Source organism: Malaclemys terrapin, chromosome 12, assembly GCF_027887155.1.
Source record: "Malaclemys terrapin pileata isolate rMalTer1 chromosome 12, rMalTer1.hap1, whole genome shotgun sequence".
In the NCBI taxonomy this organism is placed as follows: Eukaryota; Metazoa; Chordata; order Testudines; family Emydidae; genus Malaclemys; species Malaclemys terrapin.
Genome location: NC_071516.1, coordinates 35571353 through 35643441, shown reverse-complemented (window position 1 = coordinate 35643441; position 72089 = coordinate 35571353). Strand labels below are relative to the sequence as shown.

Here is a 72089-nt window from a genome sequence, read left to right as displayed (position 1 = left end):
GTACCTCTGCACAAATCACTGTCCTCTTCTGCCTGGTTTTAGATAGTCTCACGTTTGCTCCTTTCTACACCTCGCAGAGCAAACTTTCTTGAGTTCAAGTGATAGCCTTGCTTGGCAACCAGGAAGGCTGGGATTCCTGAAGGAGCCTAATTACAGATCCAAGTCCCAGTTGGATATGGGTGCCTAACTCTCTTGGGCTCCTTTGAAAATCTCAGCCAAATTTAGTGTGGTCAAAGGTTAGGTCCCTCACCGATGCAGTGCCATGATATTTAGGATTGAGAGATGAGATTCTGTATAAACTTCTTCACAGCTGTTTACCCTCCCTCCAATCATAAATATGTGATCATGCACAAAGGCAGAAAGGCACCATTGTTTAATGGCTGCATTTCATTTTGCAACCATGCCAAGACACTTCAAACACAGCTGGACAAAAAAGGCCTCAGCTATAAAAGTCCTTTAATTTCCTGCCCAAAACATTTCCTGGATTTTTTTCAGGCCCAGCTTTGAGAAATCCTGAGTGATGCTGTGGAAGAATAGAGGCCCAATCAAAGAGATTGTCATCAAGTCCATTTAAGATCGTAGGATATCCTCATAAGAGGAGGCCATGAATGATCAAAAGGACTCAAGCCTGAGAACACTTCAGACTATTTTCTGTGCATTTGGGAGAGGTAGGAGCATCTCAGGAATGAGAATCTCAGCATGCAGATGTGGTCAAATGCTTTGGTGGTGAATGCTACTGTGGTCGAACACATTGTGTAGGATGAGTTCCAGCCAATGACACTTGTACTTCTCATGTAGCAAAAGGCTATCACACTAGTGACCAGCATGGGATGAAATGTGTGTCCAGTTAAGAAATGTAGCAGTGATTGAGATGAAGAGACATGCTATGGGGTTCTAACAAACACCCTGCCCTGGGCCCCATTGCTCAGCTCCCATGTGCTGGTGATGACCCAGGCCAGAGATAATTTGTGGTGGCAATTCCTTGCTTCTTAGCTCGGTCATTGTCCTCACTAAATCACTGGTGGCACACAGCTCAAACCATTCATCCTCACTGCGTGCCATGCCTCCCCTACCTACATTTTGCAGGTGTTACTGTCTAAGCTGCTAGTTTACAAAGGGATCCAGGCCTCCTGTCTAGGGCTGGCTTGGGTTACACTTTGGGCTCAGCTCCCCACCATCTGCGTTCGCTTTTCTGACAGGTCAAGGTCCTTGCCTTGTTCTAAGACCCTGGACACCATTCTCTTGGTTTGGTTCTTGTAATCTGCCTCACTGCCTGCACCCTGCCCTATTGGGCCTCTTTATGCAAAATTCCTCTTGTACTTTAAGGTTCTGTCCTCCCTTCACCTTCTGCCCTTGGCACGTTTGAGCCAGAAGGATCCTTTCCTTTTCTGCCTTGGCCCATCTCCATCCTAGCCTAGCTGCCCACTTCCCAGTTTTCAACATACCAAGGAAAGCAAGAGAGACACATAATTTTGTTCCCAGTCTATCCCCCGAACCAAGTGCTGCTTCTCCACCACCATGGTGAGTGATGTGATCCAGCTAACTGCAGCCAGGGGCCTCTCTCAGCTCTCATGCCTCTGGTTTCCTAATAGATCTTCATTTGGGCATGACACAGTGAGGGGGATTCTCTGTCCACCTCTGAGTCCCTTTTGGGGACTTCACAGGGTATAGGGTGGCCAGGGGGATGGAGACTTGAGCTCATTTCAGGGACATTCCTCTGTCCCACAAGGAGGTTGTGGGAAGTGGGAGGCAGGATGGAGTTGGATGTTCAAAGCTCTCTCAAGGAATAGTATGGCCAATTCTCATTAAAAATGTAATGGGATTTGGGCTTCATGTCTCTTAGGTAGCTTTGAAAACTTTCAGGCTGGAGGTGAATGTTCTAACTTCTGGCCATTAATAAACCCTCATTTCTCCAGTGGATGGGGTGCACAAGAAATGACAGCACTGGGCCTTTGAAACTATCCTGCTTCAAATGATGAGATTTTCCCCCCACAGTACTAGAGTGGTTTGAAAACATCTTTTGAGTTTGCTTTCCCTTTGGGATTAGAGATCTCACCCCATTCACGATGTTTCCACTGTTGAAAAACAAATATGATCATTGCATTTTTCTTCCCACTATGATGATCATTATTAGACATATCTAGGGAGACTTCACCTTCACATATGAAGAGTGAATGACAAATCAGGAGACAGGTTCACTGTCTGGTAAGAGATACACAAGTAAACAAGATACGAGGATCTCACCATCTCAGACTTCCCTCGGGTACCTGCAGTTCTCTTACTGAATTAAGTGGAGTATATGAAAGAGGTATGGATAAATGATAGATTAAGGGTACGTCTACACTACGAAATTAGGTCGAATTTATAGAAGTCGGTTTTTATACAGTCGATTGTGTATGTCCCCACAAAAAATGCTCTAAGTGCATTAAGTCATCGGACTGTATCCACAGTAGCGAGGCTAGCGTCAATTTCCAGACTGTTGCACTGTGGTTAGCTATCCCACAGTTCGTGCAGTCTCCGCCGCCAATTGGAATTCTGGGTTGAGATCCCAATGTCTGATGGGGCAAAAACAGTGTCGCAGGTGATTCTGGGTACATGTCGTCAGGCTCCCCCTCCCCCCTCCCTCCGTGAAAGCGATGGCAGACAATCGTTTCGCACCTTTTTTCCTGGGTTACCTGTGCAGATGCTATACCACAGCAAGCATGGAGCCCGCACAGCTGACCGTCACCGTAAGTCTCCTGGATGCTGGCAGACGTGGGACTGCATTGCTACACAGCAGCAGCTCATTGCCTTTTGGCAGCAGAAGGTGCGTTACGACTGGTAGCCATTGTCGTCGTACTCCTGGGTGCTCTTTTAACCAACCTCTGTGAGGTCAGTCAGGGGCACCTGGGTAGACATGGGAGTGACTCAGCCAGATCATTCCCATCTTCTGGTGAGCAGACAGGAGATGATGATGGCTAGCAGTCATAATGCAGCATCTTCTGCTGAGCACCCAGGAGATGATGATGGCTAGCAGTCGAACTGCACCGTCTGCTGCCAGCCTAAAGATGTAAAAGACAGATGGAGTGGATCAAAACAAGAAATAGACCCAATTTTTTTTGTATTCATTTGCTTCCTCCCTCCCTCTGTGAAATCAACGGCCTGCTAAACCCAGGGTTTTGAGTTCAATCCTTGAGGGGGCTATTCCATGTGACAGTTGTTTGTGTTTCTCCTTGATGCAAAGCCACACCCTTTGTGGATTTTAATTCCCTGTAAGCCATATCGTCAGTCGCCCCTCCCTCCATCAGAGAAGACAATCATTTGGTGCTTTTTTTCAGCCCAGATGCCATAGCACTGGGATCATGGAGCCCGCTCAGATCACCGCGACAATTATGAGCACTGTAAACATCACGTGCATTATCCTGGAGTATATGCAGAACCAGAACCTGCCAAAGCAAAACCAGGCGAGGAGGCGATGGCAGCGCGGTGATGAGAGTGATGAGGACATAGACATGGACATAGACTTTTCACAAAGTACGGGCCCCTGCATAGTGCACATCATGGTGTTAATAGGGCAGGTTCATGCTGTGGAATGCTGATTCTGGGCCTGGGAAACAAGCAGAGACTGATGGGACTGCATAGTGTTGCAGGTCTGGGATGATTCCCAGTGGCTGCGAAACTTTTGCATGCGTAAGGGCACTTTCATGGAACTTTGTGACTTGCTTTCCCTTGCCCTGAAATGCCAGAATACCAAGATGAGAGCAGCCCTCACAGTTGAGAAGCAAGTGGCGATAGCCCTGTGGAAGCTTGCAATGCCAGACAGCTACCGGTCAGTCGGCCATCAATATGGAGTGGGCAAATCTACTGTGGGGGCTGCTGTGATCCAAGTAGCCAATGCAATCAAAGAACTGCTAATATCAAGGGTAGTGACTCTGGGAAATGTGCAGGTCATAGTGGATGGCTTTGCTGAAATGGGATTCCCTAACTGTAGTGGGGCGATAGACGGAACCCATATCCCTATCTTGGCACTGGAGCACCAAGCCAGTGAGTACATAAACCGAAAGGAGTACTTTTCAATGCTGCTTCAAGCATTGGTGGATCACAAGGGACGTTTCAGCAACAACAACGTGGGATGGCCGGGAAAGGTACATGACGCTCATGTCTTCAGGAACTCTGGTCTGTTTCAAAAGCTGCAGGAAGGGACTTTCTTCCCAGACCAGAAAATAACTGTTGGGGATGTTGAAATGCCTATAGTTATCCTTGGAGACCCAGCCTACCCCTTAATGCCATGGTTCATGAATCCATACACAGGCAGCCTGGACAGCAGTCAGGAGCTGTTCAGCTATATCCTGAGCAAGTGCAGAATGGTGGTAGAATATGCATTTGGACGTTTAAAAGCGCGCTGGTGCAGTTTACTGACTTGGATAGACCTCAGCGAAACCAATATTCCCATTGTTATTACTGCTTGCTGTGCGCTCTACAATATCTGTGAGAGTAAGGGGGAGACATTTATGGCAGGGTGGGAGGTTAAGGCAAATTGCCTGGCCGCTGATTACGCGCAGCCAGACACCAGGGCAGTTAGAAGAGTACAGGAGGGTGTGGTGCGCATCAGAGAAGCTTTGAAAACCAGTTTAATGACTGGCCAGGCTACGGTGTGAAAGTTCTGTTTGTTTCTCTTTGATGACCCCCCGCCCGGTGCACTCTACTTCCCTGTAAGCTAGCCACACTCCCCTCCCCCCCTTTGATCACCGCTTGCAGAGGCAATAAAGTCATTGTTGCTTCACATTCATGCATTCTTTATTAATTAAACACACAAATAGGGAGATAATTACCAAGGTAGCCCGGGAGGGGTAGGGGAGGCAGGAAGCACTGGGTGGGGTGGGGGAGGAGGGAAGGACAAGGCCACACTGCATTTCAAAACTTTAAAACTTATTGAAGGCCAGCCTTCTGTTGCTTGGGCAATCCTCTGGGGTGGAGTGGCTGGGTGGCCGGAGGCCCCCCCCCCACCGCGTTCTTGGGTGTCTGGGTGAAGAGGCAATGGAACTTGGGGAGGAGGGCTGGTTGGTTACATAGGGGCTGTAGCGGCGGTCTGTGCTCCTGCTGCCTTTTCTGCAGCTCAACCGTATGCTGGAGCATATGAGTTTGATCTTCCAGGAGCCTGAGCATCAACTCTTGCCTTCTCTCAGCAAGCTGACGCCACCTATCATCTTCAGCCCGCCACTTACTCTCTTCAGCCTGCCAACTCTCCTCACGTTCATAGTGTGCTTTCCTGCACTCTGACGTTGTCTGCCTCCACGCATTCTACTGTGCTTTGTCAGTGTGGGAGGACAGCAGGAGCTCAGAGAACATTTCATCCTGAGTGTGCTTTTTTCACCTTCTAATTTTCGCTAGTCTCCTCGAAGGAGAAACATCTGCACCTGGTGGAGGAAAAGGGAGAATGGTAGTTAAAAAGACACATTTTAGAGAACAATGGGTACACTCTTGCACGTTAAACCTTGCTGTTCACATTACACAGCACATGTGCTTCCGTTACAAGGTTGCATTTTGCCTCTTGTATTGAGGGCCTGCCGGTTTAGTGTGAGAGATCACTCACACTTCACCCCTCCCCCCACCACATGGGTGACAGCGGGGAACATTTCTGTTCAGCCACAGCCAAACAGCCGAGCAGGAATAAGCACCTCTGAATGTCCCCTTAATAAAAGCACCCTATTTTAACCAGGTGACCATGAATGATATCACTCTCCTGAGGATAACACAGCGAGATAAAGAACGGACGTTGTTTGAATGCCAGCAAACACAAGGACCATATGCTGCCATGCTTTGTTATGCATCAATTCCAGATTACGTGCTACTGGCCTGGCGTGGTAAAATGTCCTACCATGCCAGACGGAATAAGGCCGTCCTCCCCAGAAACCTTTTGCAAAGGCTTTGGGAGTACATCCAGGAGAGCTTTATGGAGATGTCCCTGGAGGATTTCTGCTCCATCCCCATACACGTTAACAGACTTTTCCAGTAGCTGTACTGGTCGCGAATGCCAGGGCAAATTAATCACTAAACATGCTTGCTTTTAAACCATGTGTAATATTTACAAAGATACACTCACCAGAGGTCCCTTCTCCGCCTTCAGGGTCTGGGAGCACACCTTGGGTGGGTCCAGGGGTTATTGGCTCCAGGTCCAGGGTGAAAAACATATCTTGGCTGTTGGGGAAACCAGTTTCTCTGCTTCCTTGCGGTGAGGTATCTTCCTTGTCCCCAAAACCCGCTTCCGTGTTGCGTGATTCTCCATTGACGGAGTCAAAGCACAGGGTTGGGGTAGTGGTGGCTGCATGGAATGCAACTCATCACAGAAGCAGCATGTTCGGGGCTCTGATCCGGAGCGGTCGTTTGCCTCTCTGTTTTTTTTGTAGACTTGCCTTAGCTCCTTAATTGTCATGTGGCACTGCTTTGTGTCCCTGTTATGGCCTCTGTCCTTCATGCCCTTTGAGACTTTTTCTAATGTTTTGGCATTTTGTTTACTGGAACGGAGTTCAGCTAGCATGGATTCATCTCCCCATATGGCGAGCAGATCCCGTACCTCCCATTCGGTCCATGCTGGAGCTCTTTTGCGATCCTGGGACTCCATCATGGTCACCTCTGCTGATGAGATCTGCACTCACCTGCACCTTGCCACACTGGCCAAACAGGAAATGAGATTCAAAAGTTTGCTGGCCTTTTCCTGTCTACCTGGCCAGTGCATCTGAGTTGAGAGCACTGTCCAGAGCAGTCACAATGGAGAACTCTGGGATAGCTCCCGGAGGTCAATACCGTCGAATTGCGTCCACACTACCCCAAATTCGACCCGGCAAGGCCGATTTCAGCGCTAATCCCCTCGTCAGAGGTGGAGTAAAGAAATCGACTTAAAGAGCACTTTAAGCAGAAAAAAAGGGCTTCATCATGTGGCTGGGTCCAGGCTTAAAAATCGAGGTAACGCTGCTAAATTCGACGTAAAATCGTAGTGTAAACCAGGCCTAAGAATCCCATAGCCTCATCTCCAAATTCCTGAGTCCAAAGATCACATCAGAGACTCAACTTCGTTTTACATCAGGTAAACAAACCTTTCTCCTTCCTTCAGGTTGAAATTTGAATCATTATCTATTTCTGTGGTCTCAATTATCATAGAATAAAATCATTTCACCATCACTCCTCTCCTAGTTTCATTCCATGAGATTATCTTCTCCATTTCTCCAGCCCAACTCAAGATTTTTCTACTGTAAGGCTGAATTTCCATCATGGCATTATTGAGAAGTTGGCTGGCATATTTTTTTTTTTTTTACAATTTGATTTGATAATTATATTTTGTTTGGTTGTGTGGCAGCTGGTTTTCATTTCAGTGTTTCATTTCAAAAAGTATTGCGGGGGTTAATATGAAGTAAAATAATGGCTTGGGAGCAAGTTGTGTTCTTAGGTAGGTAAGTAGGTTGTCTCATTTCAATTTTTCACCAAAACAAAATAAAAATGGGGGGTTTGAACATCCTGTGATATTTTCAAGCAGAAATGGATTTTTTTTCAGTTAACAGAAATTAGTTTTGGAAAGCCTTTTTTCCATCTTTTTGCAAAAAGTCTGAAAAAAAAACCATGGCAAATTTAATTTTGTTTCCTTTCAAACTGTTCTAGGACAGTAATAGGCATTTTTGATCAGGTCCAGTGTCTTCAGTGAAGCGTTTTGAATGTGAAAAGTGTTCTGTAAATATCAATCATCATCCTCTCCCACTTTGATACCCAACACTCACTGTAGAACCCAGGGTAGGTGTATTGTGCATCTGCCCTAAGAGGTGGGATACCTCAATAGACAAAACAATGAGCAGCTTTTTTTTAAACAGGTGGCAGGTTTCTGCATCAATGGATATTTTCTTTGGATGATGAGATAATGAAATTATCAGGCTGAGATCTGAAAGGCTCCTAAGGGTTTTAGTTACTTCAGTGCTATTGAAAACTCAAAGATCTAGTTACAGGGCCATTAGGTAAATATAATTAGGTTGTGGGATTTAATTGACGAGCATATAGTAAATTTTAAATTTATCTTCTCCAAATTGTGGTGGGGTCATAGATTATCAATATTCTATTTCAGGCATTAAGATTCACAGATACAGATTCCAAGGCCAGAAGGGGCCATTGTGACCATCTAGTCTGATCTGCGGAATAGCACAGCCAGAGAACTGCCCCGACAAAAAATCTCCCTAGTCTGGGAGGCTCATGGGACCTTGGCTCTAAAATATTGTCAAGTTATATTGATTACCATGTCCCTCGAATTTCACTTCAGTATTATTTTTATATTGAAGAATTGGCTTCAGTTCCCCTAGATACACTGGATGGCAAATGCAGAATGGAGAAATCAAACATCCATCACCACGTTCCTCCTCCTGGGATTTCGGGATCTCCTAGAGCTGCAGACCCTCCTCATCCTGCTGTTTCTGGTGATCTACATCACGACCATGGCCGGGAACATCCTCATCATTGCGCTAGTTGTGGCTGATCAGCACCTTCACACCACCATGTACTTCTTCCTTGGGAACTCGTCCTGCTTGGAGCCCTGCTACACTCCACCTTCCTGCCCAGGATGCTGGCAAGTCTCCTGACTGGGGACAGAACCATTTCTGCCAGAGGCTGCATCATGCAATATTATTTTGTTTCTTCCCTAGCATCCGCAGAATGTTATCTCCTATCTGTGATGTCGTACGATCGGTACATAGTGGTGTGTAAACCGCTGCACTATGCATCACTTATGAAGGGCAAATTGTGTCTCCAGCTAGCAGCTGGATCTTGGATAAGTGACTTTGTTGCTACTGACATAATTGTGTCCATAATGGCTCAGTTAAATTTCTGTGGCCCATATGAAATTGACCACTTCTTTTGATATTTCACACCACTGGTAAAAATGTTTTGCAGTGGCAATCGGGTGTTGGAACTTGCGGGTTTTACAGAGCAGTACCCTGCCTTGCCCAGCTCCCAGTCGCTCGTGAGGACTCAGTTTCAGCCTTATCATCCTGGGCTGAAAGTGTTGTGTGGGGGAAGGTCCTTGCACCTTATTCCTGATCCTGGCATATTGGCCGAGATCCCTAAAAGGAGGATTCCCAGCTTGTTGTTTGTGGCCACTTCTGTTCCAGGACTGATGTATATAGTGTAAACAAACAAGTTACGCTAGGAAATTACCCAGACTGCTCATCACTGGTTCTGCTCCAATGGGAAACCAACCTGTAAGATGCTGAGTTCTGCCTCCACTCAACAGAAGGTATTGTTAAAGAAACATTTGTAGATAACAACAACAAAATTCCTTGGGAGTGTGAGAGAGATTGCCTTCCAGTAAAATCTCTTGTTTGCAAACTATGGATGAAATTTACTTTACATTCAGTTTCCAGTGTGTTTGTTAAACTGCTCGGCTTCAACACCCAATGCAGCAGACCTGACTCAGCTTAGCCATTGTTACCCTGGTAGTTGTTCCATTGACAGCAGCGGGACACCTGACATGAGCCAAGATTACTGAGCAGAGTCACTCTCTGTAGGGCCATGCACTCCATGGGTGCGGCGTTACAGTTCAGCCGTGCACAGCAATGACCTCATACAGCGGGGAGCAGACAGGCGATTCCTCTGGGCATGGGAGGTTGTTGCATCAGGATATTTATTTGTACTGTCTGCACAGAAAACACAGCACTAACTCTCCAGGCTCAGCCCCTTCAGAGATGGAATCAAGGGAGATGCAACCTGCCACAGAGAAGGATACAAGTATGAGGAGTCCACTGGACAGTGTCAATAGAGGGGAAAGAGCATGTTCTAACACAGTGCACAGCAACTGCTCATCCATTCAGGTGAATGCACGGGTCTTTACTGAGAAGATCCAGTTTCTACCAAATGATGACATCCAACAATTTCAGTGGTGGAAACTGAAACCTGGCCCCCAGACCGTGAGAAAGAAGAGCTCATCAACTGAAGCTTCAGCTCTCCTGTGGTTACAGGTGAGCACCCTCTTCCTGACTGTTTCTCTATCCCACCTTCCAAACAGGGGCATGAAGGTGCTTTGTGAATATTGCATGCAGCGTTATTGTAGCTGTGTTGGTCCCAGGATGTTAGAGACACAAGGTAATATCTGTTTTTGAACCAAATTCTGTTGGTTCAAATGTTATATTTGTGAATATTAGCCATCTTAGCCTCACCTTCCCACAGCAATTCCAATCAGTGTTAATAGCACCATTTAACAAGGGGGAAATTGAGATACACGTCTTTTGAAAGGTCCTCAGCTGGAGATTTGGCTCATTCACTCCAGAGGAGCTACGACCAATTTACACCAGCTGGGGAGCTGGCTCAGGATAAATAGGGTGATGCCTGGAATAGAATAATGGAAATGAACAAGTGAAGCTGATAGAAAGGAATGTTAAAATGGCATGAAAGATGAGTAAAGTGTAAGAACCAAATTAGGAGGATGAGCGGGAATTTGAAGACCAAATTGTCTCAGTTAAAAGTAAACAACAAAAACTGTTTCACTCTGAGTCAGGAAGGTTGCAAGAGAATCCATGGGTCCACTGAACCATCAGGGAATAAAGAAGCTATAATCATTGCAGAGGGGCTAAGATTGAGATTTGCAAAGCCATTTAGGAACTGGGTGCCCTAATCTCCTATTAGAATTAATGTCCAGATCCCATAGATATTTTGACAACCTCCACCCAAATGATGTATTTGTATCGACCTTCACCTAAAGTGTTACAAAGTCACCTAAGACAGGTCAATGTTTTCCAGGTAACAGCCTGTCAGAGGTTGAAATATCTAAAGAATCAGTTTTGGAATCCATTGGAATGGTGGGTTTTTCTGTATCACTTCAGGAAAATGTAACAATATAGGAATTGCCAGATTAGATCAGACCCAAGGGCCATCTAGTCCAGTGTTTTGCTCCAAGAGTCATAAGCACTAAATGCTTCAGAGGCAAATGTAAGTACACTGCAGTAGCAGTTGTGAGATAATCTCCCAGCCCCACATGTGTTATGTTGGTCTGTAAGAGAGATTGGCTGAACCCCCCAAACTTGAGGTTTAACATCCATTCCAAAACGCTGGTTGCCATTAAAAATGGTAATGCTGGATATTTATATGACTGTCAGAAATATCAAGTCACTTCTAGAATCTAGTTCAGCCCTTCATGTCAATGACTTCTCGTGGCAATGAGAGTGATGTTCCCAATCTTGGGATAAGAGTGTGAGTGCAAACCTCAAAGCAGACAGTTAAAAACAAGGGCACCTCATTGGCTGCAAATTCTAAACTTGGATTGCACCAACCAACTGCCCTGAGTACAAACACCTCAGGCACTTTAACAGCCTTGACAGAGTCACCGACAGTCCCCTTGGCTGTGCCACTCTGTCGTGCCACCCAGGTGAGCGTGTCTCTGATTGATGGGCCGTTATGACAAGAATCGGAGCAATAATCAGGTCACTCCTGACTTAGCCCAGGTCCATCGCGCTTTAGGTCTCACACCAAAGATGCTGCTCAGAGCCAATCCTACAGTGACCTATGTGAAAATTTAAGTTTTAGGTTTCAAGTTCCCCACCTTTTAATTTCACCGTATGTCCCCCTGGCTCTTGCAGTGAGGGGCAGGGAAAATAGAAGTTGCTCATTCTACCTTCTGCAAATCATCATTGTACAGACTTTTATCATGTCCCCTCTTCTCCCTCTCCTCTCTAAGGTAACAACCCTCACCTCTAAGACTCTCTTAAGGCCATTTTTGCATCTCTGGACCCTGTTCAGTTGTTGAGTTTGGACACTCTGAAGAGACTGTGTCCCCTCCCTTTAGGTACCCAAGGTTGGAGGTTGACTGGGTAATTGGTGAGGAAGAGAATGGCGCAAACCAACCCAGGAGGGGCCTCTTTTGCACATTATGGAAGGGTTGGGGGGCAAAAATAGGCCCCCCTCCTCAGTAAGGGTAGCCTACCCCTGCTAAGGGATAGATTCCCACTGGGAATGGTCTCTGGGAATGGAACTGGGAAGGGTTCTCTCTTAATTATGGAGAATTTTAATTGGGTTCATATGAGAACTTTGGTAAAAGAAATAAGAACTTGATACATGTATACCAACCTCTGGAAAGCAGGTGTATAGAGAATTGTGTAATGCAGAAACAGAATGGATCTATAGACAATATCAAAATAATTTAAGGAACTGTGGGAGTGGACTGCCCTCTAGTGAATGGAGCTAGACCTGTTCTGCTACTATCTAAGGGACATGATAGCAGTCTTCAGGTATCTAAAAGGGTGTCATAAGGAGGTGGGAGAAAACTTGTTGATCTTAGCCTCTAAGGCTAGAACAAGAAGTAATGGGCTTAAACTGCAGCAAGGGAGGTTTAGGCTGGACATTAGGAAAAAATTCCTAACTGTCAGGGTGGTTAAACACTGGAATAAATTGCCTAGGGAGGTTGTGGAATCTCCATCTCTGGAGATATTTAAGAGTAGGTTAGATAAATGTCTATCAGTGATGGTCTAGAAAGTATTTGGTCCTGCCATGAGGGCAGGGGACTGGACTCAGTGACCTCTCGAGGTCCCTTCCAGTCCTAGAGTCTATGAATCTATGAGAGTCCATTGATAGAGTCAAAGCACAGGGGTGGGGTAATTGTAGGGGCACCCCCTAGAATGGCATGCAGCTCATCATAGAAGCGGCATGTCTGGGGCTCTGACCCAGAGCGGCCATTTGTCACTCTGGTTTTTTGGTAGGCTGGCCTCAGCTCCTTAAGTTTCACGCAGCACTGCTATGGGTCCCTATTATGGCTTCTGTCCTTCATGCCCTTTAAGATGTTTTCAAATATTCCAGCATTTCGTCTTTTGGAATGGAGTTCGGATAGCACGGATTCATCTCCCCATACAGCGATCAGATCCAGTACCTCCCATTCGGTCCATGCTGGAGCTCTTTTGTGATTCTGGGACTCCATGCTCACCTGTGCTGATCAGCTCTGCATGGTCACCTGTGCTGATCAGCTCTTCAGGCTGGGCAAACAGGAAATGAAATTCAAACGTTCGCGGGGCTTTTCCTGTCTATCTGGCCAGTGCATCGGAGTTGAGAGTGCTGTCCAGAGCGGTCAAATGGAGCACTCTGGGATAGCTCCCGGAGGCCAATACCGTCGAATTGCGTCCACACTAACCCAAATTCGACCCAGCAAGGTCGATTTCAGTGCTAATCCCCTCGTCGGGTAAGAGTACCTAAATTGATTTTAAGAGCCCTTTAAGTTGACAGAAATGGCTTCGTTGTGTGGACAGGTGCAGGGTAAAATCGATCTAACACTGCTAAATTCGACCTAAACTCGTAGTATAGACCAAAGATAAGACACTTTGGAAAATGAGATGTAGGCAGTAGAATAACTTCTTCACAATGGGAATAACATTCACCCACTAAGCAGACATTTGTTTCAGGATGAAATGTTTTTTCTCTGTCCAGGGCTTTCCCTTTGAGACTAGAAGTCTGACTCTACCAACATTGTCTGGAAATCAAACAAACACTAACTTCCCCTTGCCTGTTGCATTCCCGACAGCAGACGTACCTCGGGAGACTGCTTCTTCCCACAGCAGCATATATAATGAATCAAAAAAGATGTTCCCCATTTAAGAGAGGGTATGAGGCACAGTCTTACGTTACCAGACATGGAACAGACAATTGTGCTCAGTGAAAGGGTGAAGGTGACATGGACTCAGCCATAATACTGAGCATTCATTCATTGTAGGATGAAAGATTTCTAGACACACACACATGCACATGCACACACAGACACATATGATACCAATATGGGCAGCAGAGGGTGGGGTGGGGAAGGATCAGCTATACTGTATAATGTGTGCTATGGGGCAGCAGAAAGTGGGGGTGGGGAAGTGGCGGCTATAATGTATAATGAACACTAGGGGGCAGCAGAGGGCAAGGGAGAGCTATAATTTATAATGAGCACTAGGGAGCTTTTCTAGGTTGTTGATCCAGTAACTGGTCATGTGGAAGTAGGTAAATGCAGTGGGGGAGAAAATGGACTGAACAACCTGTATCCTAGCCCTTGAAATGCTGCATGAGGAGGTGACAGCAGAGATCCCAGCTGCTGACAGATCCGCCTGAGAGGTAAATCAACCTTTTCCTCCCTGTTCCATGAATCTTGAGGAGTTTGAAGCAATCTAGGTTTGCTAGCTTACTAACCCCACTGGAATCCAAGGGGAACCGGACACTGATCTCTCTCAAATTCCCAATCCAAAGCAAAATGACTTTGGGAAAAGGAAAGACCTGTCAGGTCACATCTATCCTTGGTCCTTACCTGACCCCCATCACCCTGGTATCTGCGCACCTCACTGCCTTGAATGCATCTATCCTCCCAGCACTCCTGTGCGATGCTATTACCCCTGCTTTACAGGTGGGACCTGGTGCACATTTATGAAGGTATATTGGGCACCTCAAGAAGTAGACCCCCCATGGGGACTGGAAATCGACGGGCGTTAGGTACGGCCGCTACTCAGGTACCATGTCCATTGTTGGGTACCTACCAGCCTTTGGAAATCTGGCCTGAGAGTCACACAAGGAGCTGGTGATGAAGCAGGGAAATGAACCACCATCTGCCGAATCCAAGGCCAGCAGCCTTCATTCCTCTCTAACCTCCCCTCCTCTGTGCTACGCAGAAGAGTTTACTTTTCTTGGTGGCACTGGCCGGGGCTCTGAGAGTTCAGCGAGGTGAGGTGGGTAACAGAGAGCTGATAGCTGCTGCTGTGCACAGTGCTCGGGGAGGAGACATGGCTATGAGCAGGTTTGGCAGAATGTGATTTTATTTTTGCGATTTCAATCACTAATATTGATTTTTATTAAGGGTTTATTTCCTAGTTTTTAACTATTTTAATGTTTACTGTTGTGGGAAAATTCAAAGGGGGTGCGATTGGAGTAGGACTGACAACTGGGCTGCAGGGGGAACTCCCAGCAGTGACAGCGAAGATACTGGTGGCTCCCTGCACTACCGAGGGGTCCAAGACACCAGGGCGCAAGGGGCAGGGGAGGCAGCTGCTCTGACCCTGCTGTTGAATAGCTCTGTCCATGGACAGAAGCCACTCAGCAGTGGTGGGCCTCTCTCACAGCAAGGCACCTCTCCTCCTCTTCTGCCTACTCCCAGACCCGGCTGGGGCTCTTGGCTCTGGTAGCTTTCCCTGCACCTGGCGCCTGCAGGGAAGGGTATCCTGGCCCCGCGGCCATGCAGGGAGCCCTCAGCAGTTCTGCTGTCCCAGCCCCACTCGCTCACTCCCAGGACAGCTGGGTGCAGAAGGCTCCATGCACTGCCAATGGGCCAGTGACACCATCCCTGCAGGCACAAGGTGCGGGGAAGGCTGCACTAATATTGACTGTTGCTGATATTGTTTGTTGTTTGTTTCAGCGTGTCAGCTGATATCGACATTTACCAACGTCTATCAATGGAAATCGAATCCTGCTGATCTGAGCTATAAGTTTCAAAGAAGGCTAAAGACATTAGCTGTCCAAATCCCATTGGAATCAAAGGGCCCCATACTTCAAGTCAGTGGAAATTTTATCTCTGACTTCAGTGGGAGAAGGCTTGGACAGAACAGAATTATTCCTGGGGTGTAAAAATAACCTTATGCATAACACCGTGCAGGATCAGGGCCTTAACCAGAAGTTAATAAGGATTAGTAAATCAGTCTACTTCACCCCCCTTGTCTCTCTGAGGATCAGCAATGGCAAGAGAGACAGTCAGGGCAGACTAGACAGCCACCAACAGAGAAAGAATTATTATTTTTTTAACCAAAGATAAAGAAGAAAGTGTAGAGCTGATAAAAACTTCTGATTGGCATTTTTGATGGAAAATGTGTCTATCAAGATGAAAATGTTGCCTGGAACATATCAATTTCTACAAAATGTTATTCAAGAAGTTATTGTATATAGTTTTATGAAATAATATAAAATGAAATAAAATAATATAAACATAATGAAAATAGAAATAAATGTAAATAACTATAAAATAAAATGTAATATAAAATAAAAAATAACCTAGAAATACAATTAAAAATGGATAAATACATTTTTAAAAAGTGAAAATTGGAATGAAAACCAACATTAGAAATCACATAATTGCTGATTAAATGAAATTTTGGGATCTATATCCTTCTCACCATATGAAAATAGCACATTTCTAACAAATTTCAAATTTTACACACAATTCTTTTCTTAGGAGAGAGAATCAATTTCTAGATAACATGAAATTGTAGTTTCCAGCTGGAGTTGTTTTGTTTTTTTGTATTAAATGAAGATCCCATTTCTATATGAGTGTCCAACTGCAGAACAATGAAATCTTGGCCTAGAGAAGGAGAGGCATTTGTCTGACGATAAAAACATCCAAATGGCTCTGATAGAGTTAGACAACCTATTTCCACTGCAATTCACTTGGAGTTGGCTCCCCACACACTGCAAATCCCAGCCTCAGTTTCTTGGTATTGTCATAACTAAAAGGGAAGGGTAACAGCCCTCCTGTGTACAATACTATAATTCCTCCTGGCCAGAGACACCAAAATCCTTTTATCTGTAAAGGGTTAAGAAGCCCAGGTAACCTGGCTGACACCTGAACCAAAGTACCAATAAGGGGACAAGATACTTTCAAATCTTGGTCGGGGCGGGGGGGAGGCTTTTGTTTGTGCTCTTTGTTTTGGGGGTTGTTTGCTCTTGGGACTAAGAGGGACCAGACATCAATCCATGCTCTCCAAATCTTTCTGAACAAGTCTCTCATATTTCAAACTTGTAAGTAACAGCCAGGCAAGGCGTGTTAGTTTTATCTTTATTTTCTCAACTTGTAAATGTTCCTTTTGCTAGAGTGTTTATCTCTGTTTGCTGTAACTTTGAACCTGAGGCTAGCGGGGGTTCCTCTGGGCTCTTTAAGTTTGATTACCCTGTAAAGTTATTTTCCATCCTGATTTTACAGAGATGATTTTTACCTTTCTTTCTTTAATTAACAGCCTTCTTTTTAAGAACCTGATTGATTTTTCCTTGTTTTAACATCCAAGGGGATTGATCTGGACTCACCAGGAATTGGTCGGGGGAAAGAAAGGGGGGGGGGGAATGATTAAATCCTCCTTGTTTTAAGACCCAAGGGGTTTTGGATCAGTGTTCACCAGGGAATTGGTGGAGGAGTCTCTCAAGGCTATCCAGGGAAGGGAGTTAGCACATTGGGAGTGGTGGCAGCAAAAGCAGATCTAAGCTGATAGAGAAGCTTAGAGGTTTTCATGCAGGTACCTACATCTGTGCCCTAAAGTTCAGAGTGGGGAAGGAACCTTGACATGGTGGCAGAGCAGTGGGATCATTTTAAACCAAAAGCCAGTAAGATTTTTTTCTCCTTTCTAGCTGCTTAGAAAGCAGAGCTGAAGGTAGATGCATATATGATCTCTCCTTGCCTGAAGGCAGAGGTGTTAAGTTTTTTTAACAAGGGTTTTTGTTAAGAAAGTGTTCAAGCAGTGAGCAAGCAGCTGACAAAAGGAATTTACAAGCTGAATTGTGTTTTTTTCTATCTCTCGGGGATAGCTAGTTATATAGTCTCTGTTAACTAAGCAGCACTGAGCAGAGTGCATCCCAGTTTCAGTGAACTGCAGAGGGGTGTGGCCCAGCACAAGAAAGCCGGAAAATGACTACCAGTGAAGCAGCTAACAAACTAGAACTGGCCAGACTAGAAGCAGAAGAAAATGAAAAGAAACATCAGAGACTGCTCGAATTAAAAAAACTTGAGAAAGAAGCTGCCGAGAGAGCTATGGAGCAGAGAGAAAAAGAGATGGATGAGAGAGGAAAAGAGAGGAAGCATGAACTGGAATTAACAAGGGCTAGGCAGAATATACCAGCCAACCCTTGCAACCCCTCTCCAGGTACCGCTTCCCATTCCAGAAAATTCCCCACCTACAAGGCAAGCGATGATATTGAGGCCTTCTTAGAATATTTTGAAGGGGTGTGCATTGGATACAGCATCACTACAGACTAGTACATGGTAGAGCTGAGGCCGCAGCTCAGTGGACCCTTAGCAGAGGTGGCGGCTGAAATGCCTAAGGAACACATGAACAGTTATGAACTTTTTAAAAACAAGGCCAGAATCAGAATGGGGCTAACACCCGAGCATGCCCATTGGTGGTTCAGAGCCCTAAGGTGGAAACCAGATGTCTCATTTACCCGACATGCCTACCACACTGAAAAAAATTGTGATGCCTGGATATCAGGAGCATTAAATCTCTGGAAGATCTGTCTTTCCTAGTGAAAATGGAGGAGTTCTTAGAGGGTGTTCCTGAGGAAATAAAAGGTACATCCTAGATGGGAAACCCAAAACTGTAACCGAGGCAGGGGAGTTTGGAGCCAAATGGGTGGAGGTGGCAGAAAAGAAAAAAACTAGTAGCAGTTGGAGAGAATATCAGAAGAGACAACCCGAAACAAAACCCTATCACCAGGGGGCAACCCAAGGCCCAACCTACATCCCAAGGGAAACCCCAAACATCTTCTCACCCCCCCCACCAGTCTCCACCAACCAACATCGCCCCGGTGATACCTTAGCAGGGTGATGTTTTAAATGTAATGAACTGGGACATATAAAGGCCCTCTGCCCCAAGAACCCCAACCGATTACAGTTCATTACACCACAGTCACACCAAAGATCCCCAGACCCAGATGCCTCTCAAATACCCTTGGAGTGAAGGGAAACCTTGAGAGTGGGTGGAAAGAAAGTTATTGCATGGAGGGACACTGGGGCACAAGTGTTGACTATCCACCAATCCCTAGTGGACCCCAAACTCATCAACCCAGAGGCTCTGGTAACAATTCAACCCTTCATGTCACACTCTTTAACCTTGCCTACAGCCAAGTTGCCTGTCATGTACAAGGGCTGGTCAGGAATGTGGACTTTTGCAGTCTATGACAATTATCCCATCCCCATGCTGCTGGGGGAAGACTTGGCCAACCATGTGAAGCTAGCCAAGAGGGTGGGAATGGTCAGCCGCAGCCAGGATAAGCAAGCTTTCACACCCATCCCTGTTCCTGAGCCGTCCACCAGGGCCCCGTCTGTGTTACCAGAGACCCAGACAGAGGTGGTGGAACCGGATCCCCTGCCAACGACTGCAATAGCCGTAGTGGATCCAATACCAGAGACCCAGCCAAAGCCAGTCCCAAAACCAGAACTGGCAACGAACCCAGCACCAGAACCATTGCCAGCACTGAGTCCAGCGCTTGCAAACCCGTCTGCAACTCCAACACCAGAGGGCACCAGTGAGCCTGAACTGGCAGAAGCAGCAGATAACCCTACCCAAGAGGCTCAGCCATAGCCTGAAATACCACATAGTGCACCAGCGGACAGCGGTTCACAGTCAATGGAAACAGCCCCAGCACCTGCATCGCTTCCAGAGGGACCAAGCCCAAGTCCACAATCCAAGGAGGAACTGATGTCTCCAGCCTCAAGGGAACAGTTCCAGGCCAAGCAGGAAGCAGATGACAGCCTTCAGAAAGCTTGGGTGGCATGGAGTACCCCACCGCCTCTCAGCTCTTCTAACCGATCCTGGTTTGTTGTAGAACAAGGACTTTTATACAAGGAGACTCTTTCTGGTGGACACCAGGAAGACTGGCATCCTCATAGTTCTAACTAAGTACCGAGTAAAGCTCTTGAGCTTAGCCCATGATCATCCCAGTGGCCATTTTGCAGTGAACAGAACCAAAGACCGGCTGGGGAAGTCTTTCCACTGGGAGGGAATGGGCAAGGACGTTGCTAATTATGTCCGGTCTTGTGAGGTATTCCAAGGAGTGGGAAAGCCCCAAGACCAGGTCAAAGCCCCGCTCCAGCAACTTGCCATAATTGAGGTCCCATTTCAGCGAGTAGCTGTGGATATTCTGGGTCCTTTCCCAAAGAAGACACCCAGAGGAAAGCTGTACATACTGACTTTCATGCATTTTGCTACCCGATGGCGGGAAGCAGTAGCTCTAAGCAACACCAGGGCTGAAAGTGTGTACCAGGTATTAGCAGACATTTTTGCCAGGGTAGGTTGGCCCTCCGACATCCTTACAGATTTGGGAACTAATTTCCTGGCAGGGACCATGAAAATCCTGTGGGAAGCTCATGGGGCGAATCACTTGTTTGCCACTCCTTACCACCACCAAACCAATGGCCTTGTGGAGAGGTTTAATGGAACTTTGGGGGCCATGATACGTAAATTTGTAAATGAACACTCCAATGATTGGGACCTAGTGTTGCAGCAGTTGCTTTTTGCCTTCTTTATGAAAGTTCTCTGTGTCATCTACACAGTCCTGACTCCCCTGGTCAATCCCCTCATCTACAGCCTAAGAAACAAAAAGGTCCAAGAGGCCCTGAGGAAAGCTTGCAGGGAATCATGTTTGGACCATGCTAACCGATCAATTTCCTTGGGTTAAAATTAGTGGTGCAAGTAGAAATAATTTCTTGCCAGTACTGCACTCATGGACAGACACAAGGGGGGACAGGTTACCTTCACGTGATCCTCCATGTGACTCCTCCCCGCCCCCAGCCCGGCACCCCCACGCTCTCCTCGTCCCCTCCCACACACCACTTACCTGTCTAAAGGTGCAGTTACACCTGAACAGCTAAAAAATAACCTTGTCTTTTTAGGCTAAACAGAGTCATGTCACATGTGAAAGATGGTGTTTGGAGTCACATGGGCAAGTTACATGTCCCATCACCCCCACCCATGTTCTAGTTAGAATGTTCACAAGAAGTCCATTAAGTGTAGACAGGCATTTTCCAGAGCCATTGTGAGATAAGTGTTTCTTAATGGGCCATTCAACATGACTTGATCCTTCATGTGATTGCTAAATACCTTGTGGACGTTACCATAGGAGCAAACATGTAGTAAACATAGCTAATATTCATAACTTCAGATACCAAGATGATACATGCATAGAAATAGCACAATCATAAGTACCAGCTATTTCACGTACATGACTACTCCCAAAAGAGATTCTGAAAAATCACACCACGTACCGGAGACCCTATGTGCCAGCACCATACTATACTGGAGTTTTGGTATCTGTTATGTAACAACAGAGATGGAGCCAGTGACATGACTCAGTTTAGCCTAAAAGGACGAGGTTAATTTTTAGCTGTGCAGGTATGACTGCACCTTTAGTCAGTGAGGGCATACTGGCTGGCACACATTCAGGTGAATGGGCTTCAGTGTTCCTTTGCAATTAACATTTTAATGTTCATAAATCTGGTATGTTCTGAGGTGGTTTAAAGCATAACACAGATTTTTAGTTTTTCAAATCTGTGACCCTCTGCCTCTTTGAGATTTTATTATTATTATTTATTTATTTTGCTGGTCATAATGTGGGAGGGTATCCTTTACACCTTCTGCTCATGAGGTTATGAATGTGTCTTGTAGTACTCTTCTGAATACTACGTGAAAGGAATTTTTTTTTCTATAAGTGTGGACTGATTCTTTTCCCTTAGAAGACATGTAATTTTTTCTGGTACACACTGATGAACACAGAAAACAATTGGGGCTGTTAAACTTTCTTCAAATTTCATAGAAAATTAAGTTCAGCTATATTTTCCAGTACAGTAACTCCTCACTTAAAGTCATCTGCTTAACGTTGTTTCTTTGTTATGTTGCTGATCAATTAGGGAACATACTCGTTTAAAGTTGTGTAATGCTCCACTCTTACGTTGTTTGGCTGCCTGCTTTCTCCACAGCTGGCAACCTCCCTATGCCCCCCCACAGTGCCTCCTGCTCGCCGGCAGATCCCGCCTCTTCCCGTGTCAATCAGCTGGTTTGCAGTGTTTTCTAGGCAGGATGGAGGGGGGAGGAGTGAGGACTTGGCGTGCAGGCTCTCCCTCCCTCCCCTACCTCCCGAACGCTGCAAGCCAGCTGATGCCCCAGGCAGGGGGGGAGGGGAAGGAGCCTGTGCCAAGTCCTCGCTCCTCCCCACTCCCTCCTAAATGCTGCAAGCCAGCTGATTGTCCCGAGCAGGAGGGAGGGGGAGGAGCAAGGACTTGGCGCGCCTCCCCCCTCCCTTCCCTGCCTCCTGCCGGCAGCAGTCAGCTGGCTTGGGGTGTTTTGGAGGTAGGGGGAGGGGGGAGGAGCAAGGACTCAGCACGCAGGCTCCCCCTTTCTGTCCTGCCTCCCGAATGAGCATGGCAAGTCAGCTGATTGCCCCGGGCAGGAGGGAGGGGGGAGGAGCAAGGACTCGGTGCGCAGGCTCCCCCTCGCTCCCATGCCTCCCGAATGTGGCAATCAGCTGGTTTGTGGCATTTAGAAGGAAGGAGCCAGGACGCAGCGTGAAGTAAAAGGGGAGGAGGTGGGGGGGAGAAGAGGTGAGTCAAGGGTTGGGCTTGGGGGAAGGGGTGGAGTGGGCAGGCTGAGGGTTGAGCCCCCGGTCCCTGGTGCTTGCAGAGTAGGGGAAGCTGTCCTGGAGTCTAACCCCCCATATTTACATTAATTCATATGGGGAAAGTGGATTCGCTTAACATCGTTTCACTTAAAGTCGCATTTTTCAGGAACATAACTTCAATGTTGAGCGAGGAGTTACTGTACAGTGATGAAATGGGTGTTTGTATATACAAATATCAACATGCTTAACTGCTCACTTTCCCCACCAAATATGTAGTATTTCAGTCTGTTTATATGGAATATGGGAGTTGGGTGAGGAGCCATTTCAGCATGTGTAGGACTTTTAAAAGATAAATTTTAAGTAGAACAGTATCCTAAACTGTATTATGGTATTGTACCCAAACATTGCATTTCAATGGGAGATTCAACTTCCTTTATAGGAACAGAACAGACTCCTGAAACTCTTATCACAAAAGTGGTCCATACACATTCAAATAGACCCATTGTCTTCAATGGGATCGATCAAATGATTAAGGGTTTACAGGATTAGGTTCCAAGTTTGTAAATTGTTCTGGATGAAACTGACAATGCCTGAGCTGTTAGATCAGAAGGAGCATTATTTGAATAAAGGTGGGCAGATGAGTGATAAGTCTTAGGCCCATTGCTAAGATGAGGAACATATTTTCAGCAAACTTCTTGGCAGATTCCTGAGGCAGCTGGTTTAAGGCCACCAGTGTCTGGCATTATAATTTTCACTTATAGTTCTCTCACCCACAAAGCTGGAAAATGAGGAATTTGTTTCCTTGGTTGTGCTGCTCCAGTTCCAGTAAAAAAAAAAAAGCATGTTAGAGTAGTTTGGCTGCAAAGATGAATTCTATGTACAGGCTGCAGAACTGGACTGAAATCAGAATCCAAACATCCTCTGCTCAGTGCAAGCAGAGGCATTCATCTAATGATCTGGACTTGATGTGATGCAGTATGAATGTCATGGATAATTCAGACAAATGGGGAGAAAAAAAATAAAAAACACTGTTAAAACACCTTCTGTTCCCCCCCCCCTTGCGGACTCCTGACCAACTTAACAGCACAATATATATGTAAACAAATTTAAACAATGCCTTTGTTTATGTTTGTTAGCATATGTATTGTGCTGTTAAAGCCATATAAAGAATTAATGCCCTCCCTAGCAGCGTTCTAGCCCCAAGTCTTTCCGGTACCCCATAATCGCTATATATCTCTTGCCGGTACTGCGTACTGAAGGGTACCGCCCTACTTGCACTACTCGTTAAAATAGATATAACATGGGCTTAGGTAGGGCCTGAAGCGAAGCCTGCTTTCATCCCAGATCGTGTTTTCCTGAGCAATTGGGCTTTGTGTCCTGCTCTTACACAGTGTCTCTCAACCTTTCCAGACTACTGTACCCCTTTCAGGAGTCTAATTTGTCTTGCATGCTCCCCAAGTTTCACCTCACTTAAAATTATTTGCTCACAAAATCAGACATAAAAATACAAAAATCTCACAGCACACTACTACTGAAAAATTGATGACTTTCTCATTTTTACATATAATTATGAAATAAACCAATTGGAATATAAATATTGTACTTACATTTCAGTGTATAGTCTATAGAGCCGTGTACACAAGTCATTGTCTGTATGAAATTTTAGTTTGTACAAACTTTCCTAGTGCTTTTTCTGTAGGCTGTTGTAAAATTAGGCAAATCTCTGGAAGACCTCTGTGTATCCCTAGGTTACACGTACCCCTATTTGAGAACCACTGCTCCTACAGAGTCATAGAGTCATTGTGGAAAAGTGGAGATGAGGAGACCTTTTAAAACCTGGGACCCCAGTCTTTTTAGGGCCTATATTAGATTCTACAGGGGGTACCACTGGTCTGGTGGAAGACTTGAACTTGTGGCTGCTTAAACCTCAGAGAATGGCAGTCAACTGTGCTCAGTAAGAGGGTGAAGGTGAAATGGACTCAGCTGGAATGCTGAGCATTCATTCATTGTAGGATGAAATACTTCTAGACACACACATATGCACGCACACACATGCACACACATATATGATAACTTCATGGGTAGCAGAGGGTGGGGGTGGGGAAGGGGTAGCTATACTTTATAATGGGCACTAGGGGCAGCAGAGGGCGAGGAGGGGAGGGGGAGTCCATACTCTATAATGGGCACTAGCAGCAGCAGAATGTGGGGGTGGGATGGGCGGCTATACTGTATAATGGACACTAAAGGCAGCAGAGGGTGAGGGGTGGGGAAGTGGTCGCTATACTGTATAAAGGGCACTACATGCAGCAGAGGGTCAGGGGTCAGGAAGGGGCATCGACACAGTATAATGGGCACGAAGGGTCAAACAGGTTTCAGACCAGTGTTTTGTTTCCATTCTTATGATTTTTCGATCACACCTGATTATGGGGAATAACACATGGACAGCAGTAACCATTAAAACTGTGATTTTAGTTAAAGTATTGTTTAAGTGATTAAGAGTTGATAAACTTGGAATTTAACATTTGAAGTTAAAACTTGGAATAAAAAAATGTAAGTCAAGCTTCATGACGATTCAGATCTCTCCCTTTTTTATATATTCTGGCCCTATATTCAGTCAGTATCCTTCAAAGAGCTAAGCAATAAGCTTTGATCCACAGCTGCTATATTTTTGTCAGATTACTTAAAAAACAAACAAGTAACCTCCTTTTAAAAAAAATGCCATTATGTGAGCCACAAATATTCAGAATTGGGCATTATGAAGAACAAAGGTTTGGTGACACAAAATTATCCAAGAAGAGAAAGGGAGAAAAGACCAAACTCTTACAGCAATTCAGTGGCAGTTGGGTGCTTGTTGTGTACATTACCCATTTTTGAAAATCCCAACCTACATGTGTAAAGCACCTTGTTCTACCTGCATTTTATCTGAGGAAAAGTAGGGTAACGTTTTCAAAAGCATGTAAGAGAACTTCAGAAGTGACTTAGGAGCCAAAGTCCTGTTGACTTTCAGTGAGATTTAGGCTGCTAAGCCTTGCTAACTAAGACATTTTGGAAAATGGGATGTAGGCAGCAGAATCATTTCTTCACAATCAGAATAACATTCACCCACTAAGCAGACATTTATTTTAGGATGAAATGTTTTTTTTTCTCTCTGCGGGAGTTTTCCTTTGAGACTAGAAGTCTGACTCTACCAACGTTGTCTAAAAATCAACCAAAAACTAACTTCCCCTTGCCTATTGCATTCCCCTGAATGCCTCTTCCCGCAGAAGGTTATATAATGAACCAAAAAAGATGTTCCCCATTTGACAGAGGGTATGAGGCACAGGGTTATGTTACTAGACATGGAACGGAGCCTTTTCTAGATTGTCGTTCCAGTTACTGCGCACGTGGAGGTAGGTGAATGCAGTGGGGAGAGAAAATGGACTGAATAACCTGGATCCTGTTCCCTGAAATACTGCATGAGGTGGTGACAGCAGAGACCCCAGCTGCTGACAGACCCGTCTTAGAGGTAAGTCAACATTTTCCTCCCTGCTCCTTGAATCTTGAGGAGTTTGAAGCAATATAGGTTTGCTAGGTTACTAACCCCACTGGAATCAAAGGGGCACTGATCTCTCTTAAACTCCCAATCCAAAGCAAAATGACTGAATTTGGGAAAGTAAAGACCTGTCAGGTCACGTGTATCGTAACTCCTTACCTGACCCCCATCACCTTGGTATCTGGGCACCCCCCTGCCTTGAGTGTATCTATCCTCCCACCACCTCTGTGCAATGCTATTACCCCTACTTTACAGACTGGACCTGGCGCAAAGAGGGGCAGAATTTATATTGGGCACCTCAAGACACAGACCCCCCAGGTGGATTGGAAATCGATGGGCGTTAGGTATGGCCTCTACTCAGGCACCCGGGTGCATTGTTAGGTACCTACTAGCCTTTGGTAATCTGGCCTGAAAGTTACAGAAGGAGCTGGTGACGAAGCAGGGAAATGAACCAACATCTGCCAAATCCAAGGCCAGCGCTTTCAACACTGGAGCAGCCTTCGTTCCTCTCTAACCTCCCCTCCTCCATGCTGCACACCAGAGTTTACTTTTCTTGGTGGCACTGGCCTGGCTGGGGTGCTGAGAGGTCAGCGAGGTGAGGTGGGTAATGCAGAGCTGATAGCTGCTGCTGTGCACAGTGCTTGGGGAGGAGATGTTGGCTACGAGCAGGCTTCACAGAATGAGATTTTATTTTTGCGATTTGGACCACTAATGTTGATTTTTATTAAGGGATTCCCCCCCCCCATGTTATTAACTATTTTAATATTTACTGTTATGGGGAAATTAAATGGGGGTGGGGTTCAGGTAGCACTGACAACGGGGGTGCGGGGTGACTCCCAGCAGTGACAGCGGAGATACTGGTGGCTCCTTGCACTACCGAGGGGTCCAAGACACCGGGGCGCAAGGGGCAGGGGAGGCAGCTGCTCTGACCCTGTTGTTGAATAGCTCCATCCATGGGCAGAAGCCATTCAGTGGTGGTTGGCCTCCCCCACAGCAAGGCACTCCTCCTCCTCCTTCTCTGCCTCCTCACAGACCCAGCTGGGGCTTTCGGCTCTGGCAGCCTTCCCTGCACCTTGTGCCTGCAGGGATGGGTATCACTGGCCCCGTGGCCATGCAGGGAATACTTAGCAGCTTTGCTGTCTCAGCCCCGCTCGCTCCCTCCCAGGACAGCTGGGTGCAGAGGGTTCCATGCACGGCCAATGGGCCGGTGACACCATCCCTGCAGGCACAAGGTGCGGGGAAGGCAGCACTAACGCCGACTGTTGCTGATATAGTTTGTTGTTAGTTTCAGGGTGTCAGCTGATATCGACGTTTACCAACGTCTATCAATGGAAATCAAATTCTGCCGAGCTAAGCTATAAGTTTCAAAGAAGGCTAAAGGCATTAGTTGTCCAAATGCCATTGAAATTAAAGGGCCCCATCCTTGAAGTCAATTGAAATGTTATCTCTGACTTCAGTGGGAGAAGGGTCGGACAGAAGAGAAATATTCCTGGGGTGTAAAAATAACCTTGTGCATAACTCTGTGCAGGATCAGGGCCTTACTGTGCAGTTAATAAGGATTAGTAAATCGGTCTAATAAAAGATATGACCTCACCCCCCTTGTCTCTCTGAGGATCAGCAATGACAAGTGAGACAGTTATGGCAGTCTAGACAGCCACCAACAGGGAAAGAATTAATATATTTTTAATCAAAGATGAAGAAAATGTAGAGCTGGAAAAAACTTTGGATTGGCATTTTTGATGGAAAATGTGTCAATCAAGATCAAAATGTTCCCTGGGAACATATTAATGTATAGAACATGTTGTTCAGGAAGTTATTGTATAAAGCAGAGGTTCCCAAACTTTTCGGCATCACTCACCCTTTTTAATTTTCGAGAAACCCTCATGCCCCCCACCTCTCCTTTACCATCATCCAATCCCCCATGATCCTAGTCCCCTGACTGCCCCCTCCTGGGACCACGTACCCCTAACCATCCCCCCAAGGTCCCCACCCCCATCCAATCCCCCCTGCTCCTTGTCCCCTGACCGCCCACTCCTGGGACCCCACCTCCATCCAACCCCCCCCAGCTCCCTTTCTCCTGACTGCTCTCCCAGAACCTCTGCCCCATCTAACCGCTCCTTGTCCCCTGACTGCCCCCCGGGACCTCCTGCCCCTTATCCAACCTGCCCTCCCACCGCTCCCCACCCCCTTACCAGGCCGCTCAGAGCAGCAGGACTGGCTTATTGGAAAGCCTGGGAGGTGGGCAGCTGCAAGCTGCGCTGCCCGCATGGCGGCACGGCTGCGGGGGAGAGGGGACAGGAAGGGAGGGGCCAGACACTAGCCTCCCCGGCCGGGAGCTCAAGGGCCGAGCAGCCTCGCGTCCCCCTTGGAATTTCTTCACACCCCTTCCAGGGGGGCGTGCCCCCCAGTTTGGGAACCAATTGTATAGAGCTTTATGAAACAATATAAAATGAAATAAAATAATATAAAAATAATGTAATAGAAATAAATGTAAATAGCTATAAAATACAATGTAATATAAAATAAAAAATATCCTAGAAATACAATTAAAATAGATAAATAATTTTTTTAAAAGTGAAAATTGGAATAAACACCAACATTTAAAATCACAGAATTGAAGATTAAATGGATTTTCGGGTTCTATATCCCTCTCACAATATGAAAATAGCACATTTCTTACAAATTTCAAACTTTATACAAAATTTCTTTCTTGCAACAGAGAATCAATTTCTAGCTAACATGGTGGTTTCCAGATGGAGATGTTTTGCTTGTTCCTTTTTAATGAAGATCGTATTTCTAAAAGTATATTGTCCTACTGCAGGACAATGAAATCTTTGCCCAGGGAAGGAGAGGTATTTGTCTGATGATTAAAAACTTTCAAATGGCTGAGTTAGACGGCCCATTTTCAATGCAATTCACTTGGAGTTGGCTGTCCCCACACTGTGAATCCCTCCCATAGTTCCTCGGTTTGTTTCTTTGTTGACGCTTCCTCTAAAATATCAAATCTTGGCCTGTTTGGCCTATGGATCTCCAATCTACAAACAACACTGTTCTGCTTTCATACACCAGGTAATGAAACATGTGATTATTTGAAGCAACACTTTTTTGTACTGTTGTACCTATGCCCCATCACCTTAGTGTTAGAGTGCTTGGTGCCATCTGTCAAGTTACTACACATGTTTCCAGAGAGATTAATGTTTTGTTGAACATGCAGCCTGCTCAGATATGAAATCTGCCTCAGGAATCATGAGATGGCATATCCCCGCCCCTGGCCTCCATTCTCCACTCACCCATCATTCCAGTAGCCAGCAGAAGGGGACAATGAAAACAGTGCTGATGTTTTATTGAGTTAATGCTGTTTTTCATTTATGTTTAAGTTAATTTATTTCATGTATACAAACCCCATGGCGAATCCAGAACAGGGAAATCAAATGTCTAACACAGAATTCGTCCTCCTGGGATTCGGGGATCTCCCAGAACTTCAGATCCTTCTATTCCTGCTGTTCCTAGTGATCTACATTGCGACCATGGTCGGGAACATCCTCATCATGGTGCTAGTTGTGGCTGATCAGCGTCTGCACACTCCCATGTACTTCTTCCTGGGGAACTTGTCCTGCTTGGAGACCTGCTACACCTCCACCATTCTGCCCAGGCTGCTGGCCAGTCTCCTGACTGGGGACAGAACTATTTCATTCAATGGATGTGTCACACAATATTATTTCTTTGGTTCTCTGCTTGCTACAGAATGCCTTCTCCTGTCAGTGATGTCTTATGATCGGTATTTAGCCATATGCAATCCACTGCACTATCCAGCCCGTATGAGTGGCAGGTCTTTCCTACAGCTTGCAGGTGGCTCTTGGATAGGTGGCTTCCTACTTAGTAGCATAACAACGCTGTCGATATCACAGTTAGCGTTCTGTGGCCCTGTGACAGGGTCGGTAGCTCACCGCTGTGGCGCCTCCTCCTGGCCGCTTCGGGGAATTAGTTTTGCGCCAGTAGAGCGCCCTCTTTGGGTGGTGTTCCGCCTGTCGTCTCGCCTCTGTGGGGTGCACAGACTTGCGTTGCTCCCAACGTCGGCGTCCTCTTCCGGAGCACTGCCCTCCGACAGTGTCCCTTTGTCCAATCACACCCCCTTCCGGGGGGGGGGGTTAAACAACAGCCCCACACCCTCGAGTCCAATCCTCAGAGTCCAGGACCCGGTGTGGTTCTGACCGGCCGCTCCCTGCGGCCCGTGGCTGTGCGTGGGACAGCACAGCAAACAAAGGGGGAAAAAGGAGGGGGGGGACTCAGGCCCGCCCACTACTCTGAGTCCCGGTCCAGAGGCCCTCGGCCGACAGTCTCACTGTCTTCCTTCTCCTTCCTCCCCTGACTATCCCTCTGGACTGCTTCCCCAACAGCCCTTCGCTACGCTAGGAGGAATTTGATAGCAGCCTTCAACTACCTTCCAAGGAGGATGGAGCTAGGCTGTTCTCAGTGGTGGCAGATGACAGAACAAGAAGCAATGGTCTCAAGTTGCAGTGTGGGAAGTCTAGGTTAGATATTAGGAAACACTATTTCACTAGGAGGGTGCTGAAGCACTGGAATGGGTTACCTAGGTATGTGGTGGAATCTCCATCCTTAGAGGTTTTAAAGGCCCGACTTTACAAAGCCTTGGCTGGGATGATTTAGTTGGTGTTGGTCCTGCTTTGAGCAGAGGGTAGATGACTTCCTGATGTCTCTTGCAACCCTAATATTCTATAATTCTATTATATCAGAGATCCCTGGTTCAAGTTCTCCCTCTGTTGGAAGGGGAAAAGGAGTTATTTGAACCAGGCTATGCTACTTCTCAGGTGAGTGTGCTCACCACTGGGCAATGGGATATTGTGGTATGTGGGACTTCCTCTGTCTCTCCAGTTGAAGTGGTTTCATGCTGGATAACTAGTGGAAGAGTGACTCTATAGCCTGCTGGTTAGAGGACTTCACTTCTTTCTGGGGGGACTGTAGAAAAAAACCTCAAACGCCCTAAATCAAAAACATCATTTCATGACTTTCTTTGTTCATCACCCTAGAGTTGCCCTGAAGAACGGAGATATGTGAATGTAGAGTTTTGCCTGCCTTATTTGAAAATATGAGAGGTCCCGGATAACTGGAAAAAGGCTAATGTAGTGCCCATCTTTAAAAAAGGTTAGAAGGAGAATCCGGGAAACTACAGGCCAGTCAGCCTCACCTCAGTCCCTGGAAAAATCATGGAGCAGGCGCTCAAGGAATCTATTTTGAAGCCTTTTGAGGAGAGGAAAGTGATCAGGAACAGTCAGCATGGATTCAGCAAGGACAAGTGATGCCTGACTAACCTAATTGCCTTCTATGATGAGATAACTGGCTCTGTGGATGAGGGGAAATCAATGGACATGTTGCTCCTTGATTTTAGCAAAGCTTTTGATACAGTCTCCCACAGAATTCTTGCCAGCATGTTAAAGAAGTATGTGTGATGGGTTAGATCACAGAACCCCCCTTGGGAGCTGCCAACTAATGCGCCAAGACTACTTCTGCCCATGGTTCCCTACCCCGTCAGCTTAGGACTTCAGTGCCCTGCCTGGTTTGTCCCATCTGGTTTTGGAACTAAGACGATAGGGCTCCGCCACTCGCTCGTCGATTCCTCTACCACTCCCATCTCCAACATAGTCTCCACCTCCCGCCGGATGGTGTCCCACATTTTCTTGGGTAACGGTCGATGGTTGTCCGTCACCCTCTTCCCGGGGTCTGTGGCAATATGATGACTCATTAGGGTCGTCCGGCCCGGGCGGGCCGATAAAACATCTGAAAACTCCTCCACCATCTGTTGCAGTTGTCCTCTCTGTCTGGGGTCGAGGCCTGACCCCACCACAGCCGGTCCGGGGTCGGGAAGATCTCCTGCTAGGGGTCCAAGTTCCGACTCTGGGGTGGACGGGCCGATGAACATGGCTTCCCGGGTCTTCCAGGCCTTTAGGAGATTAATGTGATAAATGCGTGTCTCCTTCCGTCGACCAGGTAGTCTGACCTCGTAATCGACTGGCCCCACTCGTCGGATCACTTCATAGGGACCCTGCCATTTGGCTAGGAGCTTCGACTCGGCAGAGGGCAGTAAAAGCAGCACCCGATCGCCTGGGGTAAATTTCCTCCCTCTAGCCCCTCGATTATAGAGGCGCTCCTGGCATGCCTGGGCCCGTTCCAGGTTCTCACGGGCGAAGGCCCCTAACATTCGGAGTCGCTCCCGGAGTTGTAGCACATATTGTGTGGACCCAAGGACCCGTGTTTCCTGTGTTTCCCATTCATCTTTCAGGAGGTCCAGTATTCCTCTGGGCTGCCTGCCATATAGGAGTTCAAAAGGCGAGAACCCTGTCGAGGCCTGTGGTACCTCTCTTATTGCAAACAGCAGGGCCGGCAACAAGGTGTCCCAGTGCGAGGGGTCCTCCTCCACAAACTTCCGCAACATGGCTTTTAGCGTACCATTGAACCGCTCTACCAAGCCATCGGTCTGCGGGTGGTACACCGATGTCCGGAGGGTCCGGATATGGAGGAGGCGACATAGCTCGGCTATTAACTTGGAGGACACATTGGTGCCCTGGTCCGTCAATATTTCCCCGGGTATCCCCACCCGGGCGAAAATCTTTACCAATTCCCCCGCAATGGTCGGTCCCCAACAGCCCTTCGCTACGCTAGGCCTCCTCCTCCCAGGCCTGCTGCCTAGCAGGCTATGGAGTAGGGCCTTCTCCCTCTCTCTCAGGCAGGCCTGCACTGCGCTGTCCGTGGTGCTGGCCTCCCAGCTCTGGAGACAGACCTTCCCCTCTGAAGGCCTGGGACAGACTGACTGCTCCTGCTCTGGGCAGCCTTTTATATGGCTAAGCTGGGCCTTGATTGGCTGGCTACAATCTGCCTTCTGATTGGCCCTCTGTAAGCCCTTCCCTGATTGGTTGGGCGACTGCGCAGGCGCCTCGGCCTGCTGCAGCCCACCTTCTCTGAGTGTGGGGCAATCGCCCCACCACAGGCCCCAATGTTATTGACCATTTTTTTGGTGATCTCATCCCCCTTGTAAAACTCTCCTGCAAGGACCCTCACCTGATGGAAATGTTGGCTTTCACACTAAGCTTGCTTTTCTCAGTGGTCCCATTCCTACTTACCTTGATGTCCTACATCTGTATCATTTCCACCATCCTGAGAATCCTGTCCACCACCGGGAGGCAAAACGCCTTTTCCACCTGCTCCACCCACCTCATCGTGTTGAGCATTTATTATGGAACTCTGCTGATTGTCTATATGTTCCCAACCACCGACATCCTGAGCGACTTTAAGAAAGTTTTCTCTGTCATCTACACAGTCCTGACTCCCCTGGTCAATCCCCTCATCTACAGCCTGAGAAACAAAGAGGCCCTAATGAAAGCTTGCAGGAAATTCATGTTTCGACCATTCTAACAGATCAATTTCCTTGGGTTAAGCTAGATATAACATGAGCTGGGGTAGGGCCCGAAGCGAAGTCCCAGGTCGTGTTTCCCTGCTCTTACAGAGTCACAGCTGTGGGCATAAGTGGAGATGGACCTCCTAACACCTGTAACCCCATTGTTATTAGGACCTGTATCAGAGTCAACATGTGGGTACCCATCAGCTGGTGGGAGACTGGAACTTGTGGCTGCTGAAATTTCAGACAATGAGGGGAGATTGTGCTGAGTGAGAGGGTTCAGGCGAAGTGGACTCACCTGGAACACTGGGCATCTATTCCATGTAGGGTGAGACACTTCTAGATATACACACACCCCTGAAAAATCAGAAGCCTGCATTCTAAAAATACAGGGTTGCAATGTCAACATGGAACTCCAATGTTAGAAAATTGAATAAATAACTTTCTTTTCATACACTGTATTTTATCCCCAGGCTCCCTTCAAAGGAGCAGAAAACCCAAAGGAAACCCGCTGACCTGGGCCCCGGAACACAGGACGTTAGCACAGAACTCATTATTTGCCCGTTTTCAGCCATGATTTTGGGTCATTTGTTTCCAGATACTTGGGGGCCCAGTGGGATTTTCAAAAGTATCTGGGCACTTGACCTACTGGATGGGGCCCTGAAGGAGAGTCAGGCAGGGGATTGCCCACCTTCTCCAGGCTTGTGCGTCGTTCTGGGGCTTCGGCGTCCAGATACCCAGTGTGGGGCTGCAGAGGACATGTTCGGTGGCATCTCTGGCCCTTTTGATGCAAACACTTATGTGCCTACAGGGTTTGCCATCAACCAAGCTTGGTTTTGTGAATCCCTGGGGTCCAGAATCTGGGATTCAGATTTCCAAAGTGGAGGCTTTATGTATACAATCCAAGCTCCACGTCCCTATCCTCATGTTATAGCTGGGGAAACTAAGGCAGGAAGAGGTAAATTTACCTCCCCAGAATCACTCAGCAGTCTAGTGGCAGGGACAGTCATAGAAACCAACTATCCAGAGTCCAAGTCCAGTGATCTGTCTGCTCCACCATATCCAGTTGTAATTAACAATGGGACCTAAGGATATTAAGTGTGCAACTCCCATTCACTGTCTATAGGATTTGGATACTTAACATCGGCCTCTTATGGGAAAACCCAGCCTGTACATCTACAGCCAAACCATTGTCCTGAGAATTCCTTCTACTCCCAGGGGATGTTTTCCACCATTTCCTTCTCCTCTTTTACCTTTTTCTAGCAGACCCTAATAACTGTGGGCTTTGCACCAAAAGCATCGTGCAATAAAATAAATAAATGGAGTCCTCTTTCTGTCATCTCTGTTGTCAGACCACCCCTTATCTGTCACCTTCGTGAGTGGTGTGTGGAATAAATGTGCAACGCTTGTCTACACATAGAAGTTGGACCACTTTACTTATATCTGTCTATCCCTGCCTGTGACAGGGCCGTGTGCCCTTGGGCTGAAGAGCCAGGGGCCAAGCCAGCCCTGGTTAGAGAAGGGTCCCCAGCTGACGGGAATCAGGCCATTTCCAATAAAGGGCTGAAGGAGGCCAGAGAAAGATGCAAACTCAGGAGGCTGGAGTGAGACTTCAGGGAGTGAGAGAGGCTCCTGCAGGGTTTAATATTCCTTAAAGTGATGAAGAGTCAGTCAACTTGGAATTAAAAATTTAAGCTGCAGTCTGAAAAGATTGAGCTCTCTCCTTGTATTCTAACCAATGTGCAGATTACACGTGTTTCCCTTGAAGAGTTAAGCAATGGGATTTCATCCCTGTCAGCATGGACTGTGCATGAGCCGCTCCTTGGGGGAGCCCCCTCTCCTGAGACCCTGCCTGCATCTGCCTGAGGCCCTGCCCCCCTCCGCCTCTTACCCAACCACTTCCGGCCCACCCCCACCTTGCTGGAGTCCTGAGCCCCTCTCTCCCCCTCGCAGGTGCTGGCCCCGCAACCCCAGCCCTGGGCTGACCTGCCCCAGTGCCACAGCCTCCCCTCCTCGCACGAGCACCAGGCATTGTAACCCCAGCACCCACAGCCCTGTAGGGCCAGGCAGTGTGGCCCCAGTGCCCAGGGGCCCCCAGAGTTGGGCAGCTCCAGGTGTCTCAAGTCCCGGCCACAGGCTCTAGCCCCAGCCCCAGCCCCCTTCCTGGAAGAGGAGCAGCCTGCCAAGGCTGGGGCAAAGAGGAAAGCAGCAACCAGGAGGGGGTCTCGGTGCGGAGCATGGGCGGGGCCATGCTTGGCTGTTTCGGCAGGCTTAGCCTCCCCCAGCCTACAAAACATGCCACCCAGGCCTGACAGCAATGTTTTTTTTTGCCAGAGATCAATTAAAAAAACAAAGAAGGAAACAAACACTTTTTTTCCAAAATACAATTATGAGAGGCACAAATGTTCAACATTTGGACATTATGAGCAACAAAGTTTGACACAAAATTTTTCACACCGGGATAAATAGGAATGAGAACTTTCTGCATAGATAGGGAGCAAATTATTGTAGGAGATTACTGGGAATTATAACAGTCTCCTGGTTGGTTTTGCATTCAGAAATAAGTGGCTATTTGTATCCTTCTGTAAATGCTGGAAGAAACCTTTCCTTCAGGGCAAGAAGTGACAGTAGGTCAAAAACTTCATGCTGAAAAAGAAGTGTTGGAATCAAGTTGTAGAATATATTGCAATGCACACACCTGAAATGATTTATTGACTGGCCCATGAATCAGATAGAATCATAGAATCATAGAATATCAGGGTTGGAAGGGACCTCAGGAGGTCATCTAGTCCAACCCCCTGCTCAAAGCAGGACCAATTCCCAACTAAATCATCCCAGCCAGGGCTTCGTCAAGCCGGGCCTTAAAAACCTCCAAGGAAGGAGACTCCACCACCTCCCTAGGTAACCCATTCCAGTGCTTCACCACCCTCCTAGTGAAATAGTGTTTCCTAATATCCAACCTAGACCTCCCCCACTGCAACTTGAGACCATTGCTCCTTGTTCTGTCATCTGCCACCATTGAGAACAGCCGAGTTCCATCCTCTTTGGAACCCCCCTTCAGGTAGTTGTAGGCTGCTATCAAATCCCCCCTCATTCTTCTCTTCTGGAGACTAAACAATCCCAGTTCCCTCAGCCTCTCCTCATAAATCATGCACTCCAGACCCCTAATCATTTTTGTTGCCCTCTGCTGCACTCTTTCAAATGTTTCCACATCCTTCTTGTAGTGTGGGGCCCAAAACTGGACACAGTACTCCAGATAGTGTGAATGGAGAACACTGTCCTTTACGGGATGGAATCAGTGCTATTCTTTGGTTCACAATATCTCTAATAGACCAACTAGACACTTACAATTCTGGAACAAGATTACATTTTTGTATAATTGCTGTAGTACTGAAGAAGCATGAGACACTGAAACTTTTCTGGGATGTGGGAAAAAATTCTTTGTATGTTATAATCTCAAGTCTCTTACTTCCATGTTATCTTGGTATGGGCCTTTCCAAGAACCCTAAGGGAGTTAGTTGACAAATTCTCATAGCAATCTCATGGGAATTGGGTCTTTATTGCGTACATTACCCCTCTTTGAAGATCCCAACCTAAATGTGTAAAGCACCCTGTTGCACCTGCATTTTATCTGAGCAACAGGCTGCACTTCCTCGTTTCAGAAATGACTGACCAGGAAGCATTGAGCTAAGGGTAACATTTTCAAAAACACTTAAGCAAACTTCAAAAGTGACATAGGAGGCTAAATCCCATTGCCTTTCAATGATATTTAGGTTGCTAAGCCTTAGCAACTGAGAAACTTTCAAAAATGGGACTTAGGCTTCTAAATCACTTAGACTCTTCTAAAAATGTTACCTGAACTAATTCAGTGAGCTCATTGGATGAGGATTGAGTATATGTGTGCTTGCTACGGAGGGCAACATTGGAGAAAATGTAAGATTAGCTAACTCTGCTGACATTTTCAAACCTTTCTAAAGGAATTGGATAGGAACTCAGAGTCTAAATCACTGAGGCAGCTGTAAAATCTAGAATTAGTGTGTTATTTCTCGACAATCACCTTAGCATTCATGCAATAAAGAGAGAGATTTGTTTCAGGATTAGAAGTTTCTTCCCTCTGCAGGACTCTCCCTTTGAGAGTAGAAGTTTGACACTGGTTTAGTTTTAGAAAATGTCAGTAAATACCAACTTCCCCTTGCCTGTTGCATTCCCCACAGCACACATGCCTCCGGAGACCGCCTCTTCCCACAGAAGGATATATAATGAATCAGAAAAGATGTTCTCCATTTGACAGAGAGTATGAGGCACAGGGTCACAATACCATGTTTGGAACGGAGCCTCGGTAGCTTTTCTAAGTTGTCATTCCAGTTACTAGGCACCTGGAAGTAGGTGAATGCAGTGCAGAGAGAAAATGGACTATATAACCTGGATCCTGGCCCCTGAAATGCTGCATGAGGAGGTGACAACAGAGACTCCAGCTGCTCACAGATCCGGCTTAGAGGTAAATCAACCTTTTCCTCTCTGATCCTTGAATATTGAGGAGTCTGAAGCAGTGTAGGTCTGTTCAGTAACTAATCCCATGGGAATCTAAGTGGAACTGGGCACTGATCTCTCTCAAACTCCCAACCCAAAGCAAAATGACTCAATTTAGGAATAGGAAAGACCTGTCAAGTCATGTCTATCCTAGTTCTTTAACTGGCCGCCATCACCCTGATATCGGGGCACCTCACAGCCTTGAATATATCTATCCTCCCACCACCCCTATGTGATGCAATTACCCCTGCTTTACAGATGGGACCTGGCACACATGGGGTAGATTTTTGGAAGTTTTTGGCACCTCAAGATTCAGACCTCCCAGTGGGATTGGAAGTCGATGGGGGTTAGGTACGGCCCCTCCTGAGGCACCCGTGTGCATTGTTAGGTACCTACCAGCCTTTGGAAATCTGCCCTGAAAGTCACACAAAGACCTGGTGATAAAGCAGGGAAATTAACCAACAACTGCCGACTCCTCAAACATGGGAGCCAGCACTTCAAACACGGGAGCAGGCTTCATTCCTCTCTAACCTCCTCTCCTGACCCCTACAGGGTTGTGCCCTCACTGGCAGCTTCTCCCTCACAGGGCACTGAGTGAACTGCCGTGGGGAAAGCAGAGCTGCTTTTTGTTGCTGTGCTCGGATCAGACACTGGCTATAAGTGGACTCGGCACAAATCGGTTTTGTTTCTCCGCTTAGAGGGTTAACATTGGGATTATTTTATCTTTAAGATTCCCCACCACTAATTTTTAACTATTAAATTTTCCAGTAGCTCAGCAGGGGTTAAGATGCTTGTCAGGGTGAGGGCAGTGCTGCCAGCGAGGTGTGGGGGGTTCTCGACTGGCTGAGGGATCCAAGACACCAGGGAGCAAGGGGCAGGAAAGGTGGCTGCTCTGGCCCAGTGGAGCAGAGATCCATGGCCAGGGCTGGGAGCAGGAAGCGGAGGATGATGGGGAGCCTCTGGCCATGGGAGTGTTCACCTCATTGTTGAACTGCCCCATCGATAGGCAGTAACCAATCAGCAGCGGGGTGGCCTCCCCCACAGCCAGGGACTCACCCGCCTCCTCACAACCCAGGCCTGTCAGGACTGCAGACTTCCCCGCACCTTGTGCCTTCAGGGATGGGGGTCGCCAGCATGCAGCCGTGCAGGGATCCCTCTGCAGCTCTGCTGTCCCAGCCATGCTTATTCACTCCCAGGATAGCTGGGTGCAGAGGGCTCCCAGCCCGGCTGTGAGGCCGGTGACACCATCCCTGCAGATGCAAGGTGCAGGGAGAGACCACACTAATTCCCACTGTTACTGATAGTTTATATTGATTGGTTTGGTTGTATCAGCTGATATAGACCTTTACCAACATCTGTCGATGGAAATCTAATCCAACCGAGCTGTATGTTTAAAGAAAGCTCAAGGTGTTCGCTGTTCAAATCCCATTGGAATCAAAGAGGCCCCATCCTTGAAGTCAGTAGAAGTTTTATCTGAGGTGTAAGTGGAGAAGTCTCGGACAGAACAGAATTATTCCCGGGGTTTAAAATTAACATTGTGCATAACTCTGTGCAGGATCAGGGCTTTACTGAGCAGGTAATACAGCTTAGTAAATCCACCCAGGGAAAGATATGACTTCACTCACCCTCTCTCTTTGAGGATCAGTGATGGGTATTGAGAGAGAGTAGTGGCAGACTAGAGAGAGAAGATTAGTGTTACCTTTAACCAAAGATAAAGAAGAAAACGTAGAGCTGATAAAAATTTCTGATTGGCATTTTTGATGAAAATATGTTTTGTTGATAGAGATCAAAATGTTCCAGGGGAAAAAATCAATTTCTACGCAATTTTGTTTACGAAAAGGGTTATTGTATAGAGCTTTATGAAATAAAATAACATAAACTGAATAGAAATAAATGCAAATAACTATAAAACACAATGAAATATAAAATAAAAATATACTAGTAATAAAATTAAAAATTGGTAAATACATTTTAAAAGTAAAATGGGAATGAAATCCAACATTTGAAATCATGGAATTGCTGAAGAAATGGAAATTCAGGTTCTACACAACTCTCATAATATGAAAATTGCACATTTTTTACAAATTTCAAATTTTATCCAGATTTTTTTCTGGCAAGAGAGGATCAATTTCCAGCTAACATGTTGGTTTCTAGCAGGAGTTTTTTTGGTTTTGGTTTTTAATGAATATCACTTCTCTATGTGTAGAGTATATGACTGCAGGAAAATGAAGTATTGTCCTGGGGAAGTAGAGGCATTTGTCTGATGATAAAAACTTTCAAATGGCTTTAATACAGCTAGGTGGCCCATTTCCACTGCAATTCACTTGGAGTTGTCTGCCCACACACTGCAAATCCCAGCCTTAGTTGGTTGGTTGTTTGTTTCTCTGTTGTGGCTTCCTCTAAAATATCAAATCCTGGCTCATTTTGCCTATGGATCTCCAATCTATAAAGAACATTGCCCTGCTCTGATACACCAAGTAGAGAAACAATGTGACTATTTGAAGCAACATACTTTTGTACTGTTTTACCTAAGCCCCATCACCTTAATATTTGAGTGCTTGGTGCCATCTGTCAAGTTACTACACATGTTTTCAGAGAGATTAATGTTTTGTTGAATCTGAAGTCTGCTCAGATATGAAATCTGCCCCAGGGATCATAAGATGGCATTTCCACTCCCCTGGCCTCCATTCTCCACTCACCCATCCTTCCAATAACCAGCAAAGGGGGCAATGAAAATGGTGCTGACATTTTATTGAGTGAATTTTCTTCATTTATATGGCAGAGTTCATTTCTTTGCCATAGACAAACCCCATAGGAAAACCAGAGCAGGGAAACCAAACGTCCATCACAGAATTCATCCTCCTGGGATTTGGGGACCTCCCTGAACTGCAGATACCTCTCATTCTGCTGCTCCTAGTGATCTACATCGCAACGCTGGGAACCTCCTCATCATTGTGCTAGTTGTGGCTGATCGGCACCTTCACAGCCCCATGTACTTCTTCCTGGGGAACTTGTCCTGCTTGGAGACCTGCTACACCTCCTCCATCCTGCCCAGGATGCTGGCCAGTCCCCTGACTGGGGACAGGACTATTTCATTTACTGGCTGCCTCACACAATATTATTTCTTTGGTTCTCTGGTTGCTACAGAATGCCTTCTCCTGTCGGTGATGTCTTACGATCGGTATTTAGCGATTTGCAATCCACTGCACTATCCAGCCCGTATGAGTAGCAGGGCCTGCCTCCAGCTTGCAGGTGGCTCTTGGATAGGTGGCTTCCTATGTAGTAGCATATCAACGTTGTCGATATCTCAGTTAACATTCTGTGGCCCCAATGTGATTGATCATTTCTTTTGCGATTTTATCCCCCTTCTAAAACTCTCCTGCAATGACCCTCACCTGATGGAAATAGTGACTTTCACACTGACCTTGCTTTTCTCACTGGTCCCATTCATGCTAACCTTGATGTCCTACATCTGCATTATCGCCACCATCCTGAGAATCCCGTCCACCACTGGGAGGCAAAAGGCATTTTCCACCTGCTCCTCCCACCTCATTGTGGTGAGCATTTATTATTCAACTCTGCTGATTGTCTATATGTTCCCAACCACCGACATCCTGAGCGACTTCAAGAAAGTTCTGTCTGTCGTCTACACAGTCCTGACTCCCCTGGTCAATCCCCTCATCTACAGTCTGAGAAACAAAGAGGTACAGGAGGCCTTAAGGAAAGCTTGCAGGAAATTCATGTTTGGACCATGCTAACCGATCAATTTCCTTGGGTTAAAATAGATATAACATGGGCTGCGGTACAGACTGAAACAAAGCCTTCTGTAGTCCCAGGTTGTGTTTCCCTGAGCTTCATTGGGTTTCATGTCCTGTAGTTACAGATTCAAAGCTGTAGGAGAAAGTGGAGATGGAGAGACATCTTAAAACCTGTGAATCCAGCCTTTTTAGCACCCATATAAGATGCCCCAGTTGCTGATCTGATAGTGCTTCTGGAGGTATTGTTCAGTCCTACATCTGAAAGGAAATAAGCGATCTATTGGTAAATTGTGTCCAAACGAGAGGGTGTAGCGGTATAACTATTTCCATAACACATTTGCACCACTAACCAGGATAGTTATCCTGGTGCAAAATCTGGGTGGAGACCTCATGAGAGTCCCTGTGAAAAATAAAAAATAAAAAAAAATAGTCTGTATGTCACTGGCTTTGAAACAAACTCTAATAATCCAAGGGAAATGTGTTTTATCTTAAAAGAATCATAGAAGAGTAGGACTGGAGGGGGCCTCAGCTGGTCCTGATTGCCAACCTGATTGCCTTCTATGATGAGATAACTGGCTCTGTGGATATGGGGAAAGCAGTGGACATGATATATCTTGATTTTAGCAGAGCTTTTGATATGGTCTCCCCCAGTATTCTTGCCAGCAAGTTTAAAAAAGTATGGATTGGATGAATGGACTATAAGGTGGATAGAAAGATGGCTAGATTGTCAGGCTCAATGGGTAGTGATCAACGGCTTGATGTCTAGCTGGCAGCCGGTATTATGCAAAGTGCCCCAACAGTCGGTCCTGGGGCCGATTTTGTTCAACATCTTTATTAATGATCTAGATGATGGGATAGATTTCATGCTCAGCAAGTTCGTGGATGATACTTAGCTGAGGGGAGAGGTAGATATGCTGGAGAATAGGGATAGGATCCAGAGTGACCTAGACAAATTGGAGGATTGGGCCAAAAAAAATCTGATGAGGTTCAACAAGGACAAGTGCAGAGTCCTGCACTTAGGAAGGAAGAATCCCATGCCGCTACAAGCTGGGGACCGACTGGCTAAGCGGCAGTTCTGCAGAAAAGGACCTGGGGATTACAGTGGATGAGAAGCTGGATATGAGTCAGCAGTGTGCCCTTGTTGCCAAGAAGGCTAACAGCATATTGGGCTGCATTAGTAGGAGCATTGCCAGCAGATCGAGGGACGTGATTATTCCCCTCTATTCCACAATGGTGAGGCCACATCTAGAGTATTGCAACCAGTTTTGCGTCCATTACAGAAAGGTTGTGATCAAATTGGAGACAGTCCAGTGGAGGACAACAAAAATGATTATGGGACTGGGGCACATGACTTACGAGGAGAGGCTGTGGGAACTGGGCTTGTTTAGTCTGCAGAAGGGAAGAGTGGGGAGGATATGAAAGCAGCCTTCATATATGGAGAGGGGTTCCAAAGAGGATAGAGCTTGTCTCTTCTCAGTGGTGGCAGATGACAGAACAAGGAGCAATGGTCTCAAGTTGCAGTGGGGGAGGTCTAGGTTGGATATTAAGATGCACTATTTCACTTGGAGGGTGGTGAAGCAGTGGAATGGGTTACCTAGGGATGTGGTGGAATTTCCATCCTTAGAGGTTTTTAAGGCCCAGCTTGATAAAGCCTTGGCTGGGATGATTTAGTTGGTGTTCATCCTGCTTTGAGCAGGGGATTGGATTAGGCCTGGTCTACACTACGGGTTTAGGTCGACTTTAGCAGCGTTAAATCGAATTAAGTCTGGACACGTTCACACGACGAAGCCCTTTCTTTCGACTTAAAGGGCCCTTTAAACCAGTTTCTTTACACCACCTTTGACGAGGGGATTAGCGATAAAATCGGCCTTTGCGGGTCGGAATTGGGGTAGTGTGGACGGAATTCGACGTTATTGGCCTCCGGAAGCTATCCCACAGTGCTTCATTGTGATGCACTGACCAGGTAGACAGGAAAAGACCCGCGAACGTTTGAATTTAATTTCCTGTTTGCCCAGCGTGGAGAGCACAGGTAACCACGCAGAGCTCATCAGCACAGGTAACCGTGATGGAGTCCCAGGATCGCAAAAGAGCTCCATCATGGACCGAACAGGAGGTACGGGATCTGCTCGCCATATGGGGAGACGAATCAGTGCTAGCTGAACTCCGTAGCAGTAAAAGAAATGGCAAAGTATTAGAAAAGGTCTCCAAGGCCATGAAGGACCGACGCCAAAACAGGGACACACAGCAGTGCCGCGTGAAAAATACCACAAAACCAGAGAAGCAAATGGAAGGTCCGGGGCAGAGCTGCAAACTTGCCGCTTCTATGCGGAGCTGCATGCCATTCTAGGGGGTGCAGCAACCACTACCCCAACCATGTGCTATGACTCCGTCAATGGAGAAACACACAGGGAAGAGGGTTCAGGGAACGAGGAAGATGAGGATGGAGGTAATGTAGGTAGCTCACAGCAGCAAGGAAGCGGAGAAACCGGTTTCCCCAACAGCCTGGATATGTTTGTCACCCTGGACCTGGAACCAGTAACCCCCGAACTCACCCAAGACCCTGAGGGCACACAGGAGACCTCTGGTGAGTGTACCTTTGTAAATATTACACATGGTTTAAAAGCAAGTGTGTTTAATGATTAATGATTAATTTGCCCTGGCAATCACGGCCAGTACAGCTACTGAAAAAGTCTGTTAATGTGTATGGGGATGGAGCGGAAATCCTCCAGGGACATCTCCAGAAAGCTCTCCCTCATGTACTCCCAAAGCCTTTGCAAAAGGTTTCTGGAGAGGGCTGCCTTATCCCGTCTGCCATGGTAGGACACTTTAGCACGCCAGGCCAGTAGCACGTAGTCTGGAATCATTACATAACAAAGCATGGCAGCGTATGGTCCCAGTGTTTGCTGGCATGCAGACAACATCCATTCCTTATCTCTCTTTGTTATCCTCAGGAGAGTGATATCATTCACGGTCACCTGGTTGAAATGGGGTGATTTTATTAAGGGGACATTCAGAGGTGCCCGTTCCTGCTCTTCTGAACAGAAATGTTCCCCACTGTTAACCACGCGGTGGGGGGAGGGGTGAAGTGATCATCCAAGAGAATCGGGTGCGTGTGTAGGGGGGAGGTGGTTTACTTGGATTTGTGCTGCATGTTAACCCGGAAACCGAAGCACCTCCTTTTACATTGAAAACCCATTTTAAATGGCCAACCCAATTCATCCTTGATATGGGAAATGAGGGTGCTGCTGTTTGAAACCATTCCCTCATGTTAAGAAGGTTAAAAAAAGCCAAAAGACTGTGGATTACCATGGCTGCCTGCAAGCCGAAATCTGTTGCCTGGCACTGCGTGAGTGATCTCTCCTACCAAACCGGCAGGCCCTCACTATAAGAGGAAAAATGCGACCTTGTAACGAAAGAGTGTACCCATTGTTCTCTAAAATGTGTCTTTTTTAACCACCTCTCCCTTCTCCTCCACCAGCTGCAAATGTTTCTCCTTCACAGAGGCTAGTGAAGATTAGAAGGAGAAAACGGCGGACTCGGGATGATATGTTCTGGGAGCTCAAGATGTCCTCCCACGCTGACAGAGCACAGCAGAATGCGTGGAGGCAGTCAATGTCAGACATGAGAAAAGCACAATATGAATGAGAGGAGAGGTGGCGGGCTGAATGGCGGGATGAAAAGAGCAAGTGGCGGACTGAAAATGATAGGTGACGTCAGCTTGCAGACAGAAGGCAAGAGTCAATGCTCCGTCTGCTGGAGCATCAAACTGATATGCTCCAGCGTATGGTTGAGCTGCAGGAAAGGCAGCAGGAGCAGAGACCGCCACTACAGCCCCTGTGTAACCAACAGCCCTCCTCCCCAAGTTCCATAGCCTCCTCACCCAGACGCCCAAGAACATGGTGGGGGGGCCTCCGGCCACCCAGTCACTCCACCCCAGATGATTGCCCAAGCATCAGAAGGCTGGCCTTCAATAAGAGTTAAAATTTTAAAATGCAGTGTGTCCTTTTCCTTCCCTCCTCCCCCACCCATCCCGTGCTACCTTGGCAATTATCCCCCTAGTTGTGTGATGAATTAATAAAGAATGCATGAATGAGAAGTAACAATGACTTTATTGCCTTTGCAAGGGTGCTCGAAGGGGGAAGGGGAGGGTGGGGTGGTTTGTTTACAGGGAAGTAGAGTGAACTGGGTGGGGGGGGCGGAGGGTTCATCAAGGAGAAACAAACAGAAGTTTCACACCGTAGCCTGGCCAGTCACAAAACTCGTTTTCAAAGCTTCTCTGATGCGCACCGTGCCCTGCTGTGCTCCTCTAACCGCCCTGGTGTCTGGCTGCGCGTAATCAGCTGCCAGGTGAGTCGCCTCAACCTCCCACCCCGCCATAAATGTCTCCCCCCTACTCTCACAGATATTGTAGAGCGCACAGCAAGCAGCAATAACAATGGGGATATTCTTTTCGCTGAGGTCTGAGCGAGTCAGTAAGCTGCGCCAGCGCGCTTTTAAACGTCCAAATGCACATTCCACCACCATTCGGCACTTGCTCAGCCTACAGTTGAACAGGTCCTGACTCCTGTCCAGGCTGCCTGTGTACGGCTTCATGAACCATGGCATTAAGGGGTAGGCTGGGTCCCCAAGGATCACGATAGGCATTTCAACATCCCCAACGGTTACTTTCTGGTCCAGGAAGAAAGTCCCTTCCTCCAGCTTTCGAAACAGACCAGAGTGCCTGAAGACGCGAGCATCATGTACCTTTCCGGGCCATCCCACGTTGATGTTGGTGAAACATCCCTTGTGATCCACCAGGTCCTGCAGCAGCATTGAAAAATACCCCTTGCGGTTTATGTACTCAGTGGTTTGGTGCTCCGGTGCCAAGATAGGGATATGGGTTCCGTCTATGGCCCCATCACAGTTTGGGAATCCCATTTCAGCAAAACCATCCACTATTGCCTGCATGTTGCCCAGAGTCACTACCCTTGATATCACCAGGTCTTTCATTGCCCTGGCAACTTGGATCACAGCAGCCCCCACAGTAGATTTGCCCACTCCAAATTGATTCCCGACTGACCGGTAGCTCTCTGGTGTTGCAAGCTTCCACAGGGCTATCGCCACTCGCTTCTCAACTGTGAGGGCTGCTCTCATCCTGGTATTCTGGTGCTTCAGGGCAGGGGAAAGCAAGTCACAAAGTTCCATGAAAGTGCCCTTACGCATGTGAAAGTTTCGCAGCCACTGGGAATCGTCCCACACCTGCAGCATGATGCAGTCCCACCAGTCTGTGCTTGTTTCCTGGGCCCAGAATCGGCGTTCCACGCCATGAGCCTGCCCCAGTAACATCATGATTTCCACATTGCTGGGGCCTGTGCCTTGTGAGAGGTCTATGTCCATGTCAATTTCCTCATCACTCTTTTCGCCGCGCTGCATTCGCCTCCTCGGCTGGTCCGGGTTTCGCCTTGGCATGTCCTGGCTCTGCATATACTCCAGCACAATGTGCATGGTGTTCATAGTGCTCATAATTGCTACGGTGATCTGAGCGGGCTCCATGATCCCAGTGCTAGCTATGGCGCCTGGTCTGAGAAAAGGCGCGAAACTAGTATCTGACGGACCAGGAGAAGGAGGGAGGGCAGAGTGACGACATGGCGTACAGGTACAGGGAATTAAAATCAAGAAAGATGGCTGTGCATCAGGGAGAAACACAAACAACTGTCACACAGAATGGTCCCCCCAAAGATTAAACTGAAAACCCTGGGTTTAGCAGGCCATTGATTTCACGGAGGGAGGGGAAGCAAATGAATACAGAACAAATCTATTTTTTACATCTTAAGCTGGCAGCCGACGGTGCAGCATGACTGATAGCCTCTGCAGTACAATGACGATGGATGCCAGTCGTAATATACCATCTTCTACCAAAAGGCAAGGGGCTGGTGCAATGCAGCCCTACGGCTGCCAGCCCCAGGGCTATTAGTCATGCTACACCGTCTACCGCCAAAAGGCAGTTAGCAGCTGCTGCTGTGTAGTAATGCAGTCCCACGTCTGCCAGCACCCAGAGGACATATGGTGACGGTGAGCTGAGCGGGCTCTATGCTTGCCATGGTATGTTGTCTGCACAGGTAACCCAGGTAAAAAGGCGCGGATCTATTGTCTGCCGTTGCTCTGACGGAGGGGGAGGGACCTGACGACATGTACCCAGAACCTCCCGCGACACTGTTTTGCATCATCCGGGCATTGGGATCTCAACCCAGAATTCCAATGGGCGGCGGAGACTGCGGGAACTGTGGGATAGCTACCTATAGTGCAATGCTCCGGAAGTCGATGCTAGCCTCGGTACTGTGGACGCGGTCCGCCGACTAGAGCACTTAGAGCATTTTATGTGGGGGGGACACACAATCGGCTGTATACAACCGATTTCTATAAAACCAGCTTCTATAAATTCGACCTAATTTCGTAGTGTAGACATACCCTTAGATGACCTCCTGAGGTCTCTTCCAACCCTAATCTTCTATGATTCTATGATCTAGTGCAGTCCTCTAAACTCAAGGCAGGACTATGTCATTACCAGACCATTCCTCACAAGCATTTGAGCTGTTTTTAAAAACCTCCAATGATGCAGGTCCCGCAATTTCATTCCTAATGTCCAGTCTACAGTGCCTTGCTCCACTTTAATCCCATTGCTTTTTGCGCTATCCTAAGAAGTTAAGGAGAAGAACTTTCCCCCCTGCTTTTGTAACAACCTTTTATGTACTTGAAACTCTTATCATTTCCCCTCTTAGGGTACATCTACACTACAGGGGGGAGTCGATTTAAGATACGCAAATTCAGCTAGGTGAATAGCGTAGCTGAATTCGATGTTTCGCAGCCGACTTACCCCATTGTGAGGACGGCGGCAAAATCGACTTCTGCGGCTTTCTGTCGGCGGCGCTTACTCCCACCTCCACTGGTGGAGTAAGAGCGCCGATTTGGGGATCGATTGTCGCGTACCGACGGGACGCGATAAATCGATCCCCGAGAGGTCAATTTCTACCCGCCGATTCAGGCGGGTAGTGTAGACCTAGCCTCTGTCTTCACTTCTAGAGACTTAACAAACCTAATTTTTTCAAGTTTCAGAGTAACAGCCGTGTTAGTCTGTATCCGCAAAAAGAAGAACAGGAGTACTTGTGGCACCTTAGAGACAAACCGGACAGTCTCTACGCAAAAGAATTAATGGACACAAATCTGACATCAGGAATCAAAATACTCAAAAACCAGTGGGAGAACACTTTAACCTGTCTGGTCATTCAGTGACAGACCTGCGGGTGGCTATATTACAACAGAAAAACTTCAAAAACAGACTCCAAAGAGAGACTGCAGAGCTAGAATTGATATGCAAACTAGACACAATCAACTCCGGTTTGAATAAGGACTGGGAATGGCTGAGCCATTACAAACGTTGACTATCTCCCCTTGTAAGTACTCTCACACTTCTTATCACACTGTCTGTACTCGGCTAGCTTGATTATCACTTCAAAAGTTTTTTTTTTTCTCTTAATTAATTGGCCTCTCAGAGTTAGTAAGACAACTCCCACCTGTTTATGCTCTCTGTATGTGTGTATATATATCTCCTCATTATATGTTCCATTCTATATGCATCCGAAGAAGTGGGCTGTAGTCCACGAAAGCTTATGCTCTAATAAATTTGTTAGTCTCTAAGGTGCCACAAGTACTCCTGTTCTTCTTTTTGCTAATTTTTTCAATCTTCCCTCATAGGTCATGTTTTCTGGACCGTTAATCATTTTTGTTGCTCTACTCTGGACTTTTTCTAATTTGTCCCCATCTTTCCTGAACAAGACACAATACTTCAGTTGAGGCCATATCACATGGTATTGAGTGAAAGAATTGCTTCTCATATCTTGCTTACAACACGCCTGTTAATAGATCCCAGAATGGTTTTTGGGTTTGGTTGCTTGTTTCCAACAGTATACTGTTGTACCTACTGTTTTTGTACAGTGCCAGCTGCACATGCAAGTATGTACCTGGGGCAAAGGGGAATTGGGCGTAGCAGACGGTGAGGAATGGGAAAGGGGCAGCTCTACTTTAGCATGGGCACTAGAGATAGCAGAGGAGGAAGGCTGGGAAGGGGCGGGCTATTCTGTATATTGGGCATCAGGAGAAGCAAAGGTTAATGTGGCCAATGTTTTATGTATCCTTCCTAACGATCTCTACATGATAGTTGATCACAGGGAATGGCAAATAAAATAATTATTTTAACTGAAATCACTGATGAGGAGTCAATCAACTTGGAATTAAAAATTTAAGCTGCAGTGTGAGAAGATTCAGCTCTCTCCTTGTAGTCTAGTCAATATACAGATTAGACATATTTCCCTTGAAGAGGTAAGCAATGGAATATCATCCCTGTCAGCATGGGCAGTGTGTGAGCCGCTCCTTTGGGGGGGCCAAGCCCCCAACCCTGTCCCTTCTGCCTGAGGCCCACCCCCTCTGCCCCTTCCTCTGTCCCTTCTGCACCCCTACCCTGTAGGAGCCCCTCTCTTCTCCACGCAGCTGCTGGCCCCATCACCCCAGCAGTCAGATGCCCCAACCCAGAACCCTCAGCCATCCCAAGCACTGGGCAGCGTGGCCTCACTGCCCGGGGGCCCCCAGCACTAGGCAGCCCCAGCGTCCCCAAGTCCTGGATGCAGGCTCTAAACCTAGCCCCAGCCCCAGTCCTGGCATGCTTCCCGGAAGGAGCAGCCTGACAGAGATGGGCGCGGGGGGTCAAGGGGAAAGCGGCAAGCAGGAGGGGGCTTTGGGTCGAAGCATGGGCAGGGCCATGCTGGGTTGTTTGGGGAGGCTCAGCTTCCCCCAGCCTACGATATGTGCCACCCAGGCCTGAAAGCAATGTTTTTACCAGAGATCAATTAAAAAAAGAAAGAAAGAAACTTATTTTTCAAAAATACAATTATTCAAGCCACAAATGTTCAACATTTGGCATTATGAACAACAAAGCTTTGACACAAAATTATTCACACTGGGGATATATTGGGTTTAGACCTTACTGCATGGTTAGGGGGCAAATTATGGTAGGAGAGAACTGGGAATTATTACTATCTCCTATTTGCTTTTGCATTCAGAAATAAGTGGATATTTGTATCCTTCAGTAAAGGGTGGAAGAAGGCAAGAAGTGACAGTAAGTCAAAAACTTCATGTTGAAAAAGGACAGTGTTGGAGTCAAGTTGTAGAATATATTGCAATACACACACCTGAAATTATTATATTGACTGTACCCAAAGTGGCCCATGATTGGGCTAGTGTGAATTAGAACACTGTGGATGGAATCAGTGCTGTTCTTTTGTTCTCAAACTCTAACTGACCAGGTACAGACCTACAGTTCTGGACAGGGCAGGATTAATGCAGGGGCTTAAGAGGCTGCAGCCCTGGGCCTCGGGCTAAGGGGGGACCCACAAAAATAAATCCATAATTATATACAATTCAGTGTCACCAATTCAGTGTCACCAACAATTCAGTGTGACCTGGTTGACCCTGGACCCTCTGCCAGTCGATTGCAATCTCTGGGCCACTAAAAGTCCAGTGGCGCAGCAGGGCTCAGTCTGCCTGCAAGACATGGCCCCATGCTGCTCCCGGAAGTGGCCAGTTGCTGGCACGTCTCTGCAGCCCCTGGGGATGAGAAAGCTCTGTGCACTTCCCCCACTCCCAGCACCATCCCCGCAGCTCCGATTGGCCACGAACTGCCCCTGGTCAGAATCCTGTCCTTCACCCAAACTCCCTACATACCCTGCACCCCCTCCTGCACCCCAACCCCAACCTATGACCCAGGTTAGAATCCCTTCCTGCATCAAACTCCCTCCCAGATCCCACACCCTTCACCCTCTCCTACACCCCAACCCTCTGCCCGAACCTGGAGCCCCCTCCTGCATTCACACTCCCTCCCAGAAAGAAACTAATATAACAGCTGTTCCAAGGCAAGAACTAGGCTATTTTGAATTAACTTAACTATATTCTACATGTTTTAAGACAGAAATGTAACCACAGAACGGCTTTATGTTAATTCTGAGCGATTTCAAGAAAGTTCTATCTGTCATCTACACAGTCTTGACTTCCCTGGTCAATCCCCTCATCTACAGCCTGAGAAACAAAGAGGTCCAGGAAGCCCTGAGGAAACCTTGCAGGAAATTCATGTTTGGACCATTCTAACCCATCAATTTTCTTGGGTTAAAATAGATATATCATGGACTGGGGTAGGAAACTGAACCAAAGCCTGCTGTAGTCCCAGCTCATGTTTCCCTGAGTTTCATTGGTCTTCGAGTCATGCTTTTACAGGGTCATAGCTGTGGGAAAAAGTGGAGATGGAGAGACCTCTTAAAATCTGTGACCCCAGGCTTTTTAGGACCTATATAAGATGCCACAGGTGGGTACTACTGGACTGGAGGGAGACTTGAACTTGTGGCTGTTCAAAGTTCAGAGAATGAGGGGAGATTGTGCTCAGTGAGAGGGTGCAGGTGAAATGGACTCAGCTGGAACACTGAGCATCTATTCCGGGTAGGGTGAGAGACTTCTAGATATACACACACATCCCTGAAAATTCAGATGCCTCCATTCTAAAAATACCGGGTTGCAATGTCAGCATGTAACTCCCATGTTAGAAAATAGAATAATTAACTTTCTTTTCATAGAGTATATTTTATCCCGAGGCTTCATACTAAGGAAGAGAAAAGCCAAAGGAAACCCTCTGACCTGGGCCCCAGAACACAGGACACCAGCACATGCTTCTTATTTGCCCATTTTCAGCAACAATTTATGGCCAGTTGTTTCCAGATACTTGGGATCCGAGTGGGATTTTTCAGAGCCTCTGTGCACCTGACCTGCCGGATGGGGCCCCGGGGGAGAATCAGGCAGGAGAACGCATCTTCCCCAGGTTTATGAGTTGTTCTGGGGCCTCGGCATCCAGATACATGGTGTGGGCTCCACCGGGCATGGCCAGGGGCACCTATGGCCCATTTACTGCAAACACCTGGGTGCCTGCAGGGTTTGCCAACAGCCAAGCTGGGTTTGTGAATCCCAGAGGCCGGAATAACTCAGTGTGCTCGTAGCAGGAAATCAACTATCGAGAATCCCAGTCCACTGCCCTGTCTGCTCCACCATGTCCAATTGTATTTGACAATGGGACCAAAGGGTGTGAGGTGCCCAATTCCTAATCACTGTTGTCAGACCTCGGGTTATCTGTCCCTGACACAGGGTCTGCACAGGTCACTGCCCTCTCATCCCTGTGCTCGGTGCAAGGGCTGGTCAAAGAAAGGGTCCCAACGCCTCCTTCAGGTGGTTCTCCCATGTCTTTTTATTTACAGTGCTTATTACAGAGTTCCGATTCCCACAACACCAATCCCCACACTCACCTTTCTCTGGGTCTACCAGCCCTGAGGCTTTCTGCAGCCAGTAGAGACAGAGCTGCAGTTCCTCTGTCTTCCCCCCGGCTAACCTTTCCCCCAGTGAGTTCCCTGGGCTTATACCTCCTCCCAGCCCCCAGCCCAGCTGGCTCCACTCAGCTCAGCTGATTCTTCTGAGCCTGCCCTCGTTAGAGCCTGCAGCTGAGCTCTTTGCTGAGTGTCTGGGCCCCTGCCCTTGGCCATTCTGCCGGGAAACAGGGAGGAGCTACCCCTTTGGCAGGACAACCAAGGGGTTTCTACTTCAGCCCTGCCACAGTCCCCTTCATATCAAGTGTGTGGAATAAATGTGCAAGGCTTGTCTACACGTACAAGTTACACCACTTTAACTATATCTGCCTATCCTTGCTGGTAACAGGGCCGTGTGCCCTTTGGCTGGAAAGCCGGGAGCCAAGCCAGCCCGGGGAAGAGAAGGGTCCCCACCTGAGGGGAATCGGGCCATTTCCAATAAAGGGCAGAAGGGGATGGGGAAGAGGCAAGCTCAGGAGGCTGAAGTGAAAGTTCAGAGAGTGAATGAGGGAAAACCCTGCGACAGGGGGAATTGCTCCAGTTAGGAAGAGCTGGGAGTGGCCTGCTAAGATGCGCAGAACTCAGACTGGACGGGGGGAGTTTGGGGTGTAGGAACTGGAGGGAAGGTGTCATCTGCATTTTAGTTTTGAATGTTAAGTTAATAAATGAAACCTAAATTGGGGGCTGTTGCTATTGGACTGGAAAAAAACCATGTGGAATTTATTTCGGAAAGGAAGAAGGGAAACTGAGATGAGGGGTCTGCATTCTGGCTGCCCTGAGGCCTCCAGTGGACACCACGAGGTGGCCACTCATCTAATCTGACTGGATACAACTACACTGATGTAAAACTGCTTGTATCAGGATAGTTCATTCCGAAGGAGAAGAAGCTATACCAGTCCAAGGGACCTCAATATTGGTTTGCTGTGTCCGTGCTAGAGGTTGTACTGGTAGAACGATTTCCAAAATAAAGTCACTCCACTAACCCCAATAATGATCCTGGTGCAAAATCTGTATGGAGACCTCGCATAAGTAAGTCCCAGTGAAACTACGTCAGTATGTTCGTGGCTTTGAAAAGAACTCCAGGAAACCAAGGAACCTGTCTGTCTTCTGCATTAAAATGGCAGGCTGAGAATTTACGCTGATTTGCCAAGTCAAAAACAGCTGACTGACAGAAAGGGGCCTAACTGAATGATTCAGGTTTACATATGTTGGGTGCATCTACTCTGCAGCCAGGAGTGTGAATGGCATCTCCTGTAGCCGCTCTAGCTGTACTGTAGGTAGTTCACTAAAAATAGAAACTGTGGTACCAGCTTCGGTGCCGGCTGCACAAGCAAGAATGTACCCGGGGCCAAGGGGCATTGGGGGCTGCAGAGATGGGAAAGGGGCAGTCGTACTGTATTATGGAGACTAGGGAGAGCAGAGGGTGAAGTTTGGTAAAGGTGTGGCCATGGTGTACAATGAGCATTAGGAGGAAGCCAATTTTTTCTGTATCCTTCCTATTGATCTCTACACAGCAGCTGATCACAGTGAATGGTAAATAACCAGTAATAATGATTAAACCCCTGATTTCAGTTAAAAGTATTCCTTAATTATGGAGTCAATCAACTTGGAATTTAACATGTAAGCCATGGTCTGAGAAGATTCTGGTCTGTCTCTATATTCTAGCCAGTTTCAGATTAGACATGCATCCTTCGAAGAGTTAAGCAATGGGATTTTATCCCTGTCTGCAATATTTTTTCCAGAGATTAATTTTAAAAAAACTCTTTTTCCAAAATACAGTTGTGTGAGCCATACATTTTTAACATTTGGGTATTATGAGACACAAAGATTTTGTGACACAAAATTATTCACACTGGTGATAAATTGGATGAGACGTTACTGCATGATTAGGAAGCAAATGATGCTAGGAGAGGACTGGGAATAACAATCCTCTAGTTTTTTTTGCATTCAGAAATAAGTGGATATTTGTGTTCTTCTGTAACTGATGGAACACGTGTTCTGGTGGTTATCATTCACTCCAATAGACCAAAAAGGGGCCTATAGTTCTGGTACAAGATTCTCTAATATGTGCTAATGAAGATTGATAATTTTCTGATGGAAAGTTTTTGCCATCAGAAAATGCCAAATTGTCAAGATCAAAATGTTCCATGGGAAATTTCGGCAAAATTTTGTGTAGGGGGAGGAATTATGTAAAATACTAAAAAATGAAATATAATATAAAAAGAAAACAGTAGAATAGAATTGAAAATAGAATAAATGACATAAAAAGAAATAAAAAATTAAAAAAAATCTCAAAATAAAATTTAAAATTAAAAGTGAGATTTGGAAAGAAAAGAAAAATTTGATTTTGTCGAATTTCCCATGAAATGTAAATTCAGGTCCTGAATAGCTCTAATAATGAGAAAAGCACCACCACATTTCTTACAAATTTCATACAGAATTTATTCGTCCCTAAGAGGGTAAATTTCCAGCTAAAATAATATTAAGGGATAGTTCTGTGATCAGTAATACTGTTTCTACCCCTGGGAGCTAACCACAGGGATTTTCAATCTTTGTTATTTTTGGCATAAGACCCTGGCTGGGTCTCTGTATGTAGTGAGCCCTACTGTGGAATAAGGAAACACGGTTAAAGAGAAGGAGAGAAGTCTGTATGTAGTGCCGTGCCCACTCCTCTGTGCATAAGCCATGAGTGTCAGGGGAGGAAACTGGCTAAGAATCATTTTAGGTGTCAATTCTGCCGTACTAACTTGTTTCTCCCTCACACAGTATCTGCCCCAAACTCATAGACTCATAGACTTTAAGGTCAGAAGGGACCATTATGATCATCTGGTCTGACCCCCTGCATGCTGCAGGCCATAAAACCGTCCCTACCCCTTCCCTGGACTCTGCTGTTGAAGTCCCCAATCCTGTTTTAGGTGACTTCAATCGGCAGAGACCCTCCTGCTAGAGATCCCTGCCCCATGCTGCGGAGGAAGGCGAAAAACCTCCAGAGGCTCAGCCAATCTGCCCTGGAGGAAAATTCCTTCCCGACCCCAAATATGGCGATCAGTAAGACCCCGAGCATATAGGCAAGAGTCTCCAGCCTGACCCCTGTCAGCCATTATACAATTTACCTACCATTGCTTGGTTTTCCTTGACTACTATGTTTTACCATTAAACCATTCCCTCCATAAATTTATCTAGCTTAATCTTAAAACCAGACAGGTCTGTCGCCCCCACCGTTTCCCTCGGAAGGCCGTTCCAATATTTCACCCCTCTGACGGTCAGAAACCTTCGTCTAATTTCAAGCCTGAACTTCCCCACGGCCAGTTTATATCCATTTGTTCTCGTATCCACATTAGTACTAAGCTGGAATAATTCTTCTCCCTCCCTTGTATTAATCCCTCTAATATATTTAAAGATAGCAATCATATCCCCCCTCAGCCTTCGCTTTGTCAGACTAAACAACCCAAGCTCCTCTAGTCTCTTTTCATACGACAGGTTTTCCATTCCTCTGATCATCCTAGTGGCCCTTCTCTGCACCCGTTCCAGTTTGAGTTCATCTTTTTTAAACATGGGAGACCAGAACTGCACACAGTACTCCAAATGAGGTCTCACCAGCGCCTTGTACAACGGAAGCTGGACCTCCTTATCCCTACTAGATATACCTCGCCTAATGCATCCCAAGACAGCATTGGCTTTTTTCACCGCCACGTCGCATTGTCGACTCATAGTCATCCTCCTTATCCACCTCTGGATTTTCATATTGATCCCCATGTTTTTCAGTTTAACCAATAATTCCTCATGGGGTACAGTATCAAACGCTTTACTGAAATCCAGGTATATTAGGTCCACCGCATTTCCCTTATCTAATAAATCCGTTACTTTCTCAAAGAAGGAGATCAGATTCGTTTGGCACGATCTGCCCTTCGTAAAACCATGTTGTAATTTATCGCAATTGCCACTAACCTCCAGGTCCTCAACTAGTTTCTCTTTCAGAATTTTCTCTAACACCTTGCACACTACAGATGTTAAACTAACAGGCCTGTAGTTACCCGGATCACTTTTTTTCCCTTTCTTGAAAATAGGAACCACATTAGCTATTCTCCAGTCTAACGGGACCACCCCCGAGTTTACAGATTCATTAAATATTATCGCTAATGGGCCTGCTATTTCCCGCGCCAATTCCTTCAATATTCTCGGATGAAGATCGTCCGGTCCTCCCGACTTAGCCCCATTAAGGCATTCAAGTTTTGTTTCTACCTCGGATACGGTAATCCCCCATCCTGAATGCCCCTCTGTAGTGGTGCTAGTATCCCTAATACCTTCATTGGCCTCATTAAACACCGATGCAAAATATTCATTGAGATATTGCGCCATGCCTAGATTGTCTTTAATCTCCTCTCCGGCAATAGTCTTCAGCGGTCCCACTTCTTCTTTCTTTGCTTTCTTCCTATTTATGTGGCTGTAAAACCTCTTACTATTGCTTTTAATTCCCCTCGCTAGGTCCAACTCTACACGGCCTTTGGCCTTTCTCACTCTATCTCTACATTCTCTGACTTCACTAAGGTAAGTTTCTTTACTAATCCCTCCCCTCTTCCACTCTTTGTACGCTTTCTTTTTTTTCCTAATCGCCCCTTTGAGTCGGTCGCTCATCCAGCTCGGTCTAAATCTCCTGCTTTGTAAACTTTTTCCCTTTTTTGGAATGCATGCCTCCGACAGCTCATGCATCTTTAACTTGAAGTAATCCCAGGCTTCTTCTGCCTTTAGATCCATTAATACGTTTGCCCAATCCACTTCCCTTACCAGTCCCCTTAATTTGATAAAATTGGCCTTTTTAAAATTATAAACCCTAGTCTTTGACTTAATTCTGTTACTCCTCCCATGTATTTTAAACCGAATTAGCTCATGATCACTGGAGCCCAAATTGTCCCCCACTACCACTTCCTCAACGAGGTCCTCACTACTTACCAGAATCAAATCTAAAATGGCCTCCCCCCTCGTCGGTTCAGCTACCACTTGATGAAGGAATTGATCAGCAAGCACATGTAGGAACATCTGAGCCCTATTATTACTACTAGCGTTTGTGCCCCAATCTATATCTGGGAAGTTAAAGTCCCCCATAATTACACAGTTTCTATTAGTAATTACTTCTCTAAACACATTAAATAGTTCCTTATCCATATCCTGGGTCAATCCCGGCGGTCTATAGCACACTCCAAGCACTATCCCCGGAGAGGCTCTAGTAGTCCTATTACCCAGTGTGAGTATTGCCCAGACGGACTCTGTGTTATCTAATCCATCCACTATTATTTCTTTACAGCTTATTTCACTATTGACATACAATGCCACCCCCCCCACCTTTACCTTTGTTCCGGTCTTTCCTAAACAGCGCATACCCCTCCATACCTGTGTTCCAGTCGTGACTGCCATTCCACCATGTTTCTGTTATTCCTACGATATCTGGTTTCAGCTCTTGGACCAAGAGCTCCAATTCCTCCATTTTATTACCTAGGCTTCTGGCATTGGTGTATAAACACCCTAATGTATGTCGTTTAGTCTGTCTCCCATTAGTAGCACTATATGTTGCGGGCCTCCTTGCGCCCGTCCCCCCTGTCCTTCCTATGTCGTATCTCATCTCCCTGGCTATGTCTCCTCTCATTTCACTCACCTTTTCCATACTGGAATCTGGCGTGGAGATTAACTGTGCATCTCCCAACCTTCTCCCCAAACTTCCTAGTTTAAAGCTCTTTTGATAAGATGAGCCAGCCTCCCTCCCAGAAGTCTATTTCCTTCCCTACTCAGGTGAAGCCCATCCCGCGAGAACAGGTGTCTGTCCCCGAAAGCCTCCCAGTGGCCATACATCCCAAAGCCCTCCTTATAGCACCACTCCCTTAGCCAACTATTTATTCTCACAATCCTATCAGCCCTTTGCTGCCCTTCCCTCGGAACGGGCAGAATCCCACTAAAGATAATCTGAGCCTCTATCTCCTTGAGTGTCTTCCCCAGCCTGGCATAATCTCCCTTGATTCTCTCTGTAACGAGAACCTAGCCGTGTCATTTGTTCCTACATGAAGGATTATCAAGGGGTTCTTACCTGCTCCTTTTAGGATCCTTTTCAACCGCAGGTCCACATCGCGTATCTTTGCGCCCGGTAGACAGCACACCCTTCTGTTCTCCGGGTCCGCCCTGGTCACAGGCCTGTCCAATCTCCTCAGTAATGAGTCTCCAATTACATACACCTGCCTTCGCCTGGCAACAGTGCGATCTAGTAATCTAGTCTCTAATCCCTCTAGTCCTGACCTGTGCCTGTTCCTATCTTCCCTTATGCTCCCCCTTATGCCTTCCTGATTCCTCCCGGGGCCCAGAATTGGTGCTGTCTCCATCAACTCCTCCCCTCTCTCTCTTGGACTAGCTGCTCTTCTCTTCTTCTTCACTCTCCCACCTTCAGCCGCCACCTGCTGCCCCTCCACCTCGCTATCCAAACACTCGAACCTATTCCTGAGTTCTATTCCCCCCTCACTGGCCCTTCTTTTCCTTGGCCTGCTTCTCACAGTCACATGCTTCCACCTCCCATGTTCTCCCCCTTCCATTCCCCTCTCACCGTCCTCTGCCTCTACCTGCACCGCAGGGCATTCTCCTTCAGCCCCTCCTTGCCTGTCCTCCATCAGCTGCTCAAACCCCCGCCTAAACTCCACCAGGGTATCTACCTGCATCTCTAGCCCCTTAATCTTTTCCTCCAGTAACACTATGAGGCGACACTTCATACACACATACCTGTGTTCCAGCTCCCCTGCTAGGACCATATACATACCACAGCTTCCACATGCAGCCATCTGCATTCTGTCTGCTCCTGCTGCTTGGCTCATGCCTGCTGCACTCCCTGCCCACAGCACCTGTGGACTCAGAGCACACACCACACCGTGCCCTCCTGCCTCCCCCCCTTACCTCCCCCTGCAAACTCCGTCTCAAACTCCCCTGTTAGCCGCCCTGTTTGCTGCCTCCGGTGCCGCTGCTCACCTTCCCATCGAGCTCAGTTCTGGATCGACCTCTGGCACAATTTGGTCCAAAGTGTTGGTGCCAGGGACCTGGACCTGATGGGGGATTCTGCACTTGATCAGTGTGAGCAGACTGGATTCTACACAGAACTCAGTGTTCCTGCCCCCAGGCAGCAAAGCATTTAAGACTATGCTTCATTGAAAACGCCCACTGAGGTCACTACAGTTCAAGGTGTGTTAGTGGGTTTCTGGACTGGCATCTGGGGCTATCTGTTCATTATCTCTGTTACTGCCAGGATATTGAATCCAGTGGACTAAAACAAGGGATTCATCTTTCTAACACTGATGGAAGAGAGGAGAGATTGGCGCTTTCAGGGTCACTGATGGTGAGTTATGCTACACGGCACTTTAGTTATGCCAGTTACTTGTGATGGGTTTTTAAGTTATCTCAAAAGCACTTACAGACAGATTTTTAAAGGTATTTAGGTGCCTACTGGATTTTTCCAAAGTATCCAGGCTCCTCAAACTCACTGATTTCAAAGGGTGTTCACAACTTCGATGGTTTTAAAAGTCCCACCCAGGGCTGGATTCACAAAGGGTCTGTGATAATAGGCCTACAAACTTACCCTCAGTGGGAACTCAACTGGGAGAAGTGAGGGAAAGTTCATAGAGTGTCACGGTGAACAAGAACAACAAATGGGATGGAAAAAAATGTAAAGAAGAGACAAAAGACTGAATTAGTCCAAACAATTAGCCCTTTTGCTAGAACTCAAGGACGGTGTTACGGTTATGCCTGGTAAACGAGAACAGCCTGAGAGTGCAAGTCAATGAACCAAAACTGGTGTGTGGGAAATTCAAGCTAGTTGACGGACAAGATAGTGAGGGGATGGGCTATTGCCCCAGCACTTCCTTTGGGGTTCTCAGAGAAAGAGACTATGGGAGGAAAGTTGGCCATCACCACGGTGGCTGACCAAAAGACAAGAGAAGAGGAAGTTGCGAACTTCACCAGCGTGGGCTCCCACCCCACCATCTAGGGCACCCTGGACTTTTTTCCTAATGAAGAGGTGTGGGGTAAAGCTTCATTCCAATATTACCATAACTCTGTGCTCCTTGAGCAATGACCCGACCCACCATAACCCACACATTCACTCTGCCTTGGCAGCGTGCTCAGGCGCCAGGGCACAGGACATCTCTAGGGCACAGATGGGACGTGGAGGAGGCGTATGAAATCACTAACTTATTCATTGCAGCAAGGAGACTGGAGCTTGGGTCTCCCAACTCCTACGCGAGTGCCCCAACCAGTGGGCTGGAGTGTAATTCTCAGTCTGTCTCTTTGGCCGAATGAATATCTAAGTATTTCACACACACCTTCAACAGGCCAGAGTGAGAGAGGCCTGGGGCAGAGACCATCTCTTTGTTCTGTGTTTGTACAGCACCAAGCATATTAGGGCCCGGGTCCTTGTCTTGGGCTTCAAATAATAAAGACTTTGTAGTTCTGAAGCTTTTCCTTCTCTGGTCCAGTCCTTGACTGTCCGGAAGAAATTTGACTCTATTAACATACTGCCTACCTCAGAAACCTAAACAAAACATGCTACTCACTTTTCCTTTCCTGAAATTTAATGTGCCCATTAGCAAAGTCTCAAGGGAAAATTCACCTGTGGTATTTGCAGGGTAAACAATGACTCAGGAGGGACATTTATTTTCTGGTGACAGATACAAGGCAAAGCAAGCCAAGGGTATCAGAACAACTATCCGAAGAAGTGAGGTTTTTACCTACGAAAACTTATGCCCAAATAAATCTGTTAGTCTTTAAGGTGCCACCAGACTCCTTGTTGTTTTTGTAGATACAGACTAACACGGCTACCCCCTGATACTTAGCACAACTAGGGTGTCCAGCCAGAAACATGCAGATCTCATTACTGCTCTTCACTGCACTGTGTACCCACACAGACCCTACACGCCTCTGCCAGTAGTGTGCAGGGTAAATGTACCTTGAGACAACTAAAATAGGTGAAGGGGACGGCAGAACCAGGATCCTGCTCTCTGAAATGCCCAGTGGAGAGGTCACATTACAATTTCCAACATCTTCTATGTCAACCTTAAGGTAAATAAACCTTTCACACTCATCTTCTTTAAAAATAGATAATTCAGGACAGGGAAGAAAATGTCACTGTATCCATCACCTGCACAAAGACATCCTTTCCTTTTCGATGATGCCAAGTCTTTTCCCTGAGCCATGGACAGAATTAATGTGTTCATGTTGTATAGTGTTTTGTGATGGAAAACAGTCAGTGATAAGAATGAGAACATTACTGAGGACTTTCCATCTTCAGTACTGAGCAATGTTACCGATACTTTATCACACAACCATTCTGGGTTAGTACAGCTACGAGGGCAATGGGTCTTGGTCCATGAGTAGGTCTCCTAGGAGCCATTTCAATATTAATAATCAGTAATAATCTCCATCAAGAATTGAGTCATTATTATTCTATTCTATTCTATTCTATTCTATTCTATTAATATAGTGTTGTGAGTGTTACTGTTGTGGACTCCACTGTCTTAAGGTTATGGATCACTGTGGGTCCTGGCTTGTATACAGCTCCAAGGGGGAGGGTAACCACAGCTCTGTCAGGAAATAAAAACTTGGGGGCTTGAGGTGATGAAGGCAAGTTACTGAGACTATGCAACTCCAGAGAAGTTGCACCCTCCCAGGGATTGTTTGTATGTACTGGTTCAGGCTGGCTTTTCCAGAGACTGGTGGTATGTCTACACTGCAAGAGATACCAGGGTACAAGTGCAACTACACCACTGTTGTGTAGACACTTACTCCAGCGACTGAACGGGTTTTCCTATCTCTGTAGTAAATCCTCCTCCCCGAGAAGTAATAGCTTGTGTGATGTTATCTCATTCAAATATGACCATGTAGATCATTGTTGTTACCACTGTTATACAATTGTAACGAAACTTATACAAAGTGTGTCAAGTGATTTGTCAATAGGAAAGCTATGATTTGCTGAATATGATTGTGTTATTTGTATGCGTGTATCATTTTTGTATCTGAAGTTATGCATATTGGCCTCTTTCCTGCTCCAACCTCTGGACTACGATGAACTTGTGTTAATGGGCGCATTTTAACCTAGGAACTGAGGACATTCCAATGATCTGGAAGCTACCAGAGACTTAACAAGCCACCAGTTTATTCCATCACTGCTACAAGCCTGATCCAAGAACTTTGCATTTATTGAATGTATTTGATTCCTTTAACCAATGGTAGCTCTCACCTTTCTTCCTTTCTTTTTATCAATAAACCTTTAGATTGTAAATACTAAAGGATGGGCCACAGCATGCTCATTGGGTAAGATCTGAGTTATATATTGACTTGGGTGTGTGGCTGGTCATTTGGGATCAGAAGAATCCTTTTGTTTAATGAAATTGGTTTAAATAATCATTCATCAGTAAGTCTAGTTTTTTGATGGTGGTACAGGGACTGGAATGCCAAAAGAAACTGCTTTTCTGACTTCTTGTTAGCCAGTGTGGTGAGACAGAAGTTTACTTTTGTTGTTGGTTTGGTATATCCTATGGGGGAATAGCCACCAGTCTTGCGGTGTATCTGCCTTACTTCTCAGCTGTTCGTCCTGAATGTGACATTCTCAATTGTGACCCACTGAGGCACAGTTACGGTGGTGTAGTCAGCAGGATCCACAGAACGAAGTCAATTAAACTTTGGATCAGAACCCCATGCTATTGAAATTTGATATTGAGAGTTTTAAAGGTTAAAGGTCAGTGACCATGAGCCAGAAGGCATCAGCAGAAGCAATCAAACTGCAAGTCCTGAGAGAGAGCCTGTGTCTTGAACATGAACAAAGAATGGCATATATTCAATAGCAGGAACTAGAAGCTAAAGGAAAAGTGAACAGACTTAAGCTCTAACTCCATAGAATAAAACAGCAAAAACTGTATCATCTTGAAAGTCCAGTTCATAAAAATGTTGGTATGTTGTTTTATTATGACATGTTGTTTGATTATGAGATACGTTTACTCAAGGTAATATCATGAATCAGTCACACGAAACAAATGATCCTGAGCCTGTGTCTACTAAGGACAATGACTTGCCTATGGAGGGTTTCTCCAAATGTTTGAGGAAAATAGCTGTTTGTCTGTGCAAAAAAGTGCTTTGTATGTGAATGAAGTTTCTGAATGTCTGTCTAATATCTCAGAAGTGAATCTGGAATTAGATAAAACCCAGAGAGAACTTTTAATCAGGAACATGTTTCTCTAGAGCAGATTAAAGTTGATGGTCAGGTTAAAGCCCTAACTGAGGAAGAAAAGGGTAGCTATTTTATGGGTAATGGACTGTTGGCAAGTGAAGCTTGTGATAGTGAGCATGAACAAGGAAGAAATGATTTGCTTAAAGCAATTTATCTGTTGGGAGTGACAACTTGCCTGTTAAGAAAGCTGTCGCCCACTTTCCAAGTATATGTCTGAAATCAGCCATGGGTGCCGGGACAAAGGAAAGGATACCTCCAATTGTTTGTCTGTTAAGAATAGCAGTGTGTCTGCTGCAAAAGTGTGTGTGTGTGTGTGTGTAGCTCTTTGTCTGTGGAGCAGACAGAATGTGCTTCTCGGTTTATGCTACTTGAAAGTTGCTCAGTTGTACCAGAGTTGGTTCTGGATTTAAGAAAACCCCTGAAAGGAAATGTTCCTAAGTTTGTGTTTGCTAGGGAGACTGGCATTGTAACTTGGTTGCCTCAAGTTAGTGTCATAGGAAATTCCCAGGGACCAGGCGATTATGGTGCTTCTATTTTGCCTGTTGCTAGTGTGTTGCTGAGTAAAGGTATGACAATTCTGTTTTACCAGGTTGACAGCATGACCAGGGCACAAGGAGACCATGAAGGTGATTTAACTGTGTTACCCACTGACAGCGTGGAAACTTGTAACAAGGAGGGAATGGTCCCTGAGCCTGCGTGGATTGAGCCTTGTAACCTGCATGTTGCCAGTGATCAAAGCAGCAAAGGGAAAGAGAGTGCCTCTAACCTTTTAACTATGGAGTCTAGCAGCTTGCATCAAAGGGAATTGTGTGAAAATCCTCCCAATGTGCCAGAGGTGATTCTGGATTTAAGTGAAACCCGAAAAAGTCTGTTGTTGCTCAGGAAAATGTTCCTTTAGAGCAAGCCCTTGGTGAAGAGGGTAAGGGCAGAATTTCTGTGAAAGATGGATTGTTGCTTAAAGAAGCTCCTAAGGAGAAGAATCCTCATGGTAGTTTTTGCAAGCAGGGGTGTGGAAGTGATTTGATAGTTTCAGTTCCTAACTGCCAGAGTCTTTCAGATGTGTATGGATCCACTGATCCAGCTTTAGAAAGATCCAGTGTCGATAACTTAAAGAAAGTTTTAGATGGAACGAAAACTGTAAGGGAATTTAAACAGCTTTATAAGCCAATGGCTATGCTTGACCAGCTTGTTGGGAAGACAATGTTGTTGAGACATGAATGTCTCCATGTTGATTCTTTAAGTGAACAGCTAGTGTCTCAGGTTCAAAGGGAAAGCTGGATTCCTGTCTATACATAGCAAAGCAGCTCTGTGGATAAACCCATAGATGCTTTGAATATGTCCTGTGATTTCTCAGTAAACTCTAATGCCTTGTGGATGCCAAAATTGGTAGTTGAAAAGCAGAACTGTAGTTCAGACATGATGAGAGAAAATGGTTGTGTCTCTTTAAGGCGTGCTGTCCATGCAAACTACCTAGCTGTCAATTGAGGAAAAAAGTTGCCCATATCTGCTAGCAATAAGAACATAGCAAGACAGACTACAGATTATGACATATCAGAAATCTCAAATTTCAACCCTCTAAAAAGGGAAAAGAACCCATGAAAGGTCAAATGCCCTCATAGACTTTCCTCACTCATCTCTTAAATACTAAATCCTTAAGGATGTAGTTGAAGTAAAAGCCTATGTTAAGGAAAATTCTGAGGTAAAGAAAAAGCTACAAGGGGTTGAAAGGGATATTGAAGAAACTGACTAAATATGGTCTATATAAACAAAAAATTTAGCGTGACCAAGTGTTTGTAAACGTACAGTTGTGATCGATTAGATTTTAATATTAATGCTAATGTTAACTCTTGTGACTAGTTACATTTGTGCTAATACCAAAATCTGTAAAAATGTACAATATGCATGAGCTTTTGGAAAAACTCTTGAACATGTTGGGAGTGAGACATAAGAACTCACTATGTGCTATGAGCCTTTATGGTTATACTGTTTCATTTCAAGATAAAACACTTCACGTTAAAAGGCCTTGTATTACTGATGTTACAGTTAGTGCCTGTAACCAGTATGGATACTGTACACTGGAGAATAGACATTACATTCCTAATGTGCTGTATAAAAAAGGGAAACCGAGGCACACTACTATATTACTTTCATGGCTAAATGCCTAAATGTCCTACACTATGAAGAACATTAATATCTACATTGACATGATGTTAATTTTGTTCCAAACATTTGCCTGAGCTTGGATGGATAAAATAGATATTTTCATTAGCTCATGGCAAGTTTGCATGAGATGTACATGAATTCTGCTGCAACAGCAAATCCAATCCACTATTGGTCTCAGGGCCGGCTCCAGGCACCAGCAAAGGAAGCAGGTGCTTGGGGCAGCCAATGGAAAGGGGCGGCACGTCCAGGTATTCAGCAGCAATTCTGCGGCGGGTCCCTCAGTCCCTCTCAGAGGGAAAGACCTGCTGCCGAATTGCCGCCAAAGAATGAAGCGGTGCAGTAGAGCTTGGGGTGGCAAAAAAGCTGGAGCCAGCCCTGATTGGTCTAACCAAGTTTTACCTTGGGTTTATAAAGGGATTAAATAATATTATTACTTCCATAATGAACCTGACAAAGAAAAAGCCTCTTTTTTATCAAACATGATTTTGATAAAACATTTCTGTTATATACTGATACTTCTAATATTGGTTTCAAAGCTGTAGTAATACAGAACTAAGAATGGGAAGTTTCTATGATGCATTCAGCAGTGTCTGGGACACCCCTTCCAGCATCAATTTTGCGTAGTGGTGTGATGTTATCTAATTAAAATATGACTGTCAAGGCTCCTTCCCCACTCTGAACTTTAGGGTACAGATGTGGGGGCCTGCATGAAAACTTCTAAGCTTAACTGCCAGCTTAGATCTGGTCCGCTGTCACCACTCCCAAGGGGCTAACTCCCTTCCCTGGGTAGCCTTGAGAGACTCTTCCACCAACTCCCTGGTGAACACAGATCCAACCCCTTGGATCTTAAAACAAGGAAAAATCAATCAGGTTATTTAAAAAGGCTTTTAATTAAAGAAAAAGGTCAAAATCATCTCTGTAAAATCAGGATGCAAAATAACTTTAAAACAGGGTAATCAAACTTAAAGAGCCCAGAGGAACCCCCTCTAGCCTTAAGTTCAAAGTTACAGCAAACAGAGGTAAACACCCTAGCAAAAGGTACATTTACAAGTTGAGAAAACCAAGATAAAACTAACACGCCTAGCCTGGCTGTACTTACAAGTTTGAAATATGAGAGACTTGTTCAGAAAGATTTGGAGAGCATGGATTGATGTCTGGTCCTTCTTAGTCCCAAGAGTGAACTCCCCCCAAAACAAAGAGCGCAAACAAAGGCCTTCCCCAAACCAAGATTTGAAAGTATCTTGTCCCCTTACTGGTCCTTTGGGTCAGGTGTCAGCCAGGTTACCTGAGCTTCTTAAACCGTTACAGGTAAAAGGATTTTGGAGTCTCTGGCCGGGAGGGATTTTATAGTATTGTACACAGGAGGGCTGTTACCCTTCCCTTTATAGTTATGACAATGACCATGTAGATCATTGTTGCTATCATTATTATACAATGTGTGTCATGTAAGGTGTCAATAGGAAAGTTATGATTTGCTGAATATGATTGTGTTGTTTGTATGCGTGTATCATTTTTGTATCTGAAGTTATGAGTATTGGCCTCTTTCCTGCTCCAACCTCTGTACTACGATGAAATTATATTAATGGGAGCATTCTAACCTAGGAACTGAGGACATTCCAATGATTCGGAAGCTACCAGAGACTTAACAAGACAGCAGATTATTCCATCAATGCTACAATCCTGATCCAAAAACTTTGCATTTATCATATGCATTTGATTCCTAAAGAATACTCGATTATTCGGTAAGATCTGAATTACATATTGACCTAGGTGTGTGACTGGCCCTTTGGGATCAGAAGAACCCTTTTGTTTGATGAAAATGGTTTAAATAGCCCCTTCTCATTAAGTCTAGTGTGGTGGTACAAGGCCTAAAATGCCTGAGGAGACTGTTTTTTTTATTTCTTATTAGCCAGTGTGGTGAGAGAGAAGTTTATTTTGTTGCTGGTTTGGTATATCTTATGGGAGAAGAACCCCCAATTTTGGGGTGTGTCTGCCCTATTTCTCAGCAGTTTGTCTTTCATTTGGTATTCTCAGTTGTGACCCATGGAGGCAAGGTGACACTCGGTCAACAGAAGAATTGTATCCTCAACCTAGTGGTATCTACTGTGTGTGGGTGGGAAGTCACATAAGGTGTAAAATTGTCCTCAGACCTGAGCAATGTAGCTAAGTTGATCTAAGCGTTAAGCATAGACCGGCCCCAGCAAACACAGAAATGAACAGGATCTCTGTCCAAGACCGGGGGACAAGGAAGGCTTGGCCCAACTCGGGCCCATAAGGCTGCTGGGTGACTAGTGGTGTGTTTGATGTTAGTTTTAAATCTGTTTGTTGTCTTTTAATGATCTTTTCCTTGGTAATCTTTTCACCTTGAAAATAAATGTGCTCTGGGATAACTCAGAAATGTTGGCAATACCTGTTCGTAGCCCTTGGAGAGAAAGCAATGCAGTGGTGCTGGGCATTAGGTAGATTGGCTTGCTGGGGACCTCCCTGTGCAAGGCCGGTGATCTGTGCAGTCTTAAAAGCCCCTGCCCAGAGACAATTGACGGCTGGAGACCTGACTGGGAACTCCCAGAGTAGACCATCGAGGGGTAAAACAGGTGCTGTTACCCTGAAATCATGACAATAATTCCCCTAATTCTACACATTGTTCCATTGTTTTCCTAACAATGCCTATTTTATTATTGTTGTTTGATTATTAAGAGAGAAATTGATAACGTTCTAGAGGTCCTGGGGAAAATGAGCCACACAGAGGACTGACCGGCGGTAAAAATAAATCTTATCAAACACATTCCATTATTGACAGTGGAATTATACAGTGGCTGGAAATATCCGATTGCTTTCGCTACTGGTACTACCTTGTGGCTGGCTGTGTGGTTCAGTTTCCAAGAACAGTGGGATTCAGTAACAGAGAGCAAAGCCATGAGCTGTGGACCGGGGTGTTGGATAAAATAGCATTAAAACAGTACAATCAGAGAGTGGGGGGAAGCCAATTTGGGGAGCTAGCTCATTGGGTTGTTGGTCCTGTGCGAGTTCATATCCCCCTTTACCCAGAACGTGAAGTTAATCGCATTGGCAGACAACACCAGCGGGGAGCGGAAGCAAGCTCACAGCAGGACTGAGGAACCAGTCAATTGCAGACAGGAACAAAACGAGATTCAATTGGCGAGTGTCCCTGTGGGAAAGGAACCAAAACACCAAGGTGGTTGTGATGCTGGCGAAGGAAATCGTAAGGAGAGTGAAGTGTAAATTTGGCATCAGTTTGTGATGCAACAGCTTAGTGATGTGTCTCTCTCCCTCTCTCACTGCAGAGGTCCAGGATGAATGTCAAAAAAGGGAAAAAGAATAAAAGCAGGAAAGGGCTGGACCTTGTCTGATGGAGACTAACATAACCTGCTATGATATCATGTTGATCACTGTCCCCACTCTTGGCTGAGACACTAGAGCCTGCTAGCTGTTAGCTGAACCAATATTTTGTTTGCAATGCAAGAAGTCAGAGTCCACCCTGGTGAGCCATGGACCACTTGTCGAAGTCACAAAAGACTAATACAAAATGGCTTTGCCAGTTTTCACATCAATATACACAGTGGTGTGTGTGGTTTTCTCCCTGCATCGATCTCTTCACTGACCGGAGGGGGGGGATAATGGAATCTCAAAGATCTAAATAGGAAATTTGCCTCCAGAGTCTTGATTCGTCACTGACCCCACAGGATGAGGGGTCTTATGGAATATTTATGAAAGTAAATTGATGCTAAAGCATGTTAAATCTCTTCAGATTCCATTGTACATTTTGGTTTCTTTCCCCTAGTTGGACTGCATGGCGAACCCAGAGCAAGTGAATCAAACAGTTCTCACAGAATTCATCCTACAAGGATTTGGGAATCTCCCTGAGATACAAACTCTTCTTTTCCTGCTGTTTCTCATCATCTACATCGCAACCGTGGCCAGGAACGTCCTGATCTTTGCGCTAGTTGTGGCTGATCAGCACCTTCACACCCCCATGTACTTCTTCCTGGGGAACTTGTCCTGCCTCGAGACTTGCTGCTCTTCCACCATCCTACTCAGGGTGCTGGCTGGTCTCCTGACAGGGGACAGGACTATTTCATTTACTGGCTGCCTCACACAATATTATTTCTTTTGTTTTATAGTTGGTACAGAATGCCTTCTCCTGTTGGTGATGTCTTACGATCGGTATTTAGCGATATGTAAACCACTGCACTATGCAGCCCGTATGAGTGTCAGGGCCTGCCTCCAGCTTGCAGGTGGCTCTTGGATAGGTGGCATTATAGGTAGTGGCATATCAACATTGTCAATATCTCAGTTAACATTCTGTGGCCCCAGCGTTATTGACCATTTCTTTTGTGATCTCATCCCCCTTCTAAAACTCTCCTGCAATGACCCACACCTGATGGAAACATTGGCTGTTGCACTCATGTTGCTTTTCTCATTGGTCCCGTTCCTACTTATCTTGATGTCCTACATCTGTATCATTGCCACCATCCTGAGAATCCCGTCCACCACCGGGAGGCAAAAGGTCTTTTCCACCTGCTCCTCCCACCTCATTGTGGTGAGCATTTATTATGCAACTCTGCTGACTGTCTATATGTTCCCAACCACCGACATCCTGAGCGACTTCAAGAAAGTTCTGTCTGTCGCCTACACCGTCCTGACTCCCCTGGTCAATCCCCTCATCTACAGCCTGAGAAACAAAGAGGTCCAGGAGGCCCTGAGGAAAGCTTGCAGGAAATTCAAGTTTGGACCATGCTAACCAGTCAATTTCCTTGGGTTAAAATAGATATAACATGGGCTGGGGTAGAGCCTGAAGCAAAGCCTGCTGTAGTCCCCAGTCATGTTTCCCTGACCTTCCCTGGGCTTCATGTCCTGCTCTTTCACAGTGTCTCTCAACCTTTCCAGACTACTGTACCCCTTTCAGGAGTCTGATTTGTCTTGTATATCTCCAAGTTTCACCTCATTTTGAAGATGAAACCATATGATTATGAAATAAATGAATTAGAATATAAAGATTTCAGTGTAGTCTATACAGCAGATTACACAAGTCATTGTATGAAATTTTAGTTTAGACTTTGCTAATGCTTTTTCTGTAGCCTGTTGTAAATCTAGGCAAATCTCTAGATGAGTTGATGTACCCCAGAAAGACCTCTGTGTACCCCCAGGCTACACGTGCCCCTGGTCGAGTACCACTGTTCTTACAGCACTGAGAGAAAGTGGAGACGGAGACACTCAAAACCTGGGACCCCAGTCTTGTTAGGGCCAGTATCCAATTCCACTGATGTGTATCACTGGGCTGGTGGGAAACTTGAACTTGTGGCTGCTCAAAGTTCAGACAATGGGGGCGATTGTGCTCAGTGAGAGGGTGCAGGTGAAATGGATTCAGCAAAAATGCTGAGCATCCGTTCATTGTAGGGTGAGAGACTTCTAGATACACACACGCACACACACAAATATGCATGTACACATATGCACGTGCATGTATATGAACATGTGCACATGCACACACATGCAGGCACACACACATGCACACACACACACACATATACACGCACACATACTCACATGCACACATATGCACACACATGCACATATACATGCATGGATACGTTCATACATGCATATGCACACGCACACATATGCACACACACACTTACCCATACACACATACGCACGCGCGCACACACATGCATACGCG

At 46.3% G+C, this 72089-nt stretch overlaps 3 protein-coding genes across 3 annotated transcripts; all 3 read left to right on the top strand.

Moving 5' to 3' along the window:
* Positions 1-29256: 29256 nt before the first annotated feature.
* On the top strand, positions 29257-33280 carry LOC128846790 (olfactory receptor 1020-like). The gene is made up of 2 exons (XM_054046031.1): positions 29257-29773; positions 32856-33280. Exons 1-2 carry the CDS (start codon positions 29257-29259, stop codon positions 33278-33280), a joined length of 942 nt encoding a protein of 313 aa, XP_053902006.1.
* A 4391-nt stretch (positions 33281-37671) lies between these two features.
* Positions 37672-48853, top strand: LOC128846789 (olfactory receptor 6B1-like). The gene is given in 4 exon segments (XM_054046030.1): positions 37672-37761; positions 40596-40728; positions 40731-41514; positions 48748-48853. Coding segments are annotated over 4 exon segments (1080 nt in total). The 3' UTR covers positions 48821-48853.
* Positions 48854-70199: 21346 nt separating this feature from the next.
* Positions 70200-71150, top strand: LOC128845936 (olfactory receptor 10A7-like). The gene has a single exon (XM_054045037.1). It carries the CDS (start codon positions 70200-70202, stop codon positions 71148-71150), a length of 951 nt encoding a protein of 316 aa, XP_053901012.1.
* Positions 71151-72089: the final 939 nt, after the last annotated feature.

Excerpts from the sequence above, each read along its gene's own strand:
- LOC128846790 (XM_054046031.1), top strand. The coding sequence starts at position 29,257 with ATGGCGAATCCAGAACAGGGAAATCAAATGTCTAACACAGAATTCGTC. Across the intron at positions 29,774-32,855 it reads ATCACAGTTAGCGTTCTGTG|GCCCCAATGTTATTGACCAT; the intron begins GCCCTGTGACAG and ends GCCCCACCACAG.
- LOC128845936 (XM_054045037.1), top strand. The coding sequence starts at position 70,200 with ATGGCGAACCCAGAGCAAGTGAATCAAACAGTTCTCACAGAATTCATC.